Source organism: Columba livia, chromosome 1, assembly GCF_036013475.1.
Source record: "Columba livia isolate bColLiv1 breed racing homer chromosome 1, bColLiv1.pat.W.v2, whole genome shotgun sequence".
NCBI classification, from domain to species: domain Eukaryota; kingdom Metazoa; phylum Chordata; class Aves; order Columbiformes; family Columbidae; genus Columba; species Columba livia.
In genome coordinates, this window is record NC_088602.1 from 58,858,201 (window position 1) to 58,930,289 (window position 72,089).

At 38.7% G+C, this 72,089-nt stretch overlaps 1 protein-coding gene across 1 annotated transcript; it reads right to left on the bottom strand.

Moving 5' to 3' along the window:
* Positions 1-32,536: 32,536 nt before the first annotated feature.
* SLC10A2 (solute carrier family 10 member 2) lies at positions 32,537-44,160 on the bottom strand. Its single transcript, XM_005509986.3, has 6 exons — positions 43,666-44,160; positions 40,388-40,506; positions 39,153-39,241; positions 36,887-37,062; positions 36,136-36,293; positions 32,537-35,045 (listed from the first exon to the last, which is right to left on the bottom strand). The coding sequence occupies exons 1-6, from the start codon at positions 44,085-44,087 to the stop codon at positions 34,912-34,914; spliced, it is 1,098 nt and encodes a 365-aa protein (XP_005510043.1). The 5' UTR covers positions 44,088-44,160; the 3' UTR covers positions 32,537-34,911.
* Between the last annotated feature and the right edge of the window lie 27,929 nt (positions 44,161-72,089).

Here is a 72,089-nt window from a genome sequence, read left to right on the forward strand (position 1 = left end):
TTCCCCCTTACAGACTCACTCTCATTTTGCTTTGAGTATTTCAGAATGTCACACAAAGTGGAGAGGCATGAGCAAGAGGGATTACAATCCTATCAAGAACAGCCCACAGTTTGGTCATTAGGAAGCTCTCCTGGAGCAGGGTGATCCCTTAGGTGGCACCCACATATCTCCAGTGTGGGTCCTGAAACCATGAGGCTGCTAGCCACAAGTCGTGCTGCCTCCTTCAGCAGGCTTGCAAGTCCAACCACTGGTTTTTGTTCTCATTCCTTTTTATTTTTTTTTTTTCTTCTTCTTCCAGAGAGCAAATGTCAAGATGACAGCACATTTTCCAGGGGTATTGTTTTGCTGGCTTGTTCTGACAAGGACTGATGCATAGCATGGCTCCATCCCCAGGAATGTATCGGTGTGTGAAATAATGAGCAGCAGTCATTGCAAAGCTTTCAAACTCCACACAAAAAAGGCAGGAGTAACCCAAGATATCTTAGCCTAAGCAGCCAGGATTGCCGAGGCTTTAAAAAGAACATAATTGTCTCTATTAGCTATCCAGGGAATAACCAGTGAGTCTAGAGGAGAAGGACTGCTTCCCTCTGTGCTGATTCTACCTAGCTGGCAAGATGAGTGTCTAAGGAGGGAGCGCCAAATGCTGTCCCTCCACCTTCGCTGTACACATTGGCAAATCCTATGAAAAAAAGATGCTGTGACATTAGAATTTAGTAATAAAGTATTAGTAAGAGACCTTGGGAATTCAGTTCACTTGGGAACTTGAGTAAATTGCCTTTTAAAGGCTTTCTGTCTATCAACAGGGATTGTAGTAGAGGGGATGTTTAATTTATTTACTTGCTGTATTAAATTAGGTAATTTACACAAACTATCAGCCATAAATTGGCCATGCTGGAAATCAACCTGACCTCTATGAATCACTTTATCTGTGACCTGTTTTAAGCTACCTGATAGGATTTTGATGCATAATTAATTAATTAAACAGGACAAATGTTGTCCCACTGAATGAGGTTCTAGCTTACTCATCTTACAAATCACAACTGTAGATGTTCATTTCATTGAACATATTATATACTCCTAATCTGAAAGATTGCTCTCTCTCAAAGAAATCTATAAAATATTATATTTGATACCCATCGACCCAGTTGCTTATTTCTATACTGCTGAACTCATTTCCTCTGAGGTAATAGAGTCAATCAGTTTCTCATTATTTAGCTGATACAGCCTTGGCATTTTAATTTTAGATATTCAGTATTTTCTACTCTCTAGGCTTCTAACTTTGATGTACAGATCAGTTTGTTACTGTATGTTGACAATTTCCTTATTATTAATTTTGATGCAGTTGATATTTTATCACTAAGGAACACCTAACCATTACTTGTGAAATTGCCCTGTGTTTTTAATTACGTTTATAATAGATTTATTATTAATACATATAAATAACTTGAAATGTGAAATGTATATACATACATTTCTATACAAAATTATAGACACTAAAACTCAGTTTAGTGGAAAGTTGAAATAGCTATTTAAAGGTTGTTATGGCTGAAGAATAGTCAGACATGTACAAGTATATTGGTACAATGACATTTACAAAACTATTTGTAACCATTAACACATATTCATCACCTACAAGAGGGAAAAGTGCTTAACAGTAAAGAGAGAAAATAGTGATATACAATACTTACTATATAGTTTTAGACATAAATTGATGAGCATGTGTAAGAAGATGGTGTGAAAGAGAGAAAGGAGTGTGAAGAGAAAAACATTCCTACCACACAGTGTCCTATTTTTTCAAAACACTTTATTTTTCTCAAGGAAGTAGTTCTGCCTCTCTTTTTCCTCTATATTTAACTGTGGAAGCTTTCAGTGTGGAATCCCAGAAAATCCTTTTGCAAGTCTGTATAAAAAGCCCTTTACATGCAGCAGGTCTAGAATGCCAGCTTTTGAGTTCCCAGATTTTTGCCACTTTAACCCCCTTGTCTTCAAGGATGTGTCTGGGATAAATTAGCACTGAAAGATAACTTTCTTGCTTGCTAACTTGGTCCCTGAATCCAACCTTTTGCTGGAGCTACATGGAGTTAGTACACTCTGCTTGGAAACTGTTTCATGTTGATTTATGATGTAAACATATTTCTATTTAGGCACTTTGGTCATGCTGTAGTTCTTAAGACAGAAATATGTGTAACTTTGGTGTTGCTGGCCAATTTTAATGAGTAGTGCAGTTATATCCTGATAAGACAACGACTGAGAGGCACATGCGGACTAATGCTCCTTTATCATGGTGGCCTGGGAAAGGAAATGACTTCCTCTGCCCTAGCAAGCAGCACCCTCATGACTGAAGCGTTCTGGGGGCTGAGCCTTGCTGTGGCCTGACATGGTCCCAAGATGGAAGGTTTTACAACAGACATTGCCCACTTAGGTTCTGCCTACACGGCTGGCCTTTGCTGCTGAACCACAAGCATTTACTGACTTTATCTGACGACCTGATGTTTGCCCTACTGAGTGCTGAGGTACTGCTTGTGAATTTAATTCAGAGGGTGAGGTCTGGTGCTGGAACCAGAAATGTGGTGAAAATTACAGCTGTAGCACGAAAAACTAGACAGTCAAGGAGGTGGTGACAACAGGCCAGGCACAAATCATGCCAGCTTCTGGGAAAGGTCAGTCCACTGCATGCAAGAGGGGAAGAAACCTGGGGCCAATGAACTGTCATAAATTAACTTTTGGCACTCCATTCCCTCTTGGGACTTTAGACAACGTAACACTAGCAAAATGCAGACAGAAGCTTCAGTTCATAGTCTCTATTTCAAAAAAAAAAAAAAAAAAGAAAGAAAAGGTTGAACAGAGAAGAAGGCCACTTGTAGTATGTAAAAGGGAAGAGATAATGACTGCTGAGGAATTCTTTCCCCTGTCTTGCTTCTCTCTTGTGTGTTGGAAATTTCATCCCAGTAAGCCACACTTTCTTGCCACATCCTGCAAACCACTCTGCACTGACAGACTATGTCACTGGAAAATCATCACCAATGAACAAAGATGAAATGGCTTCCCCAATTGCCATTCTCTCTGTGCTTTGCACAGTTTAAAGAATACTTCCTGTGAGAAGGCATGAATGACAAATCAAAACACGCAAAGTAACTTAAATTCAGTGTCATGAGAGGATCAGATATACATAATGTAGACATCTATGTCTGGGTTCCTCAGGTCAACTTCCTCTATAGGCAACAGGAAGGAATAAACATCACCAGACTAAACAAGGGAGGAATGAACATCTCCCGTCCAAAATAACATGTCAAGTATAGACAAATCATATCTGAAAGTACACCCACTAACTAGGCACTTGGGATGGCTCACTTAGATGTAGATTGTAGACATGGGAAAAATCAGGTGAGGATGAATCCCACTACATCTGACATCTTGTTTTTTAGAGTATATGCATTATGGCAACACTTACTGCTCTAAGTGCTTTTGATGAGTCCCAAGAGTTATTTGCTTCTGGTCTTGTAATTACTGCTGAGGTAAGCATACCTGTAGCTTTTCTGTTTTGAGTCTACTTTAAGAATATAAATGTTGCATCAGTCTAATGTTGTCCCTTACTGCATTAAAATTTGTCATTTTCCTTGAGAGAACAGAACATACAGTGTAGAAATTCAATTCATTACACTTCTAGATGTGCATATCGGCAAAAGCTTGTTTTATAGAGCATGCTGTATGCAGAGTCAAGGGTCATGACATACGAGACGGTTTAACATTTCAGTAGAAACCATATACCACCTTTGCTATGTCATTATGCTGCTGAAGGAGAATAAAAGAAATTAGTTTATCTACTTACTCTTTATCAGGTACAAAGATGCTGTTACTGTTTACTACTTTTCTGAGCTAGGTATATGTTTCTACACCTTCAGAGGAAAAAAAGGGTTGAATCTTACTGAGTCTTCTTAGTTTCTCAAGTCAGGTGTAATGTGGGTTTGTGGCAAGCTACAAAAATATGATTAAAGGAGGCAATACACAACCCTCCTGGGAAGTTTATCTACTTCTGCTACAAAGACATGCATTTTTCTTACAAATCTCTCTGTAATGAAAGCACAGTAGTCACAGAACAATTCAGATGTATTTCTGTAGCAATGATAGAAAGATATTATGGCCTGGTCGATTTTTATTTCATGGAAGATATCAGTGCATTTTCACCCAACAGGAAATAATCTTGTTTCATGCTGTTTATCATCACTGTTATGCAATCTGTCAGTCTCAGTGTCTCATATATTTTGGCACCAATTATGAGAGAACTCCAAAGCTCAAGTCTCCAGTGTTTCCTGGAAGCAAGAATCTTGGGGAGAAAATGAAGAGATATATCATGAGCCTACTACACAGCTCACTCCAGTTCCTGCATTAAACTGCATTTAAACCAGGGCCTTGAACTCTTGACAACATCATGAGGCAATGTTAATCAGTTCTTTGCTCTGGGCAGCACTGGTTACAATAACTTGAGTCACCTTAAAGTTAAGTACCTGGACTCCGTTTCCAGTTACTGAAGAAAAATGTCCACTTTCACAGTGTGATTCATCTCTGCTGGTTTAAACATCTCGGCTGGGGCCTGCACTCCACCCACCTGTTTCTATGGGATCTGTGGATAAATAAGATACATCAACGTACTCATGTGCATGGGTGGCTCCTCTTCAACCTTTTATGGAGAATAAATGTTCACCAAAAAAAAGAAAAACTGAGAACTTTTTTAATGTGATCAAGAGAGAAAGAACATCCTTTTCAAAGTTGAAAAAAAGGATGCATGAGAATCAGTATGAAAGAGAGAGAGAGAAGATGGCTAAAGTGAAGAAAAAGTGAATCATAACATCCTGGAGAGCAATCTTACTCTGGATCTGCTTTCATTTAGTTTAATGGTAACACTCCTGTCTACTTCATGGAATAGGATAGAGCCAAAGGCAAAGACAGCATTACAAATGAACATATATCCATTAGGGAATTAAAGATCACTGTGATAGGAATGGTTAGAAGACTGAAAAATCAGGCCAGCTTTAAACATTAAAATTTAACTCTACTAAATTAGTTAACTATCAGCATATTTCTCTATAATGGCTAAATCTTATGTGATGTTTATCATCACAGTTTTGTACACAAACCTTTTTAACGCTGAATTAGCTGTGAGCATGCAAAATCAAGAAGCTGATGCTGTGTAGTTAGCACAGATGGCTATGGTTGCTCATGGTCTTTCCTCACCAAGGTTGATATGATCAGGCTTAAGAGCTCACTCATGAGAGATGTCATGGTTGAAATGGGCTTGTTTTATAAAATTAGCCTTGTTTATGCCTCATGTTTTCCTGCTATTGCCCCTCTCTCTTGCCCCAAAAAGTGGTCTTCTCTACTCCTGATATGTTTTTGATCTTACCAGTCATCCTTTGGGATTTGGGAGAATGTCCTGCCTAGTTACTGTCCCTTGTGGTTATCTTTGTCTAGCAGATTTTTGTCACGTATTCATCCTACATACAATGACACCCATCTTTCTTTGTCCCTGTGGTGATCTTCTTGCTTGCATACTTGAGGTAAAATGGTTGCACATTCTCTCTGGCTATGCCATCAACATGTTATAAAACACTTAAATGCTCTTGCCAGTTGTACTATTATAGTGTTAATGCTTATGATCAAATCAAGTTAATATTCACTATACCCTTTTATAGTTTGCAGGGTCACAGCCCTCTGCATTGGTTACTAAGGAGTGTCTGATAAGCATCAGTTACAGTGTGGTGTTCTTATTGGGATGACAAAAAACTACAGAGATGAGAGTCAGAGCTCAAGCATAGAAATGTCTGTCTTATCACGTAAAATTACTGTCCAAGTATCTGGGTCAAAGTGAAAGTCAGGAAACCCACAGGAAGGAAGCTCACCTGTTAAAACCTGAAAGGAAGAGAGATGTTTCTGATGTACACTAAGGTTGTTGCTTACCACAGTCTAAATTAAAACTTGGAGTCCTGACCCCTCAGCAAATCAGAGATGCCTTGGACACTCTGTAGGGCTTTATACAAAATCTCAAATCTAATCCAAAGTCTGAGGTTTTATTTTGAAGGAGCTTTGAATCTTGCTTCTAGACCTAGCAACTTCTCAGTTAAGGATCATGGTCAATAGGCAGGAGGATGATTTACCTAGAAATTCCAGATCATCTCATTTAAGCCTCATGCAGTACTGACCTTTTTCTCTTTTTACTATTTTTGAAATAATGCAATATTACAGGCTCCTTGTTAGTTCCTTTTTACGTATACTGCTGTACCTGCAACTGGTGTAACATCTGGTACCATGATTACCCAGGAACCAGAGTCTGTCTCCTCTTCCCTTTTTCTACTCCAGGCTGACCCAGGTGTCAGCTGAATCTAAACTAATCCACACAACAAAATGTTACTTTTCATCCCAGGGGCTGATGCGTGAAGTTCCAGATCTCATGGGGATGAAAGCCTGAAAGGACTGTTCTTTTCAAGCACCTCATTTAAAGCATTTTTGATGAGGGTAAAGTGTTGGTGAGCACTGTTTGTAACTACCTGATGCGTAGTGACATTAAATTAAGATTCTTGTGTTTTTTAACTGCTCACCACCATGAATGGTATAAACTGATACAGTCCATAAAAGTTTTATTTGGATCGAAGGCAATGCCTGTAATGTATCTGAGAATGTAAATCTTAGGCAGTTCTGATCTCTAAATTCTCTAAATTCCAATGAACAGTAGCTATAGGACTATTTTATTTCATGATGCAGTACTCATTTATCAGTGATTATCTTGAACTTTATCCCTTTTTGATTTTATAGAGTTAGCAGTTGATGAAATCAGAGTAGTACAGTGCAGGCAGTATTGCTGGAACTCATGTAATGATTAGCTTGACAACATACCCTTAAAGTGAACAGCATAAATTTGCTCAATTTTTTTTTTTTTTTTTTTTGTGCAGGCATGAGAGGAAGAAATAGTAATAAATAAAGAATGATCGTGTGAAAAGAAGCTTCAAATTAATTCTATATTTTCTCTCTATAAATTCTGGTGGGCTCTGACAATCTCTTGAACTCAGGGATAGTTCACACTTTCTAACTTTGGGTGCTAAAACTTTAGGTACTCAGCCTATCTTAGAAAGTATTCTCTGAGTCTAAATATAAACTCCCTTTAGAGAGAGGGAGACTACTTTAGGGAGTAATATAAAGCAAAAATGTAATTTGCAGTGCTCTGAGATTGCATACAGGAATACAGCAGTCTCATGCTGTCTCACCATGGCTTGTTTCCTCAGCAAGGGAGCCACTCGGCATGTCTGAACGCAGAGCCAGTGGCAGTCAGCAGTGCAGGTATTGTACACTCCAACTAGGGCTGTGGAGTGAAACCAGGCAAGCTTAAATGTGGCAATATCTTTATCTCCCTATTGTGCATACAGGGAGCTTTGGGAAACCATCTTGGCTAGAAATTCTGAGTGCCTAAAAGCAGGTGGTCTGTGATTTTCCAGAATGACAAGATAAGTGCTTGTACCATGTCTGTTTTGCTAGCATCTGATGCTTCATGCATCTCTGCACACATTTTAAAAGGAGTGACAATACCTGCCGAATGAAGCCTTTTGTAATCACTTTATCCTCTTTTTATAGAAAACTATATGGCAACATCAAAAGAGCCATCTTTGTCACATGGAATATTTTGGGGGATGATGTGAACTGTTACAATTACCATGAGATACAGGTGTAGCAGAGGAAAGCTTCAGTTAGAACATGGTTACATAGGCTCCTCTTCCATTCCAGTAGATCAAGATTAAACCTGGCATGTTATCAGTGAGTTAATACTGCTATCTAATTTATCTTTGTTGTTGTTTGTTGTTGTTGTTGTTGTTGTACAAATGTGTATACTAATAGTTCATTAAATGTTAGTCTTCAACTTCTTGGTATTTGAAAGTAAATGTGCTTTCACAGAAAGTATTATCAAGCTAAAAACAATTTAGTGCTATACCTTTCTTCTAAGTACTAGAATTCATTATTTAAATGACTGCCAGCCTCACTATTATTTAAGGACATCCCATGTATTCAGTTTTGGGAAAGACATGAAGTAAGAAAGTTTATGGGAAAGCCAACCTGTTGCCATGAGTCATAAGCAAACATTCTTCGATCACACCTGATATAACATCAGCAGATTTTAAGGCATGGGAGAAAACATAAAACGAGTGAGTGCCAGAACACACTTGTAATATCTGGAGAGAATGCAAAGTTTATATAAGACTGGGAATCAAAATGAGCTGAAATGCTCATATTTAGAAGGCCAGGAACATGCTAATTCACATACATGCAGTTCATCCTCTTGGCTGGGATGTAGGAATGTGGCAATCAATGAATTTACTTCTTTCAAAATGTCACTGCATTATGAAAAAACAGTTATTTGTCTTCCTGGCGATTAAGAACCATTAAAGGTGCTATGTACGATTCAGAGGCTCACTCAGAAATGCCTGATGGGTTCTTGTGTGACAGCAGGCTCTGGAGGCATCCTCTGCCCATTGCAGTGTGAGGCTGGGGCTAGCTCTTCACACTAAAGCCCCCTGGGGCTTTCCTTGTCCATCCTTTCACATGTTGCTGGGCAATGTGACCATGCAGAGGTCCAACATGAATGCCTGGTGTAATCTGACAGCTCCAAATGGGATTGAGGAGGAGGGTGCGAAGTCCCCAGGAGCCAAAGAACCATCATGTGCTGCCTCAGGGCAGCTGTCCTTCAATCTGCTCAGTCTCTGCCCAGAACTAGTACACAGCCTTGATCGCATCCTTGCAGGATGGTAGCGATGGCCTTTGTTTCAGATAAAAGGTTTTGCTCTGAGAATAGCAAGTGGTGGAGTTCTCCTTTGTAACTGTTTTCTGACTTTTAGGTCCTTCCTTTACCTGTCTTATTCTGTTAACCTTTTCTAGACTTAATTACAGACAAATTTCAAATCCATCATCTAAACTGCATAGACTGATGTTTCTGTTTGTTGCTGTTTGAGCACTCAACTTGAATTGACGTGTGCAAATGGCTTTTTATATGTGATCAGCATATTTTTTAAAATTAGTAGTGATTTTCATAATGACAACATACCATCTTAGTGCCAGTAGCTGAATGGTAAAGTTTTTCAGTGACAAAACAGTGGAATTAGACTTCAATATTTTCTGGGAATTTTTCTTCTGTAGGTTTTTTCATGGGTTCATTTTTAAACTGTTCGTAAGCAAAAAGAGACATGAAGATCTAGAGTAGAAAAAAGACCACAGACCCTTATAATTCATATTGTACGAAAAGTATTTCCAAACCTTCTAGACTTCAAAAAATGGTTACTTCACTAAATAAGAAACACGGGTTAGACAACATGTTTCTTGCAGTGGACACAGAATTAAAAATACCCACAACATTAACAGTAAAATTCAAGAGCTGTGAAAAAAGGATTTGAAGAAAGTAAGACATAAGTAATACTAATTCCTAGAAAAGATTTTGGAAGTTTTAAACTGTAAGTGAAAAATGAGCTCATTGTGCAAAAGCTTTACGGATTTATTTCAGATGAATGACCAGTAGAAAATTCCCAAATATTTCCAAGCTTAACTTTTTTGAGTTACATTGGTAAAATCAGGAAAGGATTCTGTGGAGTGTTAAGTATATGGTCAGAAAATATAAAGATAACTCCTATTTTCACCTGAATAGAAGGGCAAATATATTTTACTCTTGTAATATATAAATGATTCTAATCAATCTTTACAGAAATAAATAAAAGATGACGAAATACAATGACAAATGAAATAATTTAGGAATCCTGTTTGCTCTTGGTTCAAGACTGGTGGAGATCTTCCTGAATTAAAGAAGAAAGATTATCTGCAAAGTTACATAGAATTAAATGTTTTCCAGTACATGGAAGACTGTGTGTTTGCACACTGTACACCATGTTGTGCTTGGTAGGAAACCCCTGGTGAATTCCTAATAGACAGGTAACTAATTTGGGAGATTATTTTTAAATATCATTCAGAGTTGTTATTTCAAGGGTACGGTATGGAAAGCTAAACTGGTTATTTAACAATTCAGTACAATGAACTTGACTTAAAAAATGTCCTGCAAGTTTCGAAAGACCTAAATATAGCATTGCGAGAGTACTGTAGCACAATTCAGAATGATTTATTAGGATCACTGGTTCTAAGGCTTGTGGGCAGAAAGATAAAAACTTCAGTACTGACACCTTGAAAGCCTTCTGAGACAGAGAGAATTAGCCTTGTAGAAGTTATAAAAAGAAATGCAGGTCAGGAAAATGCTTTGATGAGATGCTGCCCAGTCATCTTCTTTTGAAGAGGGAGAAAATGTGAGCTTTGAAAATGAATGTACTAAGAAACCTCCTAGGAAAAAAAATATTGTTTTCTCTACCATAAGGTTACATGCTGTAGCCTTCCTAATTGCAGTGGAAGGAAGGGGACACAGTTGTAGAAAGAAGGGGAAGAGTTGAACACAACCAGTAGTGACATCGCCTTTCTTTTTCTTCAGGCCAGAGAGAACATGGATGCCCAGTATCAATTAAAAACCAAGTCACTTCCTCAAAGAGGCTTAAATGTTGATGTGGACCCTTGATGTCAGATATCTAGGTTTCAGAGTTTTGAGTTTAATACAAATTTATAAAGCAAAACAGCCAGTGAAGAATTTATCTCTGTGCTCCTCACTGCTTTTCGTTGCTGCTGCTGAGGGAAAGCAGTGCCAGCTGTCTCTCTAAACAGATAAGATTATGACGAGCTTCAGTATTTTAGTGAATTCTTTCTCATTCGTTTTATAACATACAATAAAGCGAGCCTAGCAATATTTTACTGCTTTGTTCTTGAGAACATCCTTACACAGTTCGTGAGGTAGTTTTATTAGGATTGTTACAGGTCAAAGATCATAATTAAAATTGGCAGAAGGCAGCGGACCCAATTCTCCTGTTAATTGCACATATATAAACTTGCTAGGTACAGTGATGTTGTAAGGATGTAGTTAAGATGATAATGTGTCCCTCTATCTGTCTAACAAATGTTTTTTAGGGAGATTAGGAGAAAAAGATGTTTGTCTTGTATACAATCAGTTGCAGGGGATTTTGAAAAACCTCAGAGCTCTTGCTGTTTTTGCTTAGATGTACTGTATATTATATTTTTCACATATTGTTTAAGCTAAACTATAGATCATGGGTCTCTGCAAATAAAGAAAAATGTTCACTCAGTTGTATACAATGTAAAAAGTGCCCTGTTATTTAAACAGCCTCAGTTTTGAGTAACTATTTTGAATATGATAGAGGTCCAGCTTCTTGAAAGATATTCCTTAAGATGTTCCCAGGTCCACACTTAAACAGACATTTAAGAATCATTATCTATATGTAAGCTCTCTACTTCCCCAGGCTTTGCACCAATAACACTGCAGCAGCAGCAAATATGGGCAGTTGCAGCTGAACTTGGGTTTTGACTGAGCACAAAAGAGAACGAGACCTGTATTTCTGACAGGTGAGGAATGGAGAGACAAAATTCCCTTGCAAGTGTCTGTAAGAGGCAACAGGCATCTGCTGGGAGCTCTGCAGTAAGTTCTGATGCTTGCCATGCTATTGAGTTAACCAGGTAGAAAATAATTTGAATGCCAATATATGTCTGTTTTAGAGACTGGCAATTCAGGGCAACTGAGGAGATAGAGGTTTATAGAGCATGCAGGGAGAGCAAAGCCTGACTACACGTCACCATAAGAAATACAGGACAGAGTAAGTGCTAGCTGAAGTACCCATTTCTGATTTATCCAATGCAGAACAAAACATACAAGAGTTTAGTGTATTTGGGGGTACATTAATTCCATTGTGCACAAAAAACAAAATTACAAAGGATCTGTAGCAAATGACATGCATTAAAATATTAATATAAAATAGAATAAAGTAGTAACACGAAATAAAATATTTACGCTATGGCAATGTCTCCTGTTACAACTTCCTTGTCCCAGAGCACTGTCAACTCTCTTGCATGGTTTCCACAGGTCAGTCTCATAGTAGAGGGTAAATCGAAGCCATGTAGTCTACATGTGTTTCAAATACCAGTAGATTAATTGCATAAGACCTTAAGACACTCAGGTAATCACAAGTGAGGCAACCCCTTTCATTGGAAATCTGACACCAGTACTATAGCAGAAGGCTGCCTATCAAAATGTTCTCATTGAAGTGAAGTAAGGAGTGTGAAATTTCCTAAATCTTACCCAGGTGTCACAATAGAAGCACAGAATCCTGCATAACCCCAAAGGTGCTAAATTGTGGTATGCCTTAATTGTGAACTTCTTCTTGAAAGTTAAGAAAAAAACAATTAAGGTTCTGGGAGAGTTCAGTATTTGATGTGCTGAAAACCCTCAGTCATCCTGTATAGGCAGTGGGAGCAGAATAGACCCCAAAAAGCATTTCAGATTCTAAAAAAGATATTTCTGCCTAGAATCATGCTTCAGAATGTCTCCCAATGCCTTTCCATTGACAAATAAGTAAAGTAGCCTCAATTCAGATACCTGCAGTAAACAAATTCATGTGACTTCCTCTCTAACAGCTTAGGTATTGAAGATGAGATAGTACCCCCAGTTGGTACATATAACCAGGATTACTCCATCCCTGGTGGAGAATCCAGCACTTGCTTTTGTTATATTTCATAAGGCTGGTGATTGCCCAGCTCTCTAGTTTATCCAGATCTCTCTGCAAGGCCTCTCTACTCTTGATGGAGTCCACAGCTCCTCCTAGTCTAGTAATGTCGGCAAACTTACTTAATGTACATTTGAGTCCTGTAGCCAGATCATTTTATAAAAACATTAGAAGTTTTGCTGAACATCACAAGGTTCCTGTCAGCCTATTTCTCCAACTTGTCCAGGTCCCTCTGAATAGAAATATATCAACTGCTCCTCCACATTTGGTGCCATCTGCAAACTTGCAGAGAGTATACTGCAATCCACATTGTTAGTGAAGGCACTGAAGTGTTGGACCTGGTATTTGTCCCTGAGGGATGTCACTATTATCTGGCTGCCAGCTGGACTTTGCACCAGTAATCACAACTCTTTGAGCCCAGCAGTACAGCTGCTTTCCCACCCGCATTATTGTTCACTTATCCAGTCCATATCTTACCAATTTGGTGATACAGATACTATGAAGACTGTGCCGTAGGCACCATCAAAATATGCAGCGTCACCTGCCCTTGCCCTTATCCACTGCATGAGGAAACTATCCACAACACAGGAAACAATCAGGTTGATCAGGCACGATATGCCCTTGATAAATTAATGTTAGCTGATTGTAGTCACCTTATGCTTTGTATAACTAGAAAAGGTTTCTAGGAGGATTTGGTCCATTATCTTCCTGGCCTGTGGTTTTTGGATCCTTATCAGCAAAAACTGAAGCAAAAAAGGGACTGAGGACTTCAGGCTTTTCCCTGTTACCCGTCAGCCTTTTTTTTTTTTTTTAATCTGTTTTTCCCCTGAACATCTTTTATCCAGATTTTCCACATAATGACTGGACCCTCCATGTCTTTTGTCCCATGTGCTGTGAGGAGAAACACTGAGACAATCCACAACTATACAGCTGATTTGCTATAGGATATAGTGAACGCCACCTAAGGGCGTCTGTGATTTTCTCAGCACAGAGAACTCTTTAGGTGGTGAACTATTATCACAGCAGGATCTCTGCAGCCTGTCTGCCTTAATTCTGGCTTCAACAAAACAGGCATAAACTGGGAGCAATGACCATCAGTACCATGAACGAACTTGCATAATTTAAAACAAAACAGGACTGGGAGTTCATGGCAGCTGTGGTAGAATTCTATAAAAGTGGTTATTTTTATGCTGGGAGGTGTGCTGAAAACATTTATTTACCTCATAAAATCCTGTAATATAAACACGATGAAAGTCTTGTACATAAAAGTTTAAACTTCTGTATCAGATGCAAGTATTCTTTCTACAAAGTTGTCCTTTAGGTAGTAACCTTTTCACCATAGTTTATTGGGTAATAAATTCCAAGCACTATATTTACAGGGATATATCAGCAGCCAGCACTGTGCTTTGCAATTTCAATAGTTACATCTGCATCAGCCTTGTAGGGTGATGCAGGTCCCACGCCACGTGGTGCCAATGACTCGTGTTCCCATGTCTCTAGGCTGGACCTACCCAGGGTTTCCTTCATGTATTTGCTGCTGCTTGAACTTAGTCCTTAGTATTCGATGGGCTCTGTGTGGTCTTCTGATACCAACATCATCATCTTCATATGATTTTTCAGTTCAATGTGTCTAAAATAATGCAAATGATTGTGTTGCAGCCCATTAGGGTAGTGATTTTATAATATGCAAAGGAATATCCATGTTTCACAAGCACATAGGAAGTCACAGGTGAAAATAGTTCTACAAGCTGTACAACAGTGGATGGCCAGGTATGATATCAGTATGGAAATGTGGCCCCTTGATGTTAGATGCATTTTTTCTTTTGAAATCAGACTTTAATTTAATTAGCAATATTTACAGGATCTTTCTATTTTTCACCTGACTCCAGCTATAGTTTCTTTTAAAATGTAGTTTTATGGAATCCTTTTACAGCTCTTACTAGTGACGATGGTTTTCAAATGCCATCAGCTGCTTAATGTTTAACATGCTTTCTGACGTCCTTAAACTTAGAGATCATCAGATTAGATATTCATTTCCTATAAGGGGGAAAGAGAAAAGGAAAATTTACCTGGCTGATGTTTACAGTATATTCCAAGACTACTCTACAGAGGTTTGCATTAAGAAATGATCTTTTTTGACTTAGGAAATTGCAAAGGTACTATTAGCTGTTACTTTTACATAATTACTAGAGTATGACTCTGCAAAATATTATTTTTTTCAGAAATTGAAACAACACTCTATAAAAAGTACTGCCTTATACACTGCACAGCTTGAAACCACAAAAGTCTTCAGGATTTGCTGAAGACAGCGAACTTTTTTTCTCTTTGCAACACTTTGGGAAAAGGGACTGTGCAAAATCATATAGACAATAACCTGTTGACTTTGTCCTGGATAACTGAAAAGGTTGCAAAGTCATGTGAAAGCAGTACCTGCTTTCCATCTGGAAGCTGTACAAGGCCTGTTGCTTAAGTATGTACAAGAATCTCTGATTGTGGAATTAGTGTCCTTAAAGGTCTGCTTACAGTTTTTCCTTTAACTTCCTTTGTGAGTATTTTATTGTAATATACTTTTAAACAAAGCATTTCTACGGTAACAAGAAACTCCCCAGTGCTGACTTGATGCCTTTCTGTTAGGGAGGCGGAATGGTGTACAGCAAACATTCACTCCAGACCTGTGGGAATCTCCCATGAGGACCTTGCCAAGCAATGGGAACAGATAATTTAGGTTCTGTTTTATTTTTAATTTCTTCGCAGAAAGCTGAAACCGTCCAAGTGTGTTGTTGACAGAAAGAGATTTCCAGAAGATGCTTGCCTTTGATCTCCTGCCATAGTGTGCTGTGGAAGTTATCAAGTGTTCTCAGAGCTGCTAGAGCAAAATTTGCCCTCTGAATGCTCTTATCCATCAGAGCCTTGTCCCATATCTATAACAGCTGTCACAGTTTTCTCACAGAGTTATCTCTATCTGAAGGAGAGCAGGTGTTATTTCTAGCACTCCGCGGCCTGGCATCAGCAGTCTCTCACTGTCACTGCAGGACCATGGCAGTGCTCCAGGCTGTGTGTTTCCCACAAACACCGGATGGCGGGGATCCGGGGATTAACAAGAAGACCCACACCTAATTTTCTGACACAAACCAATAGCATTCAGTGCTTTGTTTCATCTACCTATATTATTTTGCCTCCAGTGGAATATAGAGGTATATTAAAGCTCAAATGACCAATATCTCAAGGACAGTGAGTCTCGTTTTCATTTGCTTCGGGCATACTCTGGGGTCTCATAAATCACATTCTTAGCTAAATAATAAAAAAAAAAATGCTTCCTTTTCAACACCTCTGTCAAGATACAGGAAACAGATGGCTCTCTCCATGCTTCATGACTATTACCACTCGACATGAAGTATCTTCAGTGTTTGAATTTGACACATGGAAGGGCACTGCTCTCTGCTTTAACACATCTTCCATACCTTGAAGATATTTAGGGAGGCTATGAGACACCAATTCCAAGCAGTTCCTTAGGCTACAGTAGCCATGTAGTGTAGTCACTATTAAAGCAAAAAATGTCCAATCACTATTACAGAAAATACTGTGTCTTAGACCAGTTATACATCTGTATTTCCTGGCTGTCCATGCATCAAAACTGATGGTCAAAAAGGAAGAATCATCTCTGCTATTCTGCTGAACAGATCAGAGCACCATCCAGGTTCACAACCCCATTCTGCTAGCCAGCGCACAACCATGTAGGACAACCTGATACTTCTCTGGATAGCTCTAGACAGCTCCATATAACTTAGCTTGCCTATCTAAAGTTAACATTTATTTTTGATGGGTAATATAAGACCATAGTTTTGTCTGAAACAAAAGCTTTTAGAGAACTTGAAATATTCTGTGTTGGATCCATGAGCCTAAGAAACCTCACATTTTTTTTTCACTTTTGGATCTCCCATTTCTTTACTACCTACTCATACTCCAAACTGTGGCTTACTAATTTTAGAGATATTTAATGAATGAGGTATATTCATTAAAAAAATCTTGAGCAGTGTAAATAATACTTTCTGTATCTGTTTTCTGCGATGAAGTTTTTTTGGTTGTGTGTGTTTTTTTATTTTTTTTTAAGATTACAGAGTAATCTTTTAAGTTAAGTCAATATAATATCATAAACTTTCCACAACTATTTTCAAGGAAGCTTATGTTTCTGGCTTTCCACACTGAAGTCAATTAGACCCTTAATGGTATCTTCAATGATAACATTCAGTATCCTAATCAGAAAAAGAATTAGTATGGAACTGACTCATAAATACAACACATAAATTAGAGAACCCCAGCAGTGATATACTGTTACATACAAAACCTTAGAAAAAAAGGCAGAGTCCTTATAAACCATTATCATCATTTTGAGTTGCAGAAAAGAAAAACACTAGGCTTATTTGGAATACTTATTATTTATTTATTTTCCTCCAGTGACTTTTCTTCCTCCATTGACTTAATGGAAGACAAACTGAGGAAATACTAAAGGAAACAACTATTTCAACTATGCAACTATGCAAACGATGAATGACAGCAGTATTACCATCTCCTTTTCTTTCAGCTATACTTTAAAGGCAGGGTACATTTACAGCCAATTCCATGACTTTGAAATCTACATGTAGGCTAGTATTTGTGTCTGGGAGTCTTATTTCCACGTTCCAACTATACGAGTATATTCCTTTCTCCACTGCTTTGCAGCTTGCTAGCTTATGTTAACATGCCGTTTTTTTCTCTGCTCCAGAAGGCTGCTGCTGCAAATCCGTCTCTCTGCTGCCTTCCTCTCCCTCTGTGTTGTATGTAAAGTTCAGGCAGTGACCTTGGCATGCTCAGCTTCCAGAACTAGGCACTGTTTGCTTGTGAGCGTAGTCCTAAATGTCTCACCAGGTTGTCCCAGGAAACATTTGACTAAGCAGTAAATTGAATCCAGCTCCTAAACTGTCCTTCGAAGCATTTTCCTAATGCCTACTTGCCTTTGCCTAAAATACCCAGGTACACCACATTGCTACATCAGCCTTTTTGCAAAGAACTAATGTCTTTGGCATGGTGGCCACTGCACATGCATCAAATAGAAATATCACAGGCTCTCCTTTGAAGTGTTCATTTCTATTTGAAAGACTGTGCTTTAGGTTGAGTACTACAATGGCCCACCCAAACACATAATTGGTATCTGAAGCTTCCTGTAATTGAGCATTCTACTGATAGTAAGGATTATAAATGATGATGTGGGCAATGTAATAAAACATGATGAAAGGTAATGAAATCCTGCACTTTGTCTTAAAAGATTCACTCACTTTCTTTTGATGTCTTCAACAGGACAAGAAGCTCAAGCTGCCCAGTCTACTGTTGGTAGGTTGTGATATCACCCAAAAATGATGTGCTTTTCAAACAGGCAGAAGAATATGGCCCCAACCCTGAAATATGCCACTGATGTCGTGAAGCGAAGAAACCCATTGTGAGATGATGCTTTCACAGCTTATGATGAAGAATGCAATGCTTAAACAAAAGTGATTAAAAAAGGAGGAAATAGTGAAGCAGGTCATCTCAAAGCAGTTTCTTTTACAGCCTTCTGTAGCGTCATCAACCTGTAATCTGCCTTAAATTCAATGCTTTTTGGGGAGAAGGTGGGGAGGTGAAATTTAACTTTCAAATATGATATATGATAAAGAAATAGCATATCCCAGGAATAAACAATTTCCAGACCAGATGTGCTGAAAGAGTTTCTTGTTTCTGCCAGAAAACACACTTCTCAGCTGTTTTGATCCATTTCTGCTTTCCTGTATCTTCTTTATTTAGACCAACACAAATAACAAAACCTACTGATTCATTTTTCCTTGTATTATCTGAAAAGGATGGCTGCTAGGAGAGAAAAGTGCTCCTTTAGAAATCAGAAGGTTTAAGTACTTCAGTTTCAGTTCTCATGGTTAAGGATGCACAGTTTGAAAAAACCCCTCAATACAGATCAGCTCAGGTCCAAGTATTTTCTTATTGCTATCCTAGAGAAGAGCACCTGGATTACCAAAACAGCAAATAGTAGTGGAGGTTCATTGCACATCTCAGCAAAAGTTAAGACATAAACTAAGAAAGAGGAAACTTCTTTTCTCAGTCATACCAGAGCTAGAGATTGATTTACTAAGAAGGATTTCATCTCACCACCATTTTTAGCCCTGTATCATTTGATTTTGGTTTCTATGATGGAGAACTGCTGTATAATGGCCAACTTAACCCTACAATATGTCATCATCTACCCTTTAGCACATTACCATCAACCTCTAAGGGAAATATCCAGAAAAGACATGTCACTGGGAATCTAGGTTCTCTTTATTTCACGATTCATTTGATCCTCAAGTGGACAAATCCAAAATAATTACGAGATAAAAAAAATGAACAAGTCAAATGCAGGGTGTTTTTACACTAACTGGACAGGATTACTTTCTAGAAGCGTTCATTGCACCTCTCTTTCCTTGGCCTATCTGAGGCTTTAGGACCTTGCTTTAAGAAAGCCAGTTCCCTCAGGACTAAAAATCTGAGTACAGGTTACGTGCCAGAAGGAGGAAAATTTTATCCACCTCATCTGAATTTTGGTGACGTTTAATGGATGTATATATTCTATGTGTGTTTGTGTGTGTCTATAGATCTGAATGTTATGTACACACATGTGGTAATATCTAATTAACATGAAGAAAAAAGAATCCTCTTTAGAAAAGATGCTAAGCCATATAAAGGTGTGATATGCATATCAAGAGCCAAGTGAGAAAGAACTTTTACCATTTAAATTGCCAAGTTAAATATGGCGCAATTGAAGTGAACCTGTCCCTCTAGGCATGCATAAGCTTGCACTTGGGAGCTCTTGCAAACTGACTTAGCACCAGTTGTATCTTATTTAACTTGGCCATTTAAAAGGCTAACCCTTTAGCAACTTGGCTCGCACTGGCTGTGTCACACCTTTACACGACTGACCTTCCCCTCTCTGCTTTCCCTCTTTTCATGCACGCTGAATGTTTTTGATCAGATCTGATTTATGTTATTTTGGCCAATTAGTGTGAAAGACAAAAACAAAATCTCTACAGGACAGGTCTGTGAACATAAAATATAATTAGATGGAAATGGACCTGTTCACATTCTTTTTGCCTTAGTTCAGCAGGCGAGTGTTAAGTGCTAGCCGCCTGTTTTCGCCTACCAGCTGTGCCACCCTAAAATGAGCTTTCCCCAAATCCTGATAGTTGAACCTTCTGTGCTCCTGTGCAGGGCTTGTACAATGCAGTAGAGGAAGCAGCTTTCCCCTGATTTGGAAGAAGATTTGGGTTGAGCGAAATGATAATGGGAAGTGGAGAGGGCAGCTGGTGCCTTCCTGCAGGTTTTTGCTGTCATATGTCAGGGCAAGCATGTGGTAGGGCCGAGTGGTTCTGTTGAACTTCAGATCTCAGATCACGCATATTTAAAGGCACTCCCAGGTAGACTCTACCATTTGAGTCAGCAAAATCAGAATCAATGACAATAGAATCAGATAGAAATATTGTGTTGCAATCTTTATAGATTACTACCTATGATAATTAAATGCTCAGATGTCACAGTAATGATAGCAGTATAAAGGCTTAGACAGATTAGATAGAAAGAACACAAAATTACTTCCCTGAGGTGCATAAGTCATTGCATGCATGGTCTCACACCATCTTCTGATCTAGAATGAAATTCTAGTCTACGCAATAAAACCTTTCCATTTAAGGTGATATGTGGATGGAGCTGCAGGGGGAGCAAAGGAAAAGGGGTCAAATGCAGCCCCCAAGAGCACTGGGTGGATAAAGATGGATTTATTGATGAGAAGAAAATGAATGTTTCACTATTCTTGGTGGTAGTGGCTGCAGAAGATACACAGTGGGCAGCATCCTTCGTGCCATTCTGCCAGCACCTAGTGTTCCAATAACACAATTTGCACATGGATGAGAAGAGAAAGAAATGTACAATTAAATCTGCTAGCCAGGAGATGCAATTTAGAATAAATTGAAGTGGCACTTCATATTCCTGCATTCTCCAAGCCCCTCATGTTAATTTAGACCTTGATTGCATGTAACTTAGCCTGCTGTGAAATGTGACATGGGCCTAAAGTCTCAAGGGTTATCACTACTTCTTAAACATGTTATGTGGAGTTTGTAGTAAAATTTTATTCCTTTTTTCCATCTAAAATGTTTATAATGACCAGTTACTGTTCAAAACATTATTAAAATTAATGAGTAATATAATAGGAAAAACCACTTAATAATACTCTTGTACTAATTTACCTCTATCTCCTCTCATCCTCTTGTGTTTTCTTCCTTGAAATCTGATAAAGTGTTTGTTGGCTGACAAGTAATAAGAGTATAGGACTGGAAGAGACCATCATCTGATTAACACCCGCCTTGTGCTCTAAAAGGAGGTGTTTTGTGAAGCTCTTACAAAGCATCAACCCAAAATGTCACCATGCTTTATTACATGTATAATACATCACAGGCAGTGAGCAGAACACATTAGAATACTACTAGTGATGTAAGTCTCTGTAATAGAGGAAATTTATTTAATCAAACTGCCAGAGGTACATAGTGGATTGGACTGTAAGGTAGCACCTCCTATCAATCTTACACAGAGGAGGGGAAGAATTATTCCTCCTGTCACCAAATCTTTAGTCCTGATGATGTGAACATGAGGTACCAAACAGGTAAATGAGATCAATAGCCCCAGGAATTAAAAAGGTACAGCTCTACATCATGCTTCTAGCTATTACCCACTTCCAATGATAAGGAGGTGTGTGAAAAAAGAATTGCAGAGGAAATAATTTCTACAACTGTTACTGGATCAGTTGAAGATGAATTACCAAGAAGCTCGGAAAACATTGCATGTCTTGATCTAAATTAAATCTACAAACCTAGTAAATGGTCAAATGAGGATGTCTACCCTGTAAACTTTTACATCTGAGCCTAGACTTCTGTCTATGGTCAGTGGGAAAAAATAAGGATCTCATTATTGTCAGCTTAAAGATGCCTATAACAGATCTGATATACTACTTTTCAAAATTTGTCATTTCTTTCCCTTAATTAAAAAGGGGAGTCTAAGGAAAGTAGGCCAATTATAGACCATTAAAGTTAGGAAAGGTAAATCTCAGTCTAGTTAAGCAGGTGTACCTTTTTCAGAAGTGTTACAATGAAGATCTATTCTTGTCTCTTCCATGTACCAAAGTGCTAGAACATATTAATGAAATCAAAAACACAATTGCAGGGAAAATTCAGAAAATTGGAAAATGTAATCAGCAATATTCTTGAAATCAACTGCTTCTACTTTTTAGTTTTCTCTGAGAAGTAGTTCTATTATAATAACTTCAGTTAACAACATCTTCTCTCTTCTCTATGAGTCCCACCCCAATCCAAATAAACAACAGTGTTTTCAGAGAACAACTATGTACAAATTAGTCTTAGAAAAAGTAATGTCTGAAACTGTAATAATTGGTTTAGTAAAACTACCTGTATTATAATACAAATAAGCTCTGGTTGGGTCTGTTTTTTCTGTGAAAATGCAGATAACGATATAGGCTGGAGACACCTTTTGTTAGAATGATTTACTGAAACCACAGCAGTGAGAAGCACAACACTGGATTCCTTTTTATCCTAAGAGACTGACAGCCCATATACCGGGCTGTGTGAAACAGGCTTCATTGTGAGATAGAATAGAAGAACATTTACAGCAGTGGAAAAATGGCACAAAATCCAACTGGCTAAAGTAGTAGAGGGAGTAAGGTAAATGCACTGTTTGGGGAAAATGTACTGCATTTTGTGCAAACATGCTCTTTCTTTGCAAGATTGCCCAAGAACAAATTTACTCTTTAGTACCAAATGTTGTGTTTTGACTTTGAAGTGCTGTGGCACTGTGGAGGTGGCTTACACAGCTCTCTGAGAAGTGAGAAGAGAACGATGAGCAGGCTGGATGGCCACATGCTATGAGGATGTTGAGTGAGTGCAGGGGATGGGGGAGGTATCCCTTGTCTGAACAGGACCTGCCTTCATCATCATTTTGACTCTGGGGTTGCAGCATATCATGGAGGGTGGCTCCCACTTGTGAGCAGAGCAGGAGAGGACCCAGCAGCTGTGACAGCGTAGTGGGATGGAAGGCATGGGTCCCACTGGGCAACGCAGGCAGAGGGGTCTTCCTTCCACCCTGCTATACATGTGCCAGGCACTGAGCTACCATTTTAATGAGTGGGTGTAAGCCAGAAACCCAGGCTTCAAGTCTGAAACAGAAGTGTTCAGGTGCACAGAAGAGGTGTTTTGGAGCTGCCCACGGGAAAAGTTTAGCAATGTGAGTGCGAGTTGTGACATGTTGTGTATAAGGGTCTGAAAACTGTCCCCAGACCAACTTATTATAGCTGAGACTATGGTCCTACTTCCAGTGAAGCCCAAAGAAGTCATGCCCAATAGTGTTTCCCACAAGAAGAGTGAGGATGACGTTTCCTAGTGCCTGGGACATAGCTGCTCTGCAGGACTCTTGGCTGTGCAGGGTGATCACGCCTCTGCAAACAAGCAGGGTGACGTCTCACAGTGTGTGCAAGGCTGTGCTTGAGGGTGTTTTTGTCCAAATCAATCAATGGTCTAAGACAAGCTGGCCAAGGGCATGTCCAAGAGGCTAGTGACACGCGGAATATTTGTTTCTTCTTGGTCTCTGGGCTGGTATTTTTATTGAGGCAGATAAATAAAGACCCTCTATTAGGAGAACATGCAGCTTGACATGTTGTTCAGAGCTAAATATTAAACCAATTAAGATCTGGTTTTATACTCCACCTTGGTATCTCATATTTCTGATGTCAGTTTTCAAGAACAAGATATGCAAAGAAGCAATAACTTTTTCACACATTTTGCAGTAGATAATATTTATGGTCTTCTTTTTATTTGAACACACTGTGCTGACATGTGCTGCTGTGCAGTGAAACTGTCTGATCTCAGGGACTGATTATGCAAAACAAAACCCGAGCTCAGCTCCCCTGCACCCATCATATGTCATGTTAAATGCTGATATTTTCACATTTCTGTGTAAATATTTCACGTGCTTTCAGAAGTTTAGCTTCAGGACATGGAGTGAAAAATGAGAGACAAGAAAAAATAACTTAGGCTAGTTGAGAGGAAGAACAAATGCAGTAAGATGGTAATTTTTTTCAGTTGAAATACTAAGTGACAGATCTGAGATGACCTGTGACTTTAAGTCCACAGTTTCCTGTTTTTTTTTAAGACTACTGAGTTAATTAAATTTGGAATACATAGGAATACATAGATTGTATATGCAACAATTACAGTACACTACTACTGAAAGATGCTATGATGGTGAAGGACAATACTATTCAGCTATTTTTACATGTTGACTCCTGTAGTAGTTCAGTTTGTGGCATAAATTCAGTGAAACAATGCATTACATGAAACTGTTCAATGTATATCTCACTTTTTTGACTCAAACTAACTGATGACTAACGCAGGCTGGAAAGATAGAGCCTGTACTGCAGCCAGTAAAACTAAAGTCTGCTTGAAAATTACAGAGCAAACCTGACTGAAATATTTGTTTAAAAAAACCCAAAATTAGGTAAATCTTTGTATGTTTACCAGGGCACAGGTTGAAGTGGAAAATAAATTATTTTCTTTTGATCCTTTTCAGTTTAGCAGTTTTCCATTGCTTACCTGCTAATCCAAAGTGTGTATTTTTTAGTTGATCTCCTGTCTCATATCTCCTGTAACTTATCTGATAAGAAAAGCCATTTTTATCCTTGACATTGTAAAGATGAGATTCCCTGGTAAAAGTGTATGGCACACCCTATTTGATTCAGCATCTAGTTAAAGACAGAAGGAAGATCAAACTTCATGTTCTGATGGGAAATCTCAGTGCTGTTGCATAGCCAACTATTTCGATCTCTAAATTTTGAAGACACATTTTCAGAAAGAAAAGGAGAAATATTGGACAGTGTTCCTTTGCTAGTTCTTATACCAAGAAGAAAGGCACTACAAACACTTTTTTTCCAAAAGCTGTTCTACTACTTCTGATCCCTTTTCTCAGTTTGATGTCAGAGCTCTTCTTGGTTGACTGCAGCTCTGCAATCAACATTTCTGTTTTTCCTTGTGGTATACCCACTTCTGTTTCTATCTGCTTGGGTTTGTGCTACAGTCAATAGTTAATGTAGTTGCTCAGCTTTTACCCATCCTTCTTTCATTATCTGTCTTCCTTATTTTTTTTTTCCTTATAATGTCCTCTGTGCATATACCTAGTTGTGCATTCACATGCTTATTCCTGGAACAGATAAAACATTTTTTTTCTGGCTTTATGGTAGTGATCTAGCCAATCTGCATGTAGTAGGACAGTAGAGCTCTCCCATGAGAAGCCTGCACCTTTCTGGCTGTGCCTAGACTTATCATTTGCTGTTAAGTGTCACGCAGTACGTGGTGTTATCAACCAAATGCTAATAGAGGCCGGTGTGTTAGATGATTCCTTTCCAGATGCAGGGTTCACCTTCTGCAGAGACCAGAGTCTGTGATGGGCCTAACACATGCTGAGGAACATCTCAGCCTGAGGAGAGGTGCCTTTACACAGCCAGAAGGAAGAGTGCCCTGCTATATGTATATACTACTAAAGGAAAGAGGACCAGGGTGTGATTGATATCCATACCACCAGGAGGAGGGCCTCTTCCATTACCAATGGGTACCACAGGAACAAATTGCAGCATGGATGAACTGCAACCCTGTGCTCAGACTTGTTTCCTGGCCACCTTGTCATTTACCATCCTTGTGTGCAGGGTAACTTCCATCAGCAAACTGGAGCATGTAAGAGGTTGAAGCAGTAACCTACGCACAACACTCTGGGATGCCGCTGTGTTGATCACTCATCGCTTGTATGACCTTTCCTGTCCATCTTCCAGTTGAGCTGTGCTCATGATTACCTTCCCTCTGGCTGAAGATCTCCTCTGGGCAGCCCCAGGGACAGGGGGTGGCATCTGTTCTGTCTCTTAGGCAACATGCAGTCCTGTGATATTGCACTGTTGATGTCAAAGTGCTCTTCTGAGGGGATGAAACACACACCTCTGTATTAAATTTTGTGTTTAAAGTCAAAATCCACGTATTCTGCCAGCTCAATTTGGTTATTTCAGTGGAGAGTTTGGAACTCTACTGTACAGTGCTCTGTATCCTCCACTGGTGTCTACACACCATTCTCTGTACTCTTGGATCATTTTTATTTCAACTTTCAACTGGATAGCAGGAATGTAAGCAGTTGTGTTACCTCCAGGGAAAGTCACCATGCTGTTTGGAGGACAGGACTTTTGCTTCTGAGAATGGACGTTTCCTCAAATATGTAACATGGTGGAAGCCAGTTAAGAGCAGAACTACAAGGACAGCTTGCTGCACAAGCTGTGTGCTAAGGATGCTGAGATATGCAGAACCTAAGTGGAATAAAAAGAATTAAGTGGTTGAGCTTTCTTTAGGGAATTGGGAAATGTGATTTAAATCTCCTTAGATAGAAGAGGAAATTGAACTCTGACCCCCACCACCGCAGCAAAGGCCATGTGGCTAATGTACAATGAGGGGGAGAGGACAAGGAAATAGAAAACAGGTCATCAGCAACAGCTGAATATAAAAAAAAAGACAGCAGAAACAACCTGTTGCTCTAGGACTCAAGTAGGTTTGCTCAGAAAAAAAACATTAGGCTGAACCCCTGAACCAAAGCTGAAGGGGGAACTCCTTGTTTCTAGGGCCTGGCTGGGCTTTGGGGTAAACTAGTTTCTGATCTGAATGGTGTTACAAGGCATTTTCAGAGTTTGCATGCGTGTGTTACTTAAACTGTCTGAGGAACTCGAGATAAAACTGTAAGCTGTCTCTGGAGTTCAGTTACCTTTGCTGAATAGTTTAGCATTAAGTACAGAAACCAGTTTTCTGCATTTGCAAAGGTGTTTATGGATCTGACTGAGAAGCCTCGCAGCACTAATCCTTCTGCTTCTACCCTGTCAAGATGTCCTTTCTTATCATGTAGAAAATGCAGAAGTGACTCGGGATCACCGTATACATTTGGGTCACAGATTTTTGAAAAGCATGCCTGAAGGCAGCACATGACCTCTGAACCTGTCCGTGTGGTTCTCTGCAGCTGAAAACAAATAACTCATGTAATACAATTAGCCCTCATAACACAGTAAAAAGTAAAAATTCTGATCTGAAAACTTAATTCCAGGGGTCACTTCCATTCCTTCTTGTAGCCATTAACTTATTTAACAATAAAAATATATCATGTTCAAAGTGTAGTATAAATGGTACCAAGATGAAATAGTAAAAAAAAAGAACCTTACATCAAATATATAATATATAATATATAATATATAATATATAATATATAATATATAATATATAATATATAATATATAATATATAATATATAATATATAATATATAATATATAATATATAATATATAATATATAATATATAATATATAATAATATATAATATATAATATTTTGTGATGAACATGCTTATTTTTTTTTGTACAAATGGAGGCTCTGTTCCACAGAAGTAGAAATTGCCCTAACTGAAGTATCTGAAGCTTAATTTATCCTTAACAGTATGAGTCAGAGCTACCATAGTTCTACAAGGAAACAATAGGTGAAAATACACGGTCTTTACCCTAAATTCTCTGGTGCCACTAAAGCCAGACATTTTTTGAGTGTTTAAAGAAAAAAAATGGGTGGGGGCACATACTGTTACATCTATACCAGTAAATAATCCAACAGGATGGCAGGAGCTTGAGGACTGTCTCATGACTGTTTGCGTCCTTCCTGGCACAGCTTCAGCCCTTGTGACCCGGTGCTCTCGAGTGGCGTCAGGCCAGGGCTGATGGGCGGACTGTTTCCAGAAGGAAGCCTGAAATGTGTCCCTCCTGCTCGTGGGGAAAGAGATCTGAGCTTTGCGCATGTGAGATGGACGATGCCGCTTGGCTTTGGAGTCAGAGACTGCTCCCCGGCTTATTTTATTTCTTAGCAAAGGTGTAGCCTAAACTTGCATCTCTGCTGTCATGTTAGCTTGGATTTGTGCCTGAGCCCAGCCTATTCTCTGTTTCACACAAGTCTAAGTGATGGCTTGTGGTCTGGCTCTGGTCTGGAGAGAACCAAGTAGGTAAAACTAAAGCACAAGAGAGTGGAACTGGCTCATCCTCCTGCTCTGGCCTCATGGATGCTATGGACACAGCTGATATGGTCCAGCTGGCTGAGGAACGAGGGGTGAAATGGTGCTCTCTCCTCACCACTTCTTGATCCCAGCTTCCTTGCCCAGCCATCCGTGACTCCTCACCACCCAACTCGTACAATTGAACGCCCTACAGGTTTTGTAGCAGTGCAGTGTTTCTTGGTTCGGTGCCTCCAAAGACCTTGAGAAAGATCTGCTGTCTTCAAGTGAATGAGTTGCAACAACCAGTCTAACTATATTCCAAACACCATAAGTGACTTTGGTGCTGTAAACAGCTCAGCTATATGTTTTCTGACTATGGGAGGTTTTTATTTTGTGTACCACATGGTTTCTGTGGAACAATTCTGAAAAACACAAGAGAATGGGTGAAGTGGTAGAGAACAGAAAGTAAGTCATCAATGTGATGACTAGTCCCTCTATGGATAGAGAAGTATGTCTTCACAAAATATTTTTTTCTGAATTTTCTCCTGTCCCTCCTATCACTAAATTGTTCATTTCAGTATATAATGTTCTATCCTTCCACTCAGATGTTATTTCCCTTTCAATAGGCAAAATATTTGAAAGCAGGTTGTGTTTTTACTTAATGATTACTGGAAATGACTGCACAAACAGACACAAGAACCTCAGAGCTCCAGTTATCTTGGCAATGACAGATGCAGGTCCTTAAGGAAAGGATGTAAAAGACACAGGTACATACTTCTGCAGCTTCCAGAAAACAACTATTAAAGGACTTTTGGAGCAAAACCTTGTACCTTGAGCATCATATTAAATTTCCAGCAATGAATTTATGGTCCATGAATCAGTCTTTTTTTTTTTTTTTTTTTACCTCTTTCTTAAGCCCATTTTTTAGATATTGTGCACTATTTTTTTTTTTTCTTTCCCCAAACCATCATTGGATATCTTAAACCTGAAATATTTGTTCATTTACGTAATCTGTATGTTTTATTCTGTTTCCTCAGTAGGTGTACTTTTACGGAAAACTGGTTCACATCAGCTGTGGATTGGTTTATGAGTTCCATGTATATTTTTAAAGAAAGTTACTTACACGGAAAGAATTTGTGTTCTACCTACAACAGATTTACTACTGACTTTAGAAACACATTACCAGCACAACCTGTAACCCTGACATTTTCATTAATCCCTTGCAGCTAATTCCACTTGTGTGGAATTAATTGTACCATCAAATTATTTAAACAGGGCCTTGCCATGTCAATATGACCTCCTTACATCTATTTTGAATTCAGATGGGGGAAAGTGGCTTTTAAAAATTGTGATGAAATCTCCCAAATGAGTAATACATAAATTCTTTACAGAAGAAAGAGACAGAAGGTCTGCAGTCATATTTAAAAGAATGCATCAGATTACCTTAATGATATCTGATCAGAACATCTAATCAGTATATCTGAAGCAATTAAGTTACATCTATAAAATACGAAGCAATGTTAAATTTATGTGTGATGAAAGCACTGGGTGTGTAGTTTCTAATATTTCTTATGGTCAGGTACAATCACAGTGAATGAACTTTGTGTTCTCTAAGGAAAAAGAACTACATTCTGTTTACCTGGAACAGAAATTATTTCTTTTCATAACAATATCCAAGATATGTAGTAACCAGCGGATACATCACTTACAGCAACTGATCAACTCCCTGTTGCAGTTAATAAGAGTTTTATTCAGTGATGAGTTTTCTTTTCCCTTTCTTTGGAGGTTCAAAGTATTTGTTGTGATTGTAAAAGATTTTGAGACTGATTGGTTATTAGAAAGGCAAAAGTCCAATCCTTGTGGCTGAATCCCCAAATAATTGAAGTTCAAAAGATGCAAATATTTATTTCAACTTCTTATTTCTGAAATCTCATGTTTTCTTAAGTCGATATCAGAGAGAGGAGGCTGATTTATGATCTTTAAAGTGTTACTGGCAACATAGTTTTGTATTGATTAATTTTACATTAATCCACTATGCGCAAGTAGGGCTATCACTAATACTTGTTTATACACCCTTTGTTTACATAGGCGTAGTTTGGAATCTCAACACTGAATTTTATCATAGCTTTTTCAAAGTCTCATGTAATCCTGTGGAAAGACACAGGGCTTAAAGATATTTATTGAGGACTGAGGATATTTACTGAGGTCAGTTCCAAAAGGCAGCTGGAAGTGACATTTTTTTGGTTTGTTTTTCTAAATTCTGAAATATTTGGATTAGCAATTAAACGAACTTCCTTGCTTTGTGAGATGTGCCTCATGGAAAGAAAATTGCCAGGGTCTTCTTATGGGCTTGCAGTTGTCTCATGCAAAACTCTGACCCATCATCTGAGTGTGGAGGGGTTCATACAGATCAGGAGAAACCCTGCAAATAAGGACATTTGCACAGAAGTCACAAGGATTTAGCTGCCCTAACAGGTGTCTGTTTCCATGTTAAATGCTGTGGGGCCATGGTAGATGCAGGCAGGGCATAACTCTTACAGAAGATCTGTGACCTTCTGGACCAGCAGATGAAAGCAAGGCAGGACACCCCATGGTATCTCACATCACATTAAGTGCCTGTGTTCAGGCAACTGAATTTCACACTCAATTCTGCATAATCTCTTTGTCTCCTTCCAGAATTCCTCCTGTCCTAAGCCAGGTGTCAGAGGGGTGTTGTGGTAGATATCTGTCTGTGCATGTGGTGTATGTGGAGATATCTGTCTTTTCCTGCTAATAGTACTGAGAGCTTGTTTTCAGGGAAGGATGAAGGTTGACACTGGAAACTTGTAGATGGCTGAATTTAATGGAAATTAAATGGAGACAGTAATACCATTCCACAGCACATATCTATTTATGAAAACATATTAGGACTCCTTCAGGGCTTTCAATTACCCATCTTCTGCAATTCCAGTTTGAGTGTTGGCAAATATCCTTGCAAGTAACAGCTATTTTTACATTCGATATTTTGAGTTAATTTAGCGCTCAGCGTAACTGAGATATTAGTGTTTCTAGTACAGAACTGTTATTCTTTAGGAAACAGAAGCAGAGATTTACTTTTACTACTCTTCAGTTCTGTCTTGCAAAGTCCAGTCAGGATTGCTTTGTTGCTATTTGGTTGTGGTACTATTACATTATATTTGCTTTAATTCTAGACATGAGCAAATGATACAGTTAATCTGGAGAGAGCAGAAGCATTCTTATCAAATACCAAGCAGTGAAGGTCTGTGCCTCAGGAGGTACAGAATACTGATTACTGTTTCAGATTTGCATCAAGAGTACAGTATGTTAATTGGTTGGACCACAAAAAAATAAGTTCATTTCTCCTTTCTGAGGCTGACAAAAATAATACTGATTGGCAGAGATTATAATAATGTTTTTTGAGCATCACGACCTGATTAGTCTGAAAAAAGAAACTCATTTAACATAAACTGCAAATCAATTTGCTTGTTAATTTTATTCAAATTGCACCTGCTAATGGCTAACATAGTGCACTGGATGACAGAATCAGTTCTTCTATGTGTCTTTTGGTCAACTGAGAAATTAGTTATATGTTTGTAGGAGATAAAAATCACTATACATTTTTGTGGTGTGGTGGTTTTGTTTGTTTGTTTATTTTTCAATTAGAAATACCTATCTTCCTTGTTAAAGGAAACACACTGGGTGCTCAGAGACAATGTACAGAAAAAGAAATTAAGACAAAACCAGTATTTTATTATTTCATTTCGATTCCCTCTGCCCTTTCTCTCCCTTACCCCTGTCATCTTGGGGTCAAAAAATTAGGTATTTGGTCTAAGTTAGGCCATCTCAATCGACCTTATAGAGACAGATTATTCCAGAGGACAATTCGTCCTGTAAGAGGAGCCTGAGGCAGTGAGCATGATTAACTCTGCAATGGTGTTTCTCTCTTTGCTGACTAGGGAACACGTCTTGATACTCAGATTTATGGCTGCAGACTTTGGTTTCACAAGTGTGATTGTCACATCCTTTCAACCCTTATACTACAGACCTTAGGATGAGCTAGATATTACTTCAGCTGTCATTTCAACTTTTAGGGTATGTTTATCCTCAGACATACTTCAGCTCGGTTTGCCTACAACAGCTTGAGAAACAGCAGTGTGACAGAGTTAAAACTCAGGGACTACTCATGCTCCCTGGACGTGATTTACTATCTAAAAGTAGACTAGCTGTTTTAACCTAGCACCTGCCAAGGCATCTGTATGACTTTGTAGCCTGAACTGGTAAATCGATGATTACCAGTATACGTAAGTGTTAATTAGATCAAGTATTTGTTAGCCTGAACATCACTGCATTATGCTTTTAAATTGCACATTCTGCAATGTCCCATCCACAGGTTGTTTCAATGGATAGAATACTGCTTAAAAAGCATCTGTGACTAAGTGATACTGCTTCTCTTTGAGAGAGTCTTCATGCTGAAGAATGTGACAAGAGAAGATGCTGAGCAGGTTAAACAAGCTGACCCTGCAAGCTGGGTTTTTTCTTTTGACAATACCAAGACAACTACAACTGCAAGGCTGGAGGCCACCAGCCTCCTTTGGCTGAGAAGCCCATATCTCAGCATTTATATGGCTAACAGACAAAGACACATAACATCTTCCTGGAGACCTTTGGGTAGGGGACACAGCTCTCCCCAAAGTCCCTTACACTGTAGTAAAACATCTTCATGAGTGGTGGACAGACATTGAAGTTGTTGAGACTCCTGCAGCTCAAGATTTAGCAGCTGTCACATCAACATAACCCTGCTTCTGGCAATATTAACAAGCCCTGGGTTTTTGTTTTAGGTTTGATGCGCTCTAGAGACATATGTTGGTTAAGACTTCGATCTGGCTTTGCTTCACATAAAGCTTGGGACATAAGACCCTTACTAGGTGTAATCGTAATGGCTGCAGAAACTGCCGCCTCCAACCTTCAGCTGGGGCCCTAAGTGCACATATACATTAAAAAATGTATATAAAATATGTCATCAGACATCCCATGTTCATTTAATCTACATCATTATTAAACATATTAATTTCACATATGATCTGAGGTGTTTTTGTTACATCTCAAAGCCATAAACTTCGTCTGCATGTTATGTTTCAGTCTCAGTTCTTTCCACCTTAAATTACTCCAGTGGGCAAAATTAGAAATAGTTTCTGACTTTATTCAGTTCAGTGTTTATACAGTTGTTTTAAATACACACACACACACATAGTACAAGCAAGACAAACTATTATTCTTCCATACGTTTTGAAAAACTTCTTAAAATATACATGGGAGCATTGAAATTTAGCATAGGGAAAGAGTAGCATCTTGGTGTGTAAGAAAGGCATGATCATAACTAACTTCTGCTGCCCATTTTTTGATGGAAACGGGGTAAGACTTTTACCACAGACGTTACAAATAGCAGCTTATCCTTTTCTTTATGAATGTGTTTTTTTACCTTTATGATTCCTCCATAACAGACTTCACTACCTTTTTCTTTTTAACCTTCCTTATAGAAAACATAGCGTGCCTTATTACGTGCTAACTCCTACTAAGTGTTCCACTCCTTGGAAGTTATGGCCACTCTGAATTTCCCCTGAAAGCGAAACAGCTTCAAGCCTCCCAGAGCTCAGGCACATTTTGAGACCCTTTCCCCCACATATGGTAGATAGAAATAGTTTATTCTTTCCTTAATACACTTTTCTGTAGCAGCGGGAAGCTATGCGTCTGGAACTCAAATTCCACGATTTCAGTTGTGTTGGTAAAAACTCTGCCACATTAACTCGTAATGCCTCGGAAGGTCCACTTGAATATGACAAAGAGGTGTATAGTTTCCATTTGTTGATGGTTGGCTCATTCTTAAATTTTTTGGCCAGACGACCTCTCACTCTTTTCATCTAAACTTCTCTGGACGTTTTCTGTACATAAGAGCTACGGGGCTAATGATACTGAATGTATCCACAAAAAATTAAAGCTGCAAAAAAATTACCACACTGTTTCTCTTAGAATTATACTCATTTTCTCCACACGCTTAAGATAGCTCTTCGTATGCTCTCTTGGATTTTCAGAGACAAATAATGTTTACATCCAATTCTTTCTTTTGGTGGTTCATATAACTAAAATACTAAAGTTATCAGCTACATCAGTGTCTGTATCTAATGTCAGATCAAATTTATTGAGTTCATAAAATAACAAAAATATATAAATCTCTACAAGCACTGTTGTCTTATGTTAACAGTCATGAAAGTAGTCTTGGATGAATTTGGGTCAATTTTGTTCTACTTTCAAATTTCTGCCCTTTCTTACAGCAGTTGATAATTTCTTAGGTGTCCAAAATCTCTGCCTGCTCCTTTATATGAATCTGCCACACTAAAATTGCTCTAGGCTTATGCCCTCAGCTTTGTCTCTCTGTTGATGTTTCCTGCACAGACTGAAGATGGTGTTACTTTCTAATTATTTTTGGGAAAAAAAGAATTACAGTCATAAGGTACGTTGCACTTGTTAAAATTATAGCTTTAGAATAAATTAATGCTTCAAGCAATTAACACAGCACAATGACTTTAGTGTGCCCAGACTGACCTAAATGAAACCTTATTTCATTATTAGCTTGTTCCAATTTCATGGTTGATTCATGCTCAGTGAAAGTCCTGTAGTCTTATCAGATCTTCCACATCAACTCCTGTTGCTGCTCAGGCACTTTTACAAGATTTCTCCTTGTTTGGTGTTGGCGCTGAGACTAACAGATGCATTTGAAGGATCATGAGCTGGAGTTGGCAGTGTAAATATCTGCATTTTTTTTTTTTTTAGCAATAGCCCACCTTTATTATGCTTTTCTTTAAATAAGCCGTAATAAAACATTAAATATATTTAGGGAATTATCTTCAAAAACATATTCTACAATTGTGGCAAAAACTGGGTTCAAAATCAAAGTAGAAATCTTTCATAAGTTAGTAATTTCAAAGTCTTACTGTACAATATAAGCAAACCTCCTTTTGTTAAATATTTTCATGAAGCAATGGCACGTGAAAAAACAAGTTTTAAGTAAACCGTATATCTTATATCTTTTCAACTAGTGGGAACAGAGGTAGTTGTCTATTTAGTCTCATTTGATACAAATCCTCCATTTATTTGAGCTTGTGATGGTGCTGATTTTGAATCTTCTTTTTCCTCTGTTTTCTCAACATCTGTCTTTGTTTTGACCCGCTGTCTTTTGTAAACACGGTAGCCTGGAAATTTGTGTATATTTAGTATTAAATAAAGATATTATAGCAATTGTTTGAAAAAGACACTGTAGTAACATGTAGCCATGCAACATTTTCCTTCCTTATATTGCCAAAACATTCCAATGCCTTCAGACATTTTCTTTAAAGCGATATTTAACAATTTTATGTCAACAGCACTCATTACTGGAAAAGTTTGTTTAGAAAATAACAAGGAAAATATTTTAAATTATGCATTTGGTGTTTGATTGCTTTGTGTTCCTGTTGCGTGCAGTGAATTTTAAAAGTACTGCCTGTCTCCCTTGGGAATCCTTTCGGCTCTTGGCCAAGTCTCTGGGACCGACTCTTACTTCTACGTGAGTCCTGTTTGTCAGGAGCTGGGACAAGGTATTCTGTCTGTTCCCAAGCTGTTGCCTGCCAGAGAGGTCAGAGCTGGGGCTGGACCTCACAGGCTGCATCCCTGGGGCAGTGCTCTGATGTTGGGTAAGGCCTCTGGTTTGGGAGTGGGAGCTCAATAGTCACAGCTGGTTTTAGAGGTGAGCAACAGAGACAAGGTCCCAGCCCACAATGGGTTAGTTGTAGTAGCAGCAGTGCTACGTGGGAAGAAAAAAGAGACCTTTACCTCTAATGAGAGGTATTTTCTCACATTAGCTGTGAGAAATTACCTGTTCTCTCAACAGCTGATAAGAGATGCAGTTTGTGCACACCTGTGGGGATGGCCCTGCTGTGCAGTTGTATGGCCAGGCACCCTGTGGTGGTGGAAGAAAACACATTTGCTCTTCCTTGGCCAAGGGATATAATAACAACTGTGTGCTCAAGCTATTCTCATGTGCCTGGTTGTAAGTGGTGGAGATCCCCTCCCTTGTGCTGAAAAAAAAGCGGTCTTCCAAATGTTGAACTGAGCCTTGTATATTCCTCATTAAGTGCAGGTCACAGCACAGTGGTCGTGCTCAGTAATAATTTGGGTCCTTATTTACTTAACTGTTTTCTATTTGACTATTTTTATCCCTTATTTTTTTCTCCATATCCATGAAAAATGAGACTGACAGTATTAATGATAATTATAATGATATAACAGAAATTATCTATACTTTACCTGCTAAAATTAGTAGTGCAAACAACAGCTGGAAAATGCTGTAGATGAGTGGGAAAGTAAACATCAGTTCAAGTTGTTCAGGGCTGAAGGAGAGCTGTACTATAGTTGAACACAGCTGAGTGTTTTGCATGCCTGTTTCCAGAGACACTGTACGACATCTGAAGGGAATCATACAAAGACAACTGTGAAATAGCAACCTGAGTGTCCTTATGCTTTTTAGTAATCTGGATAAGCAAGAAACATACAGTAACTGAGAAAACAGTACCCTTAAGCTCAAGTAGTCAACAAAACACCCTACAAATCATGTGGGTGTTATCACCAGAACAATTTATGGCAGTTCAGCAATTGTAAAGGACGGTACTCCAACTTCAAGCTATGTATATTATATTCAGTAAAAACCACTGTCTCCCTTTCTTGTAATTATATTCTAAATTGTTGTCTGCCTCATACTCGTGAGAAATTTTACCACAGTCCCAACCAACTTATAAATCAGATCTGTCTTGTCTACTTCCTTTGAAGTGCAGGACTTGGGTACACAAGGGGAAGACTGGAGGAAATAGTACAGTTAAAATCTGTAAATAAAAGTGGGCACAGAAAAGTTTTATCTACATATAGTATCCCAGAAACAGGGTTGGGGAATGAGTGACTCTGTGGCGTAGCTAATGTTTAGGGAGCATTCTCAGCATTGATTAATCATTATAGAAAATCTTTAACAGCTGAAATAAGATCTTTATAACAGAGAAATCTATACCTGTGCCAAGCCAGACCAGCTATGCGGGCCAGAAGGAATCCCAGAGAATAGCCAGCTGCAGGAAATATGGTGCCAATGATCCATAACTTGGGTGATATAATCCAGGAGCCTTTGTAGAGTATTCCCCCAACCACAGCAATGAGCACAATGAGGACTGCTCCCACAATGGAACCGATCTGTGAGGGGAAAGAGGAAGGACTGAGTGAATGAAAGACCCTAAAGAGATTTGGTGGCATCAAACATAGTGTCAAACAGAGCCGTGAGTGTCTCTGAGTCAATGAAACATCTTATTAAACATAAAATCTAAAGTTTATGACAACATAATTCACAGCATGCAAACAGATTAGATAGCTTCAATTTTTCCCAAACAGAAAATGTATGATGTACTTCAATATGTGACTACAGATATAGATCAAGGCACAGCAATAATAGGTATCTATAGCATATACCTATAAAGCTAGTCTCTTGAAGCCTTAGCTATAATAGTACTTAGAGTTGGAGATTAAAAATAACCCCACAGGTGTGACATGAGTGAGGAATAGTGCACAAATTAGAAAAATTTTCCCACGTTGTTGGGAAACTGACAACCTTATAGCCAATAAAATGCTCCCACTTCTTGGATAGTCACACTTTAGGGCTTAGTACAGTATATGGTAACTAGATGCTAGATCATTAGTGACAGAAAATTTTTTACCAAGTGGAGTAAATCTTTAATGTAGTTGAAAGTTTGTATTTGAAAACTGGCTGCTAGCTCATATGACATTTCTTAGTCACGGAGCTGATCTTATTTCCTGCACCTGAATATACAGAGATCCTCACCTCTGCTTGACAAAGGAAGTGATATCTCGCTCTTTTGTCAATACCCAAGTGAAACATCTGCCCTTATGACATATATTGCCAGGGATCTCACCGGCAGACTTCTGGGGCTAAGCTTAGGAGAATCCAATTCTCAGCTAAAACATAAATTCCCATTGAACTGACTTCATCATTCTTTGGCTGAAGCCTTTTTAAGAGCACTGAGTGAACAAGCACTTTTGTTTGACTGACCTATTAACCACATGCACCTAGGAAGAAGAAACATGGTCTGGCCATGACAAGCTCTTCTGTTTCATCTGGAACACTGTCTTTGTGTTCTTATTTCTATTTCTCACTGTATGGACCTTAATCTGGCAGCTATGGCTCAATATTCACGTGATGCTTCATTGTCCTATATAAAGCAAACTGTCAATGGACCCTGCTGTGGGTTGCTCATCCACTCAGAAAGAGAACTAAATGTTGTTTTGCTGAGAGAACAAGTAGAGTGTCTTTTCATGTGAGTTCAAGACCATACTTTTCCCTTAACTGATTAAACATGAATAGTACAGTTTTGAAACCAGCACTCAATAGTACTTAAGTTCATAAGTAAGCTGTGAACGCATTTTAAAATACAACACAGTAAGTTAATAATTGAAGAAAATGAACTGGACTTAAAAGGACTTTGTTTTCTATACTACCTGAGCAGAGAAATGGTAATGAAGTATAGGTAGAATAACCAGTTGCCAGATTAGTTTTGTTTAAGAAAATTTAGAAAATATATGTTAGCATATATATATAACCATAATATATGGCTAACAAAGGCCAAAAGTACTCAGTATATCTGACAATCACTTTAATCAGAATGATTAGTTTGCTGTTAACATTAAATGCAGCTAAGCTCTTATGATTATGATTATTATTATTTTGGAGATAATATTTTTTGCCAAAAAACCCCATATTTTTGATGCATCTGAAACTATCTTATAAACACAGTTGAATTTTGTGAATAGATTTTTTTAACAGTTGGAACATTTTCAAAATCTATTTAAATAAAAATTGACTTTACACTCAAAATTGCCCCCAAAATCAATAAACTGGTTTAAAAGTAGATTTTTTCTTTGATTCAGAATGTTTTAATTTTTTATTATTTTGCAGAGAAAAACTGCTTCCAGTTGACCCGAATGACTTTACTTCCCACTTCAGTTCACATTATAAACTGAACCCAGTTACTAACTTAGTTGTAGCCAAAGACAAAAGTAGGCTCTTTGGATAATAATGGTTTCTAATAATGTATTCAACTCATGCATGTTTATGCAGGGGGAGAGCAATACATTTCTGCAGCATCTCATTTGTTTTCTGCTGAAAACTCTTATGAAGTCAGATACTAATACTATGAATGTACTGCTTCAGTGGTGCCTCTAATTCCATAATTTGTCCATAATTACTAATGCTTCAGCTTTATATATCCTACCTTAAGTATGATTTTTGCTTTACTAGGCCATTTGTGGTTAACATACATTCCAAATGAAACAGGAATAACAAGAGCTACCAGTGAAATTCCTGTAAAAAAGAAGAAAGAAGACAAGTTAAGCCCACGTATCACGCAGAAGTTCATGACAGGAGGACAGACACAGTGTAGAGAGAAGCTGGGGATATGAAACAAGCATTCAGAGGATGTTCCTGGTATGCGCACCCGAGAGCACGCATGCACAGTCTACCCGCACCTGCCCGTTTGCTTTTCTATAGAGTCTGTTATCTTTGGCAGCCTGTTGAAGCAATTGCCATTCTGTTGAGCTACATGCTCATTCACCTGTGTCAGAAAGGCAAACAGAAATTTGAGCGTGCTAATCATCACTATCCTGTGATGAGAGTAGCTATATTAAATGTTCATTTTGTCTGCAGGTGTTTTGCTACTGTACCATATCAAACCCAGATTAGAGCTTCTTTTGTTTCGGGCTCCCCTCTCCAGTATTTATTTTGAAAGCACAAGCAATGTATGTGTTGGGTTTTTTTTTCCCCAGGACAATGGGAAATGAAGGATATGAAAGTGACTCTGCTGTCTTTTAAGATTAGCACAACATGGAACCACTCTTGATAAACACTAGGGCCATGACTCTGCAAAGCACTGGAGCATGTATTTCTAGATAGTTTGACTATTCTCTTTTTGTAGCTGGATAAGATTTTTGACAGGAAGTCAAATGAAGCCACTACTGGTAGAGTAGATTGCAGCTTTTCAAAGAGACTCAGCAGTTTTAATCACTTGCTTAATTATCCACATGTGCTTAAGTACTTTGCCAGATTATGGCCTCAGCACTTAGCACTTGGCAGGATTGTGCCTTAAAGCTGTTAACAAACAGTTTCATTCAGGGGACACAGCTATTCCTGTACAAATTATTTTATATTCTTATTCAAGTACCATGCAGGTCTCCAAACCATTTGGAAAGAAAAACATGCACAACCTCATGGTAAATATCTGTACCATACTTATTACTTCAAGTCTTTGTTCTGTAGAGCTGTTGATGACTTAAAGTGATCTAGGTTCATAATTCCCACAGAAGATATTAGAAAGCAGGAGGATGAGTATTTTTTTAAAAATCTATGGTCATTTCTTCATGACTCTGCAGGACTATGGTATAAAGGTGGTTGTTACTAGAGGGAGGATAAAGAGGAGATTCAGAGGGGAAAGTGCTGGTTCACTGGACTCACCAATGCTGTCATAAGGTAGTACAATTGCATCAGAATCAGTCCACATCTTGGTGTAAACAAAGAGGCAAAGTGGCATCATTCCCATTGCAAACACTGTGGAGCAAGTTGTCATGCTGATGCTGCAAAGAAATTGGTTAGAGTCACAGTTCGTTTTGTGCTAGCCTATAGTCTTTCTTATTTTCTTCTTATGACTTAACAGCTTATAAAAGGGTGGGCAAGAAATGCTGCTGGCTACAGTCAATTTATGCTGTATATCAGGCTAGAAAAATGCTAAATGGAAGGAACGGCTTCTGTTGAAGAGAAAGGAACATAAAATATCAACGTGTTCTGTTGCCACAGAACATTAACTTTCAGAGCAAAGGAGGCAGTCAGACAGAAGGCCATCAGGAAGGTCTGTTGGCAAGTCTGTCTGCATGTTGTCTGTCTGTCTGGCTCCTGAGAGGGTGGCAAGCTAGACAGGGTCAGATGGACATCAAATAGAGCTTTCCATTTTACCAGCAGTTCTAGAATGTTAAAATTTCACTCCAAAGTCAACAGCATAAAACAAAATTATTTCAGCGTTTAGGATGTGTGATATAATAAAATACACATTTCTGGCTTGTTTTGCTCTAGGCCAAAGAGTAGGTGCTGATAATTACTCAGTGAAGCTGAGCATAAGTATAGTTACTTCTTTAGTTTGCGCAAAGACATTTCTGGTTCAAAATATAAAGCCTTGAAACCATCAGGCCTGATACACCTTGCACTAAAAGATACATTCTGCTGTAGGTATGAAGAAGCAGAAAAATGCAAGACAGCTAAAATAAGGAGGAAATTCTCAGAATTTGAGTGGAAAAAATAAAATTGTGCCTACAAATCACACTCCTCTGACATAAAAATAATGAGTATTCTAGGTAAGGGACTTGGGAAACTTCCTTATGAGCCTCAGTTCTGATTTCTCTTTTGTGTTGTTTGCCCCCAGCAAAGGAGCTACTGACCCTGTCCCACCAACTGGAAAGATACAGAGAAATCTAGAACAATTAATACAGAAACCACAGGAATATCTGTATTAATTTTGGTTCCTGTCACTCTGCTTCAGTGTCATTGAACAGAACTTTGTAGGACCCTCTAGTAAGAGAGTTCCTACACACAGAGAAAAAAGAGCCATGGGTTACATTTAGTGTCAGGTGAAGCCCCAAATGGATAAAAGAGCTTATTTTTCCTACCTCTGTATTTCCTGCATCTTCGTACTGTCCCTGTATCTACTACGTCCTGCTCTAAACTCTGCCTGTTCTCTGACCTTAGTCCCTGTGCTCACAGAAGCTCCCTGGGGAGCCATCAGCAGAGGAGATGGTGCTTCAGAAGCAGTTGTTCTTGTGAAATGTCAAGAGATGTCAAAAACAAGTGTCCCTATGGGAAGCTTTAAAGGATATCATCTGGGTGTGAGTTACTAAGAAAGGTATAAAATCTCATACTTCACCTCCCTGTGATTGTATGAGCAGTAGAAAATTAATTCCTGCTCTAACTTGTGGTCTATTTGCACTGTGATGTTTTGAAGTGGGACTGTAGACATCGGTGATGCATTGTCATGTATAAACATAAAATGTTATTGGTAAAGAGAAAAACCTTTCTCTGACATGATGGGAAAGCTTTCTATAATGTTGCCCTGACTCTAGAAACCAGCCACGCTACTTATACTGTTATTCTTCTATCAAGAACTGAAGATGCTTGCGTTGGTGTACATCCCATATCTCCTGGTCCCTGAATTACTGTCACAAAGGTACTGACCAAAAGTCTTTGACTTCTTAAGGTAAAGGTCTTTACCTGAAGCATAATCTTTTATAGGTATTCTGAATTTGCTTTGTGCTCTGCCAGTGTCACGGGATATAAACCCTACTCATATTTATAACATCATCAATTTGGATTTTTACTACTGAGTTCAGTGGTGTGACTCTGAACATACAGAGCTGAGAAAGCATAGTTTAGATCAGTGTATTCTTCCTGGGAAAGATTAAGACAGAATTTCAGACTTGAGCTGGGTATCTTTCCATCTGTGGTTTCTTAGACCTGTGTTTATTTAAATAAAGTGCCTTACAGTTTCTAATATCATAGGTCTTTCCTCCATAACGAGGAAGCTGGTGATTAGCAGAGCTGACTTCATACATAATTTGGAAGCAGGCATTACATTAGCACCTGTATGTTACAGAAAAGTCCATTATTTTCAAGGGATGGAAAAAATGTCTTATTAAAGCTAGAAATATTAACTTTTTTAGCCTATTTGCCTTAGCTCCACATCTTTCTTACTTCTATTATTTTTTCCATTTCTATTTCAGACTGGCATGATAGATTGGATGAATGCTCCAATTTATGTTACTCTGTGGGAAACAGAGAAACGATCCTGTTTATTTTAGAGCAAAGTAATTGGGATATAAAAATAAAAAGATGTCTCATTTTTAAAGTTTGTTAGAGTTAATGAACTCCCCAGAAATTTGCATCAAGAGTAGGGTTCAATTCTCCTGCATGTTTGATGCTTTAGACCATGCCAAGTGCCTTACATATCTGTTTCTGAGTTCAGAGGGCCCCGTCACTGAGACTACCACACTTAGCCACGAAGGAGTTTTTTTCATTGTGCCCTGTATATGGAGCTGCCTTAGTCAGTGCCTTCTAGCCTGTAAAACTTTCCCTCAATTTGAAGACTTTGCAAAAGGTGTCAGGAGTAGATAAAATTACCACAAGGGATTTTCATTTACATTAGTTCCTGAAAAGAAAACCTCTGCCTGTCTGTTCATTGTATAGAACACAAAAGGAAGGAAAATATTTTTCCAACAGTGATCTTTTTCAAGAAACGTTATTTAACAACTATTGCACAGCCCCTATTTTGTACACAGGATTCAGGTCCTGAAATCCTTTTTACTTTTTTTTTTTTTTTTTTAACTATCCAAGATCTTACAAGAAACAAAACCATAGAAGTAGTTCTAACTTGAAGAAAGATTTCATAATCTTCAGTATTTTAGAAGTCTTCTTCAATGCTGTTTTCTGCAGCATCTAAAGGTTTACAATAAAGGCATTTTCTAATATACAGAATTCTGTTGTGCTGTCTTCCTCACAAATGCTCAATGAACCAAAGATATTTGCTGCTTTGCTTATATTTACTACTATTACACTAACTAAACATCTTTATAAGAAGGAAGCTCCACCAGGCATAGGGCAGGAAGCTAAGAAAAAGAATCAGACAGTTCTTTTAAACATAAAGTTTATACTGTAGAAAGTACATTAACTATCTAGAGAATGGCTGCCCTTACCTTAGGTCCATGTCTCCATCCACCCAGTAGGCAATGACATTGGAGGCTGTGCCCCCTGGACAGCATCCCATGATCATCACTACGACAGCTTGAATAGGAAGCACGTTAAAGGCCAGAGACAACAAGAAGGCTGTGAGAGGCATAATTCCAAACTGGCAAAGGAAACCCACAAAAATACCCCAGGGCCTTTTTATGTGGGCCCAGAATTTCTGAAGTTCCACATTGCAACCCATGGAGAACATCACCAAAGCCAGCATGATTGTTAGAACAGCACTTAAAACTACGCTCAAAGTTTCATTAAAACTATCTTCCGGTAACACACAAGATGTGCCATTGCAAATAGTAGCATTTGCTGGACAGGCCGTGGAGTTTTCTGCCAAATACCCAGCATTAAATTGCTGGGAAAAAAGGTATGTCTGCATTTTGAGATGCAGAACTGCTCAGTACATCCGAGGCAAACTTTAAAGCCTGTGTAAACGGTTGTTTGTCAGCGACTCCTTTTAAATGATCCAGGAAGCAATAAAGTGCAATAAATACTCAAACACTGTTACTATTCTTGAAGGGTTTGGCACAGTGCTGATTCATATAGTTATAAAAGTTGCACTTGCTCGGTATGGTAACAATTAATCATTTATTCCTATGATGATGAGGAATCCCACATCAAGAGAATAGCTGTGTTAATATTTAAGGATGTAAAGGAGGATTGTGTTATAGCTAAGCACATGAAATGAGAATCACAAGAGGAAGAGAAAGCTCAGACTTCATTATTTGAATTTCTTGCATGCCATCAGGACAGCTGCTCATGCATGCATTGTCACTGGCATTACAGTGGTCTGCGGAGCTGAAAGGAGTCACTGAGACACAAGAAACCACGAACAGAGGATCCTGAGCTAGGATTTGAAGCTGCAACTCTTGCTAAGTGGTGCAGCATTTACCAGGGCGCAGGGTCCCATTTGAATGTGGTGGGATCCTCATTTGATTGTATTTCTAGTATAATAAAAGTTACGACTGGTATACAGTGATCACTCTACCACAGGACTGCCTGCAGATTTGGTGTCACTTTTGGCTCCTAAATGCAACTTTTAGGTAATCTTTAGGTAATCTTTCTGATTTCTTCTCAGCTTCCACATAATCCTGAAAATGGTGAAGATCCCTGGCTGCAGCTTCCCACGATGCAGTCTGGTAAATGTTGCCTATATATCTGATTTTGGTGTATGTGGTTTTTGCACCACTGCCCTGACATCTCTGCTTTCCTCCAGCCTGGGCACTGGGTGACTGCTCTTCCTCACCTGTGCCCTACATCACTCCTGGCCACATCCACTTGCACACTGGGCTCATCACCTGGGGAAGGGAGGAGAGGGGAAGGCAGGGTGGAGGTAAGGAGGGGTGGGCAGTGTTTATTTGGGTGGTGGCATGGAGATTTATGGTCCTCCTGGCACTTTCTGCCAGGTGCAGCTTTGCTTTTCTCCAGCTTGGGCTGGAAATGGCAGGCGGACAGAGGAGGAATGTAGGGTGTTGAGAGAGGAGGAGGGAGACATATATGTTCGCTGAGCCAAGCGTGAGGAGTGGGGTGCAAGACAGTGTGGTTGGCATGTCACTTTAGGGCCATGGTACCCACCTGAAGCTGACTGCATCCCCTTCAGCATGTTAACACATTCAGCATCCACTCTTGGAGTAAGGGTGCAGGTCACCTTTTTTGCCTTTTGTGACAGGCATGAAGTTTAGGAGATAGATTTCTTGTGTCTGACTTTGGTATAGCTTGTTATTCTCTGTCAACCCCATGGCTCACAAGAATTGAAAGGCTGAGCCAGGGCAGCTTCCCTGGGACCCTTCTGAGGTGCAACAACTCTAGGATGAGCTCTAACCATGCTTATTGCACAGTTAATGCCTTGTACATGGGACCATAGAAGCTTTATGGAGTCCTCGATGTATTTGCTTCCTACTGCACATCTCTTTTCTCTTGCCCCTGACTCAGTTCATGTCCTTCTCTCATGTATGCTTTTTTGTGGAAAAACATTGTATATCAGTCAGTGCTGCAATATCTTTAATGTGCTTATCATCCTACTAGGTGGATGCTGTGCATCAAATATCACAATATCACAATAACTTTATGCCACTGATATTCTGTAAGAGCAAAGTAAGGCACAAGAGCAGCCAGAGGAGTTCTTCATGCCAAAACAAGAATGTCAGCACCACCAACAACAAAAAACTAGAAAACTCAGGTAATTTTGAGTCTACAGCATATGTGAATCTCAGTATCAAGTTTTTGAAAGCCTACCAAAGTCACTGGATTTTTTGGCTGGTCAAAGGTTTACCCCGCAGGTTTCCTCAAATTGGGAATGTTTTGAAGGGAAGAATTTTGATACTTCTTTACCTGTATTCAGGCTGAGGGGAGGATCAAGTCCAAGTTTACATCCTAGACTAAAATCAAATCCAAATTGTACAGTGCAGTTGATGCCCACCAAACATCTTTCAAAGAGAAATATTTTCTACTAGGGTAACATGCTAAGCCATAATTATCTTCAGCAAGCAAGACTCCCACTGAAAGCCTCAGCATTTTATGCCTAACCTCAGTCTGCAAAATGATAGGCATTGTTATTTTTTTTTTTTTTTTTACATTAAACCTTGAACCATTGAGAGGGAGCTGACTGCATTATAAAGGATTTCCCAGCATGCTCAGACAGCACCTGTTTCTTTACAAGGGGGTCAGCTAGATGGTTGTATCTCCTAAGTCACTGTTGGGTGCCTGGTGGGATAATGTCAGAGTAGCTTTATCCTCCCAGGCAGCTGGCAGCTCCTACCCTGTGATTAGTGCCACATCTGTGTGAGTATGATATGTCTAACAGAACAACAAGCAAAGTAATGAGGAGTAGATAAAAGGAAGAAAAGGCTATAAGATATCTGTTTCGCAGAAAACTACTTCTGCTTATTATACTTGCTTTCAAACAGAATGTTTTAGGAGCTTTCATTTTTCAATCCAATTCTTCTAAGGGGCTGGTTAGGTTTTAAAAGCACGTCTGTACTAACATGATCTATAAAACCTGCATCAGATTCTGGATTTGCACTCGAACTTGCTTCTTGTTGAAATTAAGATTTTGACTGTAGCATCTTGAAATCTTCAACAAGCCTCAGGTCCAGGGATGACTTTCCTAGGTCTGTAAATGTCTGTGATGCTGTGGGAACCCAGGGTGGGTGGTTTGGAAGAGGAGATGGAGGATGTCCCACTTAGAGCAGCTATATCTCAGGCAGAGCTTCATGCAGAGGCTTCCTTTCCCCTCCTCCCTCTCCCTGTCAAGCTCATGTCTGAGCTGTGAAGGGGTGCTTGATGCCATCCCCCAGATACAGCGCAGAGGGGGTGACCCTGCTGTTGGTCTCCAGCCTCTGCTGAGAGATAGGAGAGTCCAGCTCCCATTTCTAGTTTGACTTCTGGAAATGGAGTAGAGGAGGAAACCTTCCTGCTCAGGCTTTAGCTCAACTGGGGACAGATGGAACATTACCTACTCCCCTGCATGCCCTTGTGGATCAGCAGGTTCTGTAAATGTAATCTGTGTTTACTCCTAGGTTTGCCTTTATTTTTTCTCCTCTATTGTAAAAGGAATGGTTCTGAGTCATTAGTTCACCAGCTAACTGTGTAAAACTTAAGATCACAAAAAATCCTTTCTGGAAACGTAATTGAGCCCTTCTGTGATCAGCTTATTATTAGGCTGACAATGTCACAATTTAGCAGATGCTAATATATATTTCACCATTTCCTCATGTGTTGTTATGGAGCTAAAGCCATATCCAAGACATTGAGATATGTACAGGCACAGTTAAAAACTTCATATATTGCAGGAGGTACAGTATTATTGAGGAGGCAGGGGCCTACCTTAAGAGTGCTGGATTTCAATCATTCTTCAAGTCTGTTTTGCTTTTACAGCCTGCTTCTGGGACTCAATCTACATGCAGACTAGTGGGAGAAAGTAGATCAACAACCCCAAATTTGGCTGCTTTCTGTAGCTTTGCCTGATATCCTTAGGGAAAGCAGCATTTCAGAGATGGTTGTCAGGGAGTTACTGAGCTACACAGCTTCTGTTTTATCGCCTGTTTTCCAGCTGGGTTATAGTGCTTAACTGATGGGTTGGACTATGTACTGTTCTGTGAACCAAACTGGCACCTTTTGCCTATTCCTGTTGCGTGTGTTATGCAGTGTGTTTTTAGGCACTCATCACTGATGTTCAGTGAAGAAAGCCGCAGTGAGCCTGGTGGCATTTTGGTGACCATTAACATCCCCGGTGTGAGTTTGACAGACACTGTCATCCTACCTCAAAAATGAAAAAAACGATCAATACTTAAATAGAGAAATACCAGCCTAACTGTATGTTTGCATTCCTAAACTACCAAGTTTCTTTTTTTGTTGTTTTTCTGAATTATCTTCTTGAATTTTTGCAGTGATGAGGCTGCTAGCTTGTGCAAGTGAGGCTAGCATCACTTCAGCAAAAAACTCCAGGCAGATGAAACCTGTAAGGATCTGTCCCTGTGCTGACAATTACATAATTGATTTATCCATTAAGTTAAGCAGTTATAAAACATGAACAGCAGTAAGTGCATGCAGAGACCTACATTGGGAGAGACAATTTAACAGTTTGTCTTTTATGGCTGTCTGGTGCTTATTTCTTCGGGTTTCTCTGAAAGAGACTTGTGAATCTTCCCTGTCTGCCTAATTCAGACTCTAAGATGCTTCTAAGTGTATTTATGTCTTGGTTAGAAGAATCGTTTCTTTCAGATAATTGATTTTCTCAATGTAGTTACCTGCTTTTTACCACCATCTTTAAAAAGACTGACAGTGGTTGTACCTAATACTGGTGACCTTGTTTATAACTTTAAACTTTAGTATAACTACAGACAGAAGATTTTTTTTTTGTTTGCTTGGAAAAAGTTGTACTCCGTGGCTGGAAGTTTATAAAGTGCATTAAGAGAAGAAAACCTCTGTGGAATAGCAGGAGAGAAACTTATGGCATCAAAATACATCTAGCTCAGGAGGGCTTCCTGAAGAATACTGAAAAGTCAGCTGTAAAGCTGACTTACTGAATCTTTACATTTTTGCATTTCACTGTCAGGTGCATACATCTACATTCTGCTGCCTGTTAGGCTCTTGAGCTCAGTCTGAAATGAAACATGCAGGCCAAGAGTGCTCTTGCATTTGGCTGTTGATGAACTCAGCTGGGAAATAAAAAATAATATGTGTTATATACTTGGATTACAGGCCTATTTTGCTTGCTGGTGTACTAGCCCTGAGGGGTGCACCTTACGCCCATGGCTGAATTCCTGCACACACTAGGCAGGTAGTCTGATTAATATTGTTCTGCTGTGATCTGTCGGAACTCTAAATATTGTGTGTGCAAGGAGAAATACATAGTACATTTGTATTTTCTGACACATTTCAGTTTTTCCTACGTAAATATTGACAAAAAGTGCAGTCTTCCAGTATACTCATCTTCAGTAGCCAAATGCAAACATTTTCAATGGAGTAGAACATCTCATCCCAAAAGTGCCTAGTTACTGTCTAACTGCAGGTAAGTGCATGCAAAAGCCTTAGACTTGAAAGAACTTTTCTCTTTTTTGATATGTGTATGAGGGAAAAACTGCACTTCCATGCTGTTCAGCAAGGACTTTCTGCTATGAGACAAATAATGAAAGTCTGCCAAAAGCGTAAGCCAGCCTCTTGGCTGCCAAAGTGTAAGGGTGACCTCTGACACAGGTTACAAAGCTGAAAGATAGATAATTTCATACTAAATCAAAGAAATGAGTTATGCTACCACCTATGAAAGTATAATCTTTTGAATGATTCTATTGAGTTGGAATCCCTTAATAAAAGCATGTTTTTCATGTTCCTCAGCAAGGATTTTCTGGACTTTGAGGGCTGATATGCTGTGCAAATATTTCAGTGCCTTTATCTGTCTTTTCAAAGTTGTAATTTTAATTAGTAGTAAGGATTAATTTGGGATAATTGGCCAAAAAATTAGGTGTTAAATTCTAGATCAAAAGACTGATTGATTTCAAAGGCTTCAAGGAAATGAGGTTGTTACAGGAATTTTATTCTCTTAGGCCCAAAACTGACTCTACTAATTTCTATCAGAAGAGGATACAACCTATGTTGTTTCTTGGTTGCAGCTTTATAGAAAGGTCTAGGTCAGGTGTAAGTAACTGTTTCTGCTGAGTATAGAAGAATGGTCCCTTAATTAAACCTGTCTTGGATCCATCTGAGGTAAAGGCACGTAAGATTTAACTGATACTGATTCTAGAGCTTTTTGATTGCATATGCTGATGTTTGAGGGATGGGGATCAGATAATGGCAGTCGTTACAAGCTTAAAATCCCATTTGTGCTAGAGACTGTGCAAGGCCACAGTAAGCACTACTTCCCATCACTTCTGATTTTTCTTCTAATGTTTTTCATCTTCTTTCAGCAGATGGAAAACACCAACACTGCAGGCACAGAAATAAAGAAAAATCAAAATGCAAAAGGATATCCACTGCACGTATAAATGACATCTAACAAGACAATCGTTCTCCTGAGGAGCTAGTAAAAAAATCATTATCCTGTTCTCCTCAGGGAAAACCTTTTTATCTGCATGTCCGTCCTCTTAACTGAATTTTAATTTGCTTAGAGCACCCATCTTCATTACAGTGAGTAATACTGTCCGGTACTGCATGATGTTTCTAGGACTTTAAAACATTCGTCTTTTGATTAGAACTATTTCAGTGACTTGCTTGGCTGTTTGTTTTCAGGATACCTTTCACTACCAGGAAACACTCTTTAAGAATCCTTTAATATTTGGCTTAATATTTACAAGGGCAAATATGATTGTAAAACCTTCAAGAATGCTACATAGACGTAACTTTATCTGAGAGCTGCTGGACTCTCAGCAGTTGGGAAATTTGAGCTATCTACCTGTATACTGGAAATTTACTTTAGCAATGCACTTCTGAAAATTCAGACAGGCAGCTCTTTGGTTGTGAAAGTACGGAGAACGTGGTGCCCTTGATCGAGCGTACCATAGTGCTGATGCAGCTGTTGATAGAACTGGTACAGTCTGTGGGAGCATATGTATCGTGAGCTTGTGGAAACATGACATAATTCTTGATTGATACTTGGAGCTATATATATAGAATAGATGATGAAGTTTCATTATTTAATAGAAACTGAGTAACTTTTTGGAACTTCAGTTAGCCATTTGGGTTCCTAACTGAGTGTGCGATGCTGAGACGATGCCAAATCTTAACACGTGGAATCTGTAGGCTTTGGGACCTAGGGGAGTCCATGCTTAGATGCTTGATGTCTTCACATAACATTCATTAAAATGGGCGATCCCACAAAAGCAGTACAGCAGGGTGAGAACTGAGCACAGCCATTAGTCAAAAAAGCCGTGGTTTAGGTCTGTGATGTGCACTTGCTCTCCTTCTGCACTGCCTTTTGAAATATAAGAGCTGGAGCTCAGATGCCTTTTCTCAGGAGTCCCGTCTGCTCATGCCTTGTCTCTGTACTGGTGAATATTTGATTTTACTGCATATTTGCTGCAGGCAGGCTTAGGGAGTGCTGGCCCAGAGCATCCCACTGGCTGTGCCCAGAGCACTTTGCAGATGGCTCGCCTGCGATTTGGCTGATGCAAGATCAGGTCCCCCTGGGCAGAGACAGCAGTTTTAATTCTGCTTCCCCTTCAGCTCTTGTGAGATTTTTAAACAGTGGGCCTTGGGGTAGAAACAGTGAGCCTTGAGGTAGGAAAAAGAAAAGAGAGAGATGCCAGACATGCATTTTGTATGTTGGTGCACCTTGCCTATGCTTTGCTCCTGTTGGCAATGTCGGTGGAGCTGGGTCGCAGTCAGGCTTAAATGACAGCTCAGTGACAGCCTGAGGATATCACCTGGAGTCAGACTCCTGCAGTGGCAGCCTGTTAGCATGGTACCTGCAGCTCTTCTTGAAGCATGCATGCTTTTGAAAATGCTTATCAAAATTACTTACATCAGTTCTATTTAAAAATAAACTATGTCTTATTGGCTTTTGTTACTGACAGAGCTGAATGTCTCCTATTTGGATTGTAATGGATTATAAAACTGGATTAATTCCATCTTTATAAGAAAGAGAATTTGTAAAAATTCGCATGTATAAAGCATTACATAAATACATTTATATATAAATTATATGAAACAAAAATAATGATTAAATATAGCTGAGTGGGTGTTTTTTCTTTCTTTTTTTTCTTTATTTTTTTCAGAGAGAACACCTGTGCTTTCAGAGAATTTCCATGTGACTGAAGTGACTCTTCTAAAAACTTTACTAGCATCCTTCAGTAAATGACAACATGCTTAAGAAATGATTATTTTTTCTGTTGCTGAAATAAGTGTAGGCAGTATTAGCATTCTGTACATTGAGAAGCTCTGAGGTCTTCTGTAGATATTTCAGTAACATCTATTTTCTTTTCATCGGGATTTTATGATCAGTCAAAACTCGGGTACTTAGTGCCAAGTGGCGTTAATTAGGAAAAAAAAAATGAATGTATATTTATAAAAAATAGGGACATGTAATCTCTGAATCGTGATTTTCATGCTCCTAATGATTATTGTGTGATTCAATGCATTTTACCTATCCTGTTGCTCTCTGCGAGTCATTTTGCAAATTCAAATGTATGATTGCTTACATGCACAGTATTCCAGATCAAAATGTTTGAAACTTGCTTTCTTTGTCTTCTGATTCCTGGACACTTAGACTATGCTTTAGTGGTGTTTTTGAACTTTCTCTCATGCAGTCTAGAAATGACCTTAAAATGGGAGTTAGATACTCGTGCATGGAATAAACCATCACTGAGGGACTTCAATGAAATTCGTAAGTTTGTGACAAAACCCGGTTATCTGTTCACAGTTTTATCTGTAAAAACCTTTCAAAAGAGTTTTAAATAAAAGTTCATGGGCAGAAAATACTAATGTAATTGTGGCTTTTGCAACAGTCGAGAATACAATATTGATGAGTGGAACTCATTATAAAAACATGGGACAGCACCATACTAACCAATGTATTAAAATTTAAAAATTTTAACAACCCATTTTTAAAGCAGTTCATGAACTTTATGTCAAATAACAAAGTTATGGTCCAAATTTTTTTCATCTATATCTCTAAATGTGTGGGTTTAACTTTTTTCTTTTTTTAAAAAAAAAAAAAACAAAACACAACAGTATGACCTGGAGGTATCTTGCAGTGGAAATAAAAATACTGAAAAAGGAAAGACTTAAGAGTACGAGGTAGATCCTTGGAGACAGAAGTAATACCATTAGTGAACAAGCTGAAGTGAAGCTCCAATTTAGACATGCAGCCTTCTGAAGTCCATTTACATTATAAAATATTTGTCAAAAGTACATATTTTTTTAAATAGAAAGAAAGTCCAACCACTAGAAATCAAAGCAAAAAAGTCTGAATTTTTTAGGTCACCCAAGAATATGATTGGAAAGAAAAAAAAAGGAATGTCAAGTTTAGTTCCAGTATTCTTTTACTTTTCCTCCCTGCAGAAAAGCTGTTATTTCTGTAACATTTATCACAGTACCACAGTATCACAGTATGTTTGGGATTGGAAGGGACCTCAGAAGATCATCTAGTCCAATCCCCCTGCTGGAGCAGGAACGCCTAGGTGAGGTCGCACAGGAACATGTCCAGGTGGGTTTTGAATGTCTCCAGAGCAGGACACTGCACAACCTCCCTGGGCAGCCTGTTCCAGTGCTCTGTCACCCTCACTGAGAAGTTTTTTCTCAAATTTAAGTGGAACCTTTTGTGTTCCAGCTTGACCCCATTACCCCTTGTCCTATCATTGTTTGCCACCGAGAAGAGCCTGGCTCCATCCTCATGGCATTCACCCTTTATATATTTGTAAATGTTAATGAGGTCACCCCTTAGTCTCCTCTTCTCCAAACTAGAGACCCAGCTCCCTCAGCCTTTCTTCATAAGGGAGGTGCTCCACTCCCTTAATCATCTTCGTTGCCCTACGCTGGACCCTCTCCAGCAGTTCCCTGTCCTTCTTGAACTGAGGGGCCCAGAACTGGACACAATATTCTAGATGGGGTCTCACCAGGGTGGAGTAGAGGGGAAGGAGGACCTCTCTCAATCTACTAACCACCCTCCTTGTAATACACCTGAGGATGCCATTGGCCTTCCTGGCCACAAGGGCACAGTGCTGGCTCATGGTCATCCTGGTGTCCACCAGGATCCCCAGGTCCCTCTCCCCTACACTGCCCTCTAATATGTAATTTCCCGACCTATACTGGAACATGAGGTTGTTCCTGCCCAGATGCAGGACTCTACACTTTCCCTTGTTAAATTTCACCAGGTTATTCCCCGCCCAACTCTCCAGCCTGTCCAGGTCCCACTGGATGGCAGCACAGCCTTCTGGCGTGTCAGCCACTCCTCCCAGCTTAGTGTCATCAGCAAACTTGCTGATAGTACACTCTATTCCCTCGTTCAAATCGTTAATGAATATATTGAATAATATTGGCCCCAGTACTGACCCCTGAGGTACTCCACTAGATACTGGCCTCCAACTAGACTCCTCACCATTGACTACCACTCTCTGGCTTCTCTCCTTAAGCCAGTTTGCAACCCACCTCACTACTCTATTGTCTAGACCATGTGGAGGAACAGTCCTGTCAAGTGGCCAGTTTATTAATGTCATGTATGTGTTCCCTGGAGGAGATGTCCTGCCCTGGGCCCTCTGCAGGGACAGATGCTCAAGGCCAGGCACGGGTGACGCATTTTGAGGGATGCAGTGGTGGTGGGAACCAGATAGTACCCTGAGCAGGACAATAATGAGAAGATCACCAAAACGACTCAAAGGTCTCACTACTCAAAGCTTTTAATTGTCGTAGGCTGACTTTCTGTATGTACTTTTCGTTAGCTATGCATTGACCTTGAGATTTGGCATACACTGAGCATGTGAGGGAGATAGACCTTTATCTCTTTAACCTGCCCTCTCTTACGTGTTTCCTTTGGTATCTAACTCCTACTTCTCTGATCCCTAACAAGAAGGAAGAAAACTCTTTATTAGTTTTGTAGAGTACTAGAACCAAGCTTTTAAAAGCAGTCTCTGAAGTAGGAGATAGATAAAATCATGTTTATAAATACAGTACAAATAATACCATGGGGAAAAAAAAGGAACCTTGTAAGCTGGAATTTTCATTGCTAAGATGTGAATGCAACTAGGCTTTAGATACACCTGCACTTGACAAACCTCATGTATCCTGATAATGTAAACAACAGAAGCTGAGAACTTCAGAGGAAGAATGTTTTTGAGAGAATGATATCACTTATATTCAGCTAAGTCTGTGTAAGAGAAGACCATGACATGCCAAATAACAGACTTACTAGCACAGACTTGCCAGTAATTACATTATGTGGAAATCTGAAAATATTTATTTAACTGAAAGATAAAATAGTCTCTATTAAGAAAGCCCCCTTTCTTAACGTCCTATAGGTCATCAGTGGTTCTCAGGCAATATTAATTTTCTCCTGATTCTGATTGAATGAATAGTCTGAAGGTCTCCTTTCATTTTCAGAGCTGCTTGTGCTATCAGCACTGTACACATCTGAGCAAATTGAGCTTGGTAAGATGTTTGATACGCAGAACTTTCCAGGAATCCAATGGTCCTACTGTTGCCCTCTGTGTTCACCCTTGGTGGGATAACAGTGACAGGCAACGATTAACGCCACATCCTCCAAACCCTTTCTGAAGTCCCCTTGTTGTCTCTGTCCCAGGATATTTTTGCATGGTGGAGTGAGGAAGGATGAGATAGGAAGAGATGACTTCACATCTGAATGAGACATTTTCCCTTTCTGATCCCCAGAAGTGAAGCCTGTCTGAGTGGCTGCAGCTTCACACATGGTTGACCGGACTCCCAAGAATCACTGCAGGAACTGGGAGCTCTCTGAGCTAGAGGTTGTCTCTTCTCCCCTGTGGATTTTTCAGTTCATTACTTGGAAGCTACATACGGAGGAGGAAGCTGGCAAACCATCTTGTCCTTTTTTAAAAATTATTTTTAATTATTCTGTTTGCGTAACAGGATGACCTCTGACATTGGCAACAAAGTGGTGTAACCACAGTGGTAAGCTTCAGCTAGGGCTGAAGGCTAGGAGTAAAAACATGATGGTGAAATTAAACTGATCAGGGGAAAGTAATCGTGGGAGGGTTTTCTGGAGAGATGTGGAAGCTTTCCTTCTTTGAATTGAGGATGAAAATAAATAGTGAGAAAGATAAATAAATTGATAACACCAAGGATTTTCTTTTTAAAATGCTTTTTAGCCTACATAAGTAACAGCAGACTTTTTTGAATAAAAAATCTGATTCACTTAGATGTTTCTTTTCCATCCCAGACACTTAAGTATGAGCAGACGGTTCATACAGCATTCATTGATTCATCAGCAGTTAAATTGAAATGGGTATGTCTCTTCGTGCTGTCATTATTCAATATGTCATCATGGAGAGTAATTTTTACCTCAGGTGAAAGAATGGAGTATACTGAAAAACTGCCTATTAGCCTGTCATCATCCGTAACTTCTCATGCTTATGCTCACTCACATGCTTTTTTTCAGACCTATGAAGCGTATGTGTTTTTCTGATTTCTGCAGTAATCTTACTTCTTTTAATGAAGTTCAGACCTACAGCTCTGCTGCTTTTTCAAAATTGTTGATACACTTTCAGAACCATGATGGCCTTCCACTTAGCCTGATTAGGATACTAGAAATTAAAGAAACAGAATTTAAATTCCTCTGAAAGTTGCATCGAGTCTACGGAAGAGCAATAACTGTGGAGAGCTGTTAACAATTCACTGCTTTGTTCAGCTCAGACCATAAGTATGTGCAGAGTTTACCTGTGGGGGAAACTGTTTAGACCAAAGCTGGGTAAGGAAGTGATATGGAGAGTGGAATCACTCACAAACTAGGGAATGAAAATAAAGAGTGTTTCTTAATACACTGGCACAGTCAAGTTTAGGAGAATCAAACTTAATGTCCTGAATAAATAATAGGATAAATAAATAGCACTGCCATGGTTAATTACGCATTACCTATTTCAAAACTGGGTAACATAGAACTCTAAGGCAGGACAAACCTCTTTGGTTTTGTTATACAGATTTATTGTTATTGGCCACTGTGATCATTGTAAATGACACATCTCCTGACTAAAGAATGTTTGAATTAAGCTCTGTGATTTGTCTGCAACAGCCCAGACCTAAAGGTGCAGGCAATTACGAGTAATAGTTGGACATTTGGTTTCCATGTTGAACAGTGCTGGTCAGCAAGAAGTGGTGGAAACACAAACAGTGGCCAAATAGTATGGTGAGAGATAGTGTTCGATCCCAACTCAGTATCCATAGAGACAAACACTTCTATCATATGAAGCATGAACAAATTTTGGGTTTCAATTTAGTTACATAAAGTCTGTTGGTAAGAAGTCTGGGGGAAACATCTGTAGCTATAACCTGCAGGTTGTGTTACAGTCTTCAAGATAGGGTGTTTGTATTTAAAAAAAAAATAAATTGTTACATCTGTATGGTGGTTCTCCATCTGTTGTGACTGAAATAATTAGGTTGGAAGCCTGGACCACTTGAACATATCACATGCATAACTTGAGGCAAAAGAGGTGTGACTGACAGTAGAAGTAGCCCACCAGCTTTGTTGATGATAAAATTTAAAGTTATCAGCAGTAGGAAGGAAGACATCAAGAAGAATGACTACATCACAAGCAAATGCTTAGGCTGGAAAAGATAAACAATTGAACAGTCTCCTTTCACACTCACTTGTCATAAAAAAGGTAATGGTGACATTATCTCTGAGTTTATCTGGTTTAAAGCAGCTTCTGCAAATCTCTTTGAAGCAGTTCATGGACTCTTTGGGGCCTGAGAATGGCAGGTTGAAAGCCACTGCTCTGTAGCAAAGTTGTCTGGGTCCCAAAGTACTTCACCTTCTGAGGTAAACATGAATTCGCATTTTTGCAACTGTGGTTGATGAAGTTCCCCTCCCCACTCCTCAGGTGTGGGTGGAGGAGTGCAAAAGAGTTTTGCAAAGGCCCACTCCACTGAGACACAATAACTGTACAAATCCGCTCCTGTTTGTGAGGACAGGGAGAGGTGAACTCAGATGCTTTTCTAGAAGGCACTCAGTAGATAAAACTTGTAAGATGCTACCTAGGCAGTTTAATAAATAGAACATGTTCAATTGTTTTGAAGATTTCACTGAAAACTACTAGGAAATGCGAGGCAGTAAGAGAAAATGCGTATATAGGTGTCACTGCATGTATATTTTAGTGTATTCTACTAGACTTTGAGAGTATATCTTATGTTATTTTTTTATAATACAAATTTTGAATTTTGAAATTATTCCTTCTGCAGTAACTCTTTTGTCCACCTGTTGGTCAGAGGCTCCCTAGCATCACAGAACTTGATTTGATCCAAAAAAACCTGTGTGACAAAACTATGAAGACGTAGTTGTCAGAAATGTGGAAACAGACCATGGTAGTTCAGGATAAATACTTTATGAAAAAGTGGAATTTGTGAAAGTAGCAAATATAACAGGAAGCTTGGCTGGGGCTTTTTTCATCTTGGGAGCTGTGGTCACCCCACACAGTGTGAATGCTTTGGGCTACTGGTGTCACTGAGCTGTGGAGGAGTAGGAGAAAGAACAGGCTGAGAAGACTTTATCTTGAGCCTGACATAGTATTTTGCCTACTGAGACAGTTGAGCCAGTAGCTCTGTTGGTTATTTGGGTCTGCCCCAGTGGGTGTTCACTTTTTTTAATTGTTTGACCTTTGTCACATTAATGTTAATTATGAACCTAACGGTTAGTTAAGCACCTAACAGTTGTTTCTTAGTCTATGCAGAGTACTGTTTTCTGTCTAGCTTCTGGTCTGGATACTTTCCTCTCCCATCTGGTACAGCAAGAAGATTCTACCTATTCACCAGGGACTTCTAAGTTGTTGTGTCAAAATTTTAGCTCAGGAAAGGAATAAATGAGTAAAAATGAATGAAATTGAACTGTATTGGTCATGCTTTTTGGTTATAAAAGAGTCTTCTTGGCAGAAATGAAGATTTTACAGAAAATTAGTTAGATCAACCTTTTGGAATTGCTAATCCCACTGAACCACCTTGATACCCCTCCAGAGGGGTTAAGCAATGGAGGAAAATGACGCCTCCCTTGAGCAGGATGAAGAATCCCCTTGTTGCCTGGGTTGTACACCTTCACAGAAACTGGTTTTTGTTTGTGTCACTTCTGATATCAATGCAGCATTGCATTAGGAAGGTGAAAACTGTAGAACTGTCCTAAATCCAAGTAAAAAATGGCATCACCTTTCGCACCTTTTTCTGCATCATGTGACTCTTCTCTACAATTCTGTCCTTTTGTCTTAGCTTTAAACATGTAGTCCAAAGTGTTAAAGAAACATGCTTGTTCTAGGGACATCGAGTTGAAATAGGGATTACTGGAGAATATGTTTCAATTTCATTTGTAGCAACAGTGGAATTGAACCATAGTAATTTTGATTCCTCACACTGAAAAATTTTCAGGGAAATTATTCAGTCTGCTTTTTGATTTATTGACTGCAGCATTCCTGCCGCAGTATGTTAATTTTGTAAAAATTTGTGGCCAAACCTGTATAGTGACTACGCACTTGATCTTGAATTTTGTTATAATGTGAATTATGTTACTGGTTTGTTTTTTTCTTTTTAGTATGAAAGACCAGGAATGCCCGACTCTAAAAAAATATTCCATTGGTATTTTCACAGTTCTTATTAATGAAAAATTAACACAGCCGTCCTACACATTTGACTTGAGTCTTCTCCTCACATAAAACGGCTGTATTTAATTTAAGAGCTGAAGGACACAAGTAAGGTAACTTAGTTTTATGGAATGTGGAAGTTTTACTTTTTTTGTTTCTATTCTATTACCCAGCAATATGTTTAAAGATTGTTAGTTTAAAAATATGTTTGAAAATTGCTAAATATTACAAACAAAGAAACCAACATTGTTCTTAAAGGTGTCTATTATGGAACAGATAATGAGTAGGACAAAAAAAAAGAAAAAGGATTTAATTTATTTGCAAGTGAAATTGAAAGCATAAAGCAACATGGCATATAAAAATTTAGCTCTATTAACAATTCTGTCAGGCTCCATGAAGTATCATATTTTTGGTAATGATGACAAAAGGAAAACTAATGCAAATTTATGTCAAATGTTGTCTGGAATTGCTAAATTGCTTTTCCTCTCTCAAAAACATAAGCCTAACACCTTCTATCTGTATAAAATCTTGAAACAATAAATCATGGAAGCAGCATCTGATTGTAGAAAATATTATTTCAAAATAAATTTGTCATGTTAGTATATGGATTTTTTGCCTTCCTGGTTTTCACAATTCTCATTTGCTAAATGCACAAACACTACTGCAATTTCCCTATGTTGTGCCACAAATTAGAATGCTGAAAAGCAAAACGTTTCTTCTTTGTTTTTGAATTTGTCCTGGACACGGAATTGTCATCTTTTTTTTTCCCTCTTCTCTCTCATACCTTTCTTTTGTGATGCCTTAGAATTTATGCTGTCTGATTTTCATCTGAAAATTTTTTGTGACGCCCATTTACCATCACAGAAATCTCTAGGAATGGCTTTGACAACATGATTGGCTTTTAAGACCTGCTTGCTGTGAAGAAATGCACTGATGCTCCTTCTAATGTTAGATTTCACAAAGGAGAGGATTGGATTTTGAGGCAGCTCTCTGTGCAGTTATTACACTTGAAGGCATGCTGGTTTATGAGCCTTTTAAAAAGTGCTTATTTGGGGCAATTGCTTTATAACACAAATGCATACAGTGAACTGGATACCAGTTGCTTTGAAGGAGATATGTGACATTGACAGATATGTAAGTGATAGGCCAGTGGTAATCATGTTCCCAGCAAAGCTCGCCTTTTATTTACTAATTAACATGGATATTTACTGTAGGTCAGTACAGTTAAAAATACTAATGTTGAATAAGGTGTCTGTTTTGTACAGATTAAGCCGTTTGAATTTTTCTAATATGGGTATCTCATGCTAGACACTGAGATGTTCAGATTTTTTTTTCCTTCAAAGGGGAGTGGACATTGTTTTTTGCCACAGCTTTTGATATGAGTTAAAACACATATACTTCTGCCTAGAACATTTTTAAAGCCCATGAACTGCATTGCAATGCCTGTGAATTATGTTGAACTAGTTACTAACTTTCCACCCCCTCAGTCATGATATGTGTCTGGCACTATTTCAAGTAGTGTTACCAAAGACGTCACTCTTCTACAATCTGGGGCCAAATTCTTGGGGAGGACTTGCTAAAGTTGGTTTAGATTTGGCATGGAAGTAACCTAAATCTTGATGAAAATTTGCTCACAAATATCTGCTTTTCTGATGTGGGTTTGCAGGCTGAGAAATACTTTGTTGTTGCTGTTATTTATTGTAATTTAGAAATACCTCATATGAACACTCCTCTTTCTAGTTACTCTGTCAGGAATTTTGCACAATCACTATGTGCCGCTAAAAGTTTTTAAGTCTTCTCTCTGTAGAGGGGTGATACAACTGGTGACCAAAAGGATCGAGAAACACCTCCACCTCCCAAGCTCTAGTTTTCCTTCTTCTCTGACTCAGTCCGGTAATACCCAGGCTTTCAGGATGCCTTCCAGTTAACAGATATGCATATGCTTAGAAAATTAATAATGATGGCTTTAGGTTTGATTTTAGGCAACTTTTGCTTAGCTGCCTGGTTGAATCAGCTAAATTTTTGAGTGAACTGAAACTCTGAGCAATCTGTTTTGGATTCTATCCCAGGCAGACCTATTCAGCCATTCACTTAATTGCTAGTGCATCTTCATTTATGTACCACTATTGATTTTAATCTCAGATGATTTATACAGCACCATAAGCAGGTAACAAGCAAAATCAATGACATTTCACTGGACATGAAGATACTAATAAACTATCTTAATTTGTCCAAAATCTGCCCATGTATACAAGGCACCTCTTACTGTGGTTGTGTGTTTAAATTTGTACTTCTGCCTTCTCAGCTAAACTTTTATTCTCTTTCCTACTACAGGTTTACAGACTATTTTCCCATATTTTACAAGTAAATTTCCATTAGATTCCAAGATACCTCATGGCCTGCTGCCAGAGTTCCCTGATATTTGTTTTTCATTCTGGCTGTTTGTTATTGATACACTATTCCTGAATGTGTGTAGGCTTTGTTTGGCCTGAATTCAGATGACAGTGTGATAAGGACCTTTACATAGCTGTGAGTGATGAGCCATCACTGGTTTAATTTATAAACATGGAGAGATTAAGTAGTTTCAGATTCATTTCACCTATTTGGGTCTTTACTTGAGGATAAGTTCTAGACCATGCTTTTGTCTGGGAAATGGACTATTTGTCCCTTAAATCTTCCTGTTGCTCTTAGAAGGCCACAGCTGCTACTTCCTTGTCTCTGTTACCTAAATGTCCTGAAGCAGGGTTAGATCTCAACTCAAATGTTCCTCCATGTACCTGTAGCACTCTTCAAATAGCTATTTAAGACAGCTTTAAACTAATGTCTGCAATGGTTCCTATGCTTGAATATTAACATAACTAATACTGCAATTAAAACAAGGGAGATGAACATCGCACAGATGAGCTGTCTGTCCTATAGGTGTCCAAGCAGTCCATTAACAAAATACTTTGTGTTTTGTGATTTTATTGCAAAGTATTATAAGATCTAAAAGAAAAGTGGAAATGAGAGAAATCATCCTTGTTTAATGAATCCCATCTTATTTTAATTTTCCACTTCAACTCACAAGTAATATATATTATTCACACCTTTTCGTTTGTCTGGCTACATCATATTAAAGTAGAACAGATGCTTTGTGCAAACTGTCCAAGACATGGAAACAGACTATGGTTATTAATGTTTTTCAGTTGTCCTTCACTGTGGGCAATAACAGTAAAACAGAAGGGACTCACAGTTGTGGAAAGCAAAGTAAACTAACAATTTTAGGAGACCGTTCACAGAGAGGATCTAACCATTTCTTTCTGCAGTTGCCACATGTCAGATTGCTCACCCTGGGCAGCGGGAGGAGGAAAGAGTGGATTTAGGTGGGAAGAACCTCAGCAAAGGAAAGTCTCCTTTTATATAATTTAGGGTAGAGATTTGTGGGTCAGGTTCAGGTATCTTATTTGCAATGGCATTGGCTGCAGTGTTCCAAAATGAGGTTTGGGATGAGTTTGGGGATACCTTGGATCCAACAAAGGTCTCTGTGATAGAGCTCATTTAGGATGGAGTTCGTAAATTTGACTTAGCTTAATTGTGTAAAAGTTATTAGGACATTAAGTATGAGGTATCTTTTTAAATCAAGAAGTCTATGAACTGTAATTTTTTGGAGAAGAAAAGAACCAGCATCACTTTTGTCTGAAGCTGCACTCCGGTTTTGAAGGCTGGTAGATACCACAGCCCAGCACCTTGGGAATGGCAAAGCTTAAACAAAAGAACTGACATGACTCACTGAGATAATCTCAACCCCTGATCTTGGTTAGAGGGTTAGTTCTAGACTAAATTAATTCATGTGAAATGTATGTATCTCTACGATGCATTCAGACTGCTTAAGGCCACAGAAGCTACTTGACCTGCTGAGCAACGCAATGTTTTTCACAGAAGCACAGCTATGCTATTTCTCCAATAAACTGGAAGAATACAAACAAACATTTCTCTAACAATGTTGAAGAAAGATGAGAAGCTGTCCAAGAAATATCATAGGTCTACTGAAAATGCTGAAAACATTTAAAAAGCAGCCTGAAAAATACTAGTATCTTTTAGATCTGCTATTTAATTATGACGCTTCAAAACTGTGCATAATATCAAGTGTCACATTAAATCTGTGGTGGAAGTAGAAATACATTACAGTAAAAGTAGGAATCCAGAAGAATTAGAAAATTATAAAATGTGCAAACTCTCGGTTCTTGATCTGCATTGCAAATTGAATTATACAAACTGAAATTGCCCCCAACTCTCTATTAGCTCAATGAAGGTCATTTTATGGAATAGTTATGTTAAACTGAAAATCATTATAATAAATTTTTTGTTGTCAAATGTACATACAGTCCACTGTGAAAAACAGATAAGTTATATAAATATGTATTGTTTAAACAATATATTCTCTCCTTAGGTTTGAGAAAGTAATAAGATGCTTTTATTCTGATGAACAAGGATCATCTGCAAGAGACATAAATGCAACTGAAAAGTCACTGAAGAGAGTTTATTTTAGGATATCTTTTAAAGGGAACTTTTAGAAGAAGGAAGGAATCTTTCAGAAGATTTCAAGACAAACTGCAATAAAGGTATTTTCAGAAAAAGAAATGCAGATAATGATATACTCCCATATGATGCTTTTCTTTTGTTCACTTGTTTAACACTGCAGTGGTGCTTTTGGCTTCTCCATACATTCTTATGCTATTCTATATACTACATATAATTCTTGTCCTGCAATGATAAATGTCTTATTGAAAGTACTCAAAATATTTCAAGTGACAATCAATTGTAGAAATCACCCTCACATTCTAAAGCTCTGACTTTTAGTGCTAGAAGATGAATAAAACCAGTTATCATATCCCAGCTGAGGACATTGTAAACGTAGCTAAAAGAATAGCACCTTCCTAATCTAACATAGCACCTTTTAATTTAAGCATTTGAGATTTTGTGATCCTCCCTCAACTGCTTTCCATATCTTTCCAGATCTGTGTTGAAGCAGTTTTTCAATTTTCTTAACTTACCTATTGGTCTAAGCTCCCTTTTATCCCCTGCAAAGAAAAAGGTGACCCAGTGCATGATATGAATCACCACATGCCTCTTTGGATTAACTGAAGAGAATGCAGATTGCGAGTCTTTGATGAGATTTCAAACTGTTTCTCTGAACAGGATAAATTTTGATCTAAAGGTATACTTAACACTTTGTTGAACTGAGTTAATTGATAGGTGTTAACACAAGCTACTGCTTCCTTGTTGATGTTTTTTGAAACTGTGGGAAAAAGAAGATAAAAGAAAATCTATCTCTTGCTACATACATGAAAATGAAATTCTGTATTGAATAAATTATTAATAGGAAAGCCATGTTACTGTTTTTCCAAGCACTCAGTGTCTCAATGAAATCCAGCTCAATGGCTTAATGAAACCAAGAAGGCTTTATGTGAGCTCTTGAAGACATATCACAGCTGAAATCCCTTTACCTGCCCTCATTATTTTGGAAAGCACGGAGATTTCACAGTAGTTCTTGATGCCTTTTAATATTAACACTAACATTTTTCAATCAGAAACAGCTTGTGAAATACTTATTTTTGCCTGCTGGTGTGTTGCTGCTAAAAATTGCACTGTGTAGCTAATTATAGCCTTAACAGTGGTGCTAACTACTTTTAAGAAGAATAGTATAAAAAGACACCTGCATGCAGTCTTTTAACTTCACACCTAGCCTATTAATCAAAGAACAATAGAGCTGGAGTCTGAGTATTGTAATGTTGCTATTTTTATATCATGCCCAGCACTGGTGCTCTTTGTGTGTGTTTGTACAGCATGTAATATAGCCAGGTCCTGGGCTGCCTTTAGGACTCAAATGCAATGCAAATAAACACACCCAGACTGTCTGTACAGCTAGTGTTAAGACTGCCTCTCTTCCACTAGTCAAAATAAATTATTCTGAGGCTTACAGAGAAAAACCTGTTCCAACAATCTCCATCTGGATATTTACACCACACTCATTGCTCTGGTAGCGGAGTGCTTTAATAAGAGTCATGTGTACAGTGAAAGGAGAATATACTCATTAGTGTCTAATGTATTGTTCAAGGTTATACTCAGGGTATAGAAGTTTAATGAGAACTTAATGAGACTTCTACTACTACTGATTAAATGTATCTATCATTTTGAGGATGTGGGTAAAGCTGCTTAACACTGTAAAGTTAAGGAAAAATGAATGCCCAGTATATCACTCCCTTCTGCCATTAATCACGTTCATTAGCTGCATTCCAGAAACAAGATTCTGACCCATTAGTAGTACAGTACTGGGAATGCCACTACCAGTGGCATGCTGATTAAAATAGTAATTAATCACACTAACTACCATGATTGTTTTTGTTCTTTCTGTTATATATGGGTTGTAGATTGAGCTAACTGTGACAAAAGTGAGAGTCCAGTACATTACTGTAAATTTATCATCTCTGTTGCCTTGCTGAAATCCTAGTTCCAGAGTGGGAGAGGCAGAGCTGCTGAGATGGCAACTGGGGGAAGAAGCGACCTGGGGAATGACCTATTAGAAAACAGTGTAGGGAAAAGGGACCTGGGGGTCCTGGTGGACAACAGGATGACCATGAGCCAGCACTGTGCCCTTGTGGCCAGGAAGGCCAATGGCATCCTGGGGTGTATTAGAAGGGGGGGTGGTTAGCAGATCAAGAGAGGTTCTCCTTCCCCTCTACTCTGCCCTCGTGAGACCCCATCTGGAATATTGTGTCCAGTTCTGGGCCCCTCAGTTCCAGAAGGACAGGGAACTGCTGGAGAGGGTCCAGCGTAGGGCAACGAAGATGATTAAGGGAGTGGAGCACCTCCCTTATGAAGAAAGGCTGAGGGAGCTGGGTCTCTTTAGTTTGGAGAAGAGGAGGCTAAGGGGGGACCTTATTAATTTCTATAAATATATAAAGGGTGAATGCCATGAGGATGGAGCCAGGCTCTTCTCGGTGGCAAACAATGATAGGACAAGGGGTAATGGGATCAAGATGGAACACAAGAGGTTCCACTTAAATTTGAGAAGAAACTTCTTCTCAGTGAGGGTGATGGAGCACTGGAACAGGCTGCCCAGGGGTGTTGTGGAGTCTCCTACCCTGGAGAGATTCAAAACCTACCTGGACATGTTCCTGTGTGACCTCATCTAGGCGTTCCTGCTCTGTCAGGGGGATTGGACTAGATGATCTTCTGAGGTCCCTTCTAATCCCAGACATACTGTGATACTGTGATACTGTGATACTGTGAACTATTACATGCCAAAATGGTTATTTATTAAATCTGTATTTACTCAGTCTTTTTTTTTAATATCTAACTGTTATCTTTTGGCTCAGGGAGCACCCAGAAAAGCAAGACCAACTCTCTCTGCTCTTTTGATGGACTCTGTAAAAGTTGTGATGGCATTTTTGATCTGCATTTGTCAAGCATATTTCATCCAATGTCTCGTCAACAATTTCTTTTGTCATCAGACATCCTACATCTAGTAATGAAAAAAAAAAACATTAATGTGTGAGAGATTGGGAAGGAAGAACTAAGTCCAGATCACCAGATATTCCAAATACAGAGAGAATTATTTCTTCTGTGTTCAATAGCAAACCAGACAATATCTGGCAGTTGCATTTTCAAGTCAGCGTGTGGTAACTTCAAGTTATTTTACTATGTTGCTTTACTTTTAATAGGAAAGTATTTCTGGATGTTTTTGAAGGCACTGAAGAGGTCATGTTCCTCAAATTGAGGTTGTTTTGGAGGCTGACGTCCTCAGCACAACCTTGAAAAAACCCCAAGCATAACTAAAATGGCATGTCTCCCTGGGGTGACCTACATCCTGCAGTTTCACAAGTAGCATTGTTACTACACCGGGATTTGCAAAGTGCTTCCTCTGGTGGAAGATGAGCTGCTGACTTGTGCATGTCCCCCAGAAAATGTCTCCTGGAGGACATCTGACCTTCCTCTGGTGTTTTATTCTTTGTTGAAGTTTTGACTGTAACCATCAAACAGTCTTTTTGTTTTTGCTTTTTTTCTAACTTTTTATAACTTCTTTGTTAAAAATTTATTTATTTATTTATAGTTTTAGAAGGTAATAGGTAGAGGGAAAACCCTCTAAATGTACATACCTCACATGAATGCAAATGAGCATTCTAGCTGCAGCTAATTAGGTTAATATATTTTAAACTAAATAATGGGTATAATGATAGTATAAATACTGTTGAAGGAAAAAAAAGAAAAAAAAAAAAAAGGAAAGAAAGGAAGATGTAACCCAGCCTGCTCTTGCTCCAAATGCTCTTACAGGATTGCTGTTGCTCTAATCCGTGACTTCTTCATAAATTTTACAGTCTGGCAAGTTTTGTTTACAGAAGAAAAGAGTGCTTGAATATTGAACCTGAAAGATGTTTCAAGTTTGATTTATCTCATTCATTCATAGCTCATATATGACTCTCTAATTCTCTTGCTGAAGGCAGTTACATAATTCTACCTAGCTTAGGGATTTTATTGAATTAAATTAGTAAATGATGCAATTTTATATAACTAATGTGCATTTATACAAAACATGATTTGTCTACTGAAAATTCTAGAAATCCTTGTGACTATTAGATTAAGGTAGATTAATTAATTGTAATCTGCACCCTTACCAGTAAGTATAGAACAATAAATGATGAACTGATTATATTGCAGTATTAATATATATTTTTTGTTGTCTTGTTAATTTCACTTGAGTACAGTACTTGGTTTGGATAAGAGGTAAGCCTGCTATAATAAGCCCTTTGAGTGATATCTTGCAGATATTTTTCCTTTCACTGTCACAAGAACATCACTGAACAAAGAGCCTTTAAGAGGCAACATTGAGACTATTTGTCCTGAAAGCTGGCCTACCTTGAAAGTTAGCTTAGCTCAAGCATTTTAGGGCAATTATTTCTATGGAGTGTGGAACAAAGTACATGGTTATGGCTACCTAAGTGCTTTCTTTTTGAAGAGGTTTTCCAGCTACTACTAATTATCTCAAATGATAGCTATGTGAACTTCCTTTTTAACTTTTTATTCTGTCTTACCTGAAAGCTGTTTTTTAAGTTTGATTAAATTCCTTCAGGCACTTTCAGGGGTGAACTTGATAAAGTAATTAAAGCCTTTCAAAATATGTGTGAATGTATGTATAATAGTCTGGAAGGCTATAAAAACTTCTAAATTGCAGGGAGAGCTTATGCTCAAATAACCATATTTTTATGCTCCGATTTTGTGCCTTTAAGGAAGAGAAGACATTCATCATTAGTTTTGCATGCCCAGTTATCCATTGTTGTTTGTTTGTTTCCCTGCTCTTTTTCTGCATCCTCATAATTAGACCTGCAAACATATCTATATTTCTTTAGTTTTCATATGCAGTCGGAAGGACATGCGCATTTCAAAGCTCATCAGGGGGGTGCATTAACTTTCCCTTTCATCAGCTTGCCCCAGGCAGCTGTGGCAACTTGGCATGGAGGATTTGGGCATTACGTGCTACAGAAATGGCACCTGTCGTCTAAAAGCATTTGCCTTCAGGTCCAGTTCTGCCTTCTCAGAAACCCTGGCAGGCTAAGTGTCTCATTTTCTAGAGCCTCAGCCTCATGAGCACTTTGCAGTAGTGGTTCTTGTTGAGTGCTCTTCTACCATGCTTTTAAGGTCTTAAAAAAACCCTTTATGCTTCTTTTTCATTTCTCTTTTTGAGTGGTTTCAATTTTCTCTCTTATATGTGACCTCTAAGTCTTGGAGTTTGTGCTGTTTGCTCCAGCCTCTACATGCAGAAACAAAACACTGCCAGTAAAGCACACATATCCCTCCTTTTGTGCCTGAACTACCTGCCTTTGGGCTTCTTGACCCACCTCTCTGGCTTTTAAAGAGGTATATACACGTTATGAATTAATCCACAGCAAATCTTGCCATTCTGGTTTTAAAGAGATGTGGACACCTGCAGCTGTAATTTAACCTTGCTGCAGCAGTAGCCAACTGACTCCTGAACAAATGGCAACTACATTTGTCAAGGTTGAAAGTTCACTTCCTCTTGATGCACAGCATGCTTGCTTGTACTCCCAGAAGCACAAGGTGAGTTTTAGATGCAGCTGTCATAGTGTAATTTGCTTCAGGCTTTTTGCCTCAACCTTTGCTTCTTCGTTGATGTGTCCATAACGTCTGTTATGTAATGTAATGCCTGACTTTTCTCTCCTGCTCCTGGGGAAAAATGATGCTGCTCCAGGCGCCTGACCTATGCACAAAGTTATCTGGACTTATCTATTCTTATTCTTATTCTTATTCTTATTCTTATTCTTATTCTTATTCTTATTCTTATTCTTATTCTTATTCTTATTCTTAGTCTTAGTCTTAGTCTTAGTCTTAGTCTTAGTCTTAGTCTTAGCCTTAGCCTTAGCCTTAGCCTTAGCCTTAGCCTTAGCCTTAGCCTTAGCCTTAGCCTTAGCCTTACTCTTTTATTAGTGGGCTATGTTAGGAGGTTTTCTTCTAACTGATAATCATACAGGCTTAGTGATCTTATCTCCCCCCTAGGAGATAGTTCATCTTTAAAAGGTACTCAGTGAAGCAAAAATTTTCAGAATATCAACTCTTTGGAACATAGATGGGCTTCCTGTGCTGCTGCAAACATAAAAGCTCTTTAAAACTGCTAATATTTTCTTGTCAGTAGGGAGATGGGCAAAATATCTAGGTCATGGAAGATCTGAATAGCCATCTGGAGGACCCTAGCTTTAACCATGGATGGTAGAGGGAATATAAAATAGCTGTGTTTCCAACTTTGGTACATCACTTGAGAGTCTGGAGTTGCATGGAAGGACTCCAAGACACAAGCTGCCAAAATTTCTAGAGGGCTGTTTAAAAGCCTTAGTCTGCTAGCTACTAAAATGTGCTCCAAAGTGGGTTGTGTGAAACTAGATGGATGGACCTTGACGTTATTTGATTAAAACATATTTATTTTAACACATTATTTTGTAGATGAGTCTGTTAGAGTAACCTATCTGTAATGTTTGGGGCTTAATGCCTCTTATGGCTTTAAAAAGGTTTAATAGCTTCCATTAGGCTTCCATTAGCAGTGCTGGAGAAAACAGGAAGATGCACACACAGAAAGGCAAGGATTTGTTTTGTTATTTGGTATGTACCGTAGTGAATTAAAGTGTTTGTATACACTTCCCATGAAATTGGATGGCCATTACAGTACAGATTCCTCTTGATGTTCATTGTTTCTCATAGATGTGGGTTCAGAATTCAAGCTTAATAGTTTTCTAAGATGAATTTCATAAGATCATTTGTAAAGTAAAGCAACTGGTCTCCCCTTCAGCCCTTGTCTTAAATGAAGTTCAGTGATGTTCACATACACTCTTCATAAGTTCGTCTGTATGCTATGCTTACTTTTTCTCTTGGTATTTTACTACTTAGTCATGCATAGCAGGGGACCTATGAATGTACCTTGATGTACCTAAAGGGCAATAATGGGATACATACTACACATTAAGGAGTTTCCACAAAAGTTTTTTTTTTTTTTTAATTATTTCACATGACTCATACAATAGTATATTTGAGTGAAAATGAACACCAAATTTTAATTAAATAATTCTGACAACTATTTTATAGGAAATAAAGACAATGAAGACAAATGTGACTTCCAAACCATACCTGTAAAGATGAGTTCTTTTTATACCGCAGTTTTCTGTATCCGTAAACTGTATGTGCTAATCTGCTCTGTTGCCATAGGATCAGTTTTTGACCTTGGTGGAAGCCCAAGAGTTTGGACCCTTTGAAGGCAATTTATATTACAGTTTACTTTGTTATTGGAAAGCACAGTACTATTGGGACAGGTAGAGACTTGCACGGAAAACACATGAATTCCACACACAGAAAACTAGAGATTTGGGAAAATTTCTTAATTATCTCTTCCTTAAACTTTATGTGGTCCTTCAGGCTTTCGTGACAATTTCTGATATGTTTTCAATGGCTCTCTTTTCTACATAAATATAAAAAGAATGTTTGAACTAAACCTGCAGTTTGCCAGGCTGTGCTGGTACCTAACATTATTAACTGCTTACTTGGTGCTGAAGAAATTACAGACTTCTGATTTTTATGTTTGTTTTTTTTTTTTTTTTTTTCTCCCTAGAGATGATTGCAGCATTCATCTTAATATCTTATGGGTACAGAGGAGTGTTCCAATAGACAGCAGGACATCAATTACAGATGTGAAGCATGCTCGCAGGCATAAGGGTCTTATGTTAACAGCCTGTTCAAAGAATTAAGTAGTGAGGATCCAAGACAGTTCAGATGTTACAAATTCTTCTCAGAGGTCACTGCAGCATGAAATCTCATGTGAGTTTCCCTTCTTGGAATCATTCAAGGTGAGTTATATAACAAATCTCATAAATTATTATTATCAGGACATGTTTAATGAGTGATTAGCAGGAAAACTGAAGGATTAATTAACTTGAAATGTTCTTGCAGAGTAGGTAACAGTCTAAGCTTTTATTAAGTGAAAAGAAAGTCTTGGCTTTTATACAAGTGGTCATCCTGCTCCTTCAATGACCTAATTGGGTGTTTCAGTTCTCAGTGGAGGAACAGAATCGTTAAAGCAGCATATAAGTCCTGGGCAAAAATGT

What these genes read in the sequence shown, in the direction of transcription:
- SLC10A2 (XM_005509986.3), bottom strand. Translation starts at nt 44,087, where the DNA reads ATGCAGACATACCTTTTTTCCCAGCAATTTAATGCTGGGTATTTGGCA. An exon ending in AAGCAAAAATCATACTTAAG is followed by an intron (nt 37,063 to 39,152) that starts GTAGGATATATA and finishes TTCCCCTCACAG; the next exon opens with ATCGGTTCCATTGTGGGAGC. An exon ending in TGCACTACTAATTTTAGCAG is followed by an intron (nt 35,046 to 36,135) that starts GTAAAGTATAGA and finishes ACAAATTTCCAG; the next exon opens with GCTACCGTGTTTACAAAAGA.